The following is a 72,089-nucleotide window of genomic DNA, read 5'->3' as shown; positions in this document are numbered from 1 at the left end:
AAGCAGGACAAAGTCTTAATGGGGTCAAGGTCAAGCCAAAATTGAGTCCAAATGAAAGCGAGAGTCAAGATCAAGACCAAAAACCATCAAATCCTTATCAAATCCAAGCCTTTGCATCAACTAGTTGGTTTCATTTATACTTTGTGCCAATGATTCGGCTGTTTTCTAGAAGAAGGAATGACTTCTTGTCAAGCTTGTGTGTTTGAAAAGAAATGACACAAGCATTATTTTAACCAACCCTCGTTCACAGCAAGACTTATGCTCAAAACCGAGACAAGTCAATACAGAAAGACCAGATTCGAGTCCTACAGCACTAGTCTTGGTATGTGGTCACTCTATCATTTTAACATACATTTGTGGACATCATGAAGCTTGGATCCAGGAAAAATGATCTGGGATTAAATATGAAGAAGGACAGTGACAGCAAGTGGCATCTAAACAGGAAGCTGTTTTTCCATCAGTTAAAATCTCAAAGGAAGCATGCATGAGCCTTGGGCATTTCAGAACGAGTGTTGATACAGTTCACACAAACACTTGAGTACACAGAGGAGACAGCAGACCAGGGGACAAATCTGAATGCCACTTTTCCTAAATATGTCACATATTTCTGAGAAGCACTCATTGAAATGCAGGTGGCAGGGTTTTTTTGGTGCTAACAAGGTCTCACAAATGAAAATTGTGAGAATCTGTAGCCGTTTGATAAACGTTTTACAAATGGATACTGGTTTTTATGTCAAGGAAACCGGGTTACTAGCCATTTGTATGAAAACCTAGAAAATGACCAATGGCAGGCCATTGGACTGAGCCACATACTGGAGCTTTTACTTGTCTGGTGAGATGGCTAGTGGATTTGTCCACGCCTGAAAGCTTTGTATGAAATCCAAATCCAAATAGAACGTCTGCAAATTTTGTGTCAGATAGCTAGCAAGGGCAGCCAGTATGATGCCATGTGTAGTCATATTAACCCTTCAAGGTTACTCCTCAATACTAAATGTCCATCCATACAGCCATCCATTTTCTATGCTGCTTATCCTACAGGGTTGCGGGGAACCCGGAACCTATCCCAGGGAGTATTGGGCACAAGGCGGGGTGCTAATCCATTGCAGGACACAATCACACACCCATTCATACACTACGGACACTTTAGACATGCCAATCAGCCTACCATGCATGTCTTTGGACCTGGGGAGGAAACCGGAGTACCCGGAGGAAACCCCCGCAGCACGGGGAGAACATGCAAACTCCGCACACACAGGGCCACGGTGGGAATCAAACCCCCAACCCTGGAGGTGTGAGGCGAACGTGCCCCATACTAAATGTCGAGCAGGTGAATTTTGATATGAAGTGATCGTGACAATCGGAATTTTCCTCTGCAGGCCTGAGCTGAATTATGGGAGAATTAAGTTGCTAGGGTGACGACCTGAGGAAGGCAAACCAGCCTAGGAAAGCAACACTGAGTTATTGTCAAAAGAAAGCGCATAAATTAACCTGCGACTGAGGCTTGGAGTGGAACCGAGAAAGAAGGTGCTGAAGAAAGAAAGACAGAGAGAAATGGAGAACGGAAAAGTCCGGTGTTCAGGTCGTCTTTGTATTTAATGGAAATTTCACAAGAAATTCATTAGCAAGATGAACCCCTCATTGGAGGACTTTCACTTATTCATTCAGAGCTGAAACAGTATTTCTTAAGGTTCTTAAAATTTTATTATTATTATTTCAAGAGTTTCCTCATAAATCTTTGGCCTTTTTCCAAGCAGAACTGTTCTTGTTCACTTTCACAACCTAATCATAAGATCCTGTTGGACTACTGGAGGTCCTATTGCTTTTATATCTCCGTGTGTGGATCTCCCCCTTTCCGGGGGTATTTTGCTCTGCTGAGCTCTCGAGAGGGCCATCATCAGTGTCTGACATTTGAAATCTAAACCTCCGTCCCTCTTGCACTTTGCTCGTGACTCTGGCCCAGCCTGTACATGAACACACAGCTAACCAGAAGCACATTGTGTGGACGGACAGCGGCTCCAGGCAGCTGGCAGTGCCAATCTTGTTACATGGCAGCAGCTTGGCTGCCATTTCTGCTGTACAGAGCTAATGTTTATTTCCACGGCAGTTACATTTCTGTGCGCCGGTGGAAAGTTTTTGGGGCTTTCGCTGCTCGGCTGGTTCGTTTCAAAATGTGTGAAAAGACTTCATCCAGCAACGCGTGCTAGTTTTCCAGCGCGAGTACGGCGATTTTAGCCCGTTAGTCTATTTCTGTTCTACTTTCCAGCGGTGGCCGAGGTGTCGTTGAAATCTTCCAGCCTGAACACAAGATTAACACTTTTCTCTCACTCATCGACTGTGACTTCCATTTCTGGCTGCTCTTGTTGATTAGCTGAAAGATTGTTCATTCTTGGCCTCCTGTGAATGCAAATAATGACAGGGAGATTATTGGAGCGCTGTTTGTGTTAACAAACGGAGTTTCTGGGATCAGGACCATAGCTGTGTGCTGTGCTGCCAAGTTTGGAGAAGCAAACACTTCCATGTGTAGCAGACATTTGAAAGCTCTAAACCAGACTCGCAATTACCCCGCTCAGACTAAAAGCAGTTTGTCTCACACAGAGGTCCTAAAAAGTCCCCATTATCTCTACTCGAAATAAATCCTTTGGTAAAAGTTGAAGTACAGCTTGGAATTCTTCACTCAAGTCAAAGTACAAAAGTTAAAAACTCTGCAACTGACTTCAGAAAGATTCAAGAGAAGAAGAAAAAAAGACACAATTTCAAATCAGAACGATTTTAGATCCTGAGGTTAAATGAATGCAAAATTCACCAAGCAACCAAGGAATGTGGGAAAACTTTAGCTAAAACGTAAGATCAATTCACAGCGGACGCGTAGCGTCAAGCGTGAATGTAGTGTAACGTCACGTGCTGCATCAAGACCTCATTAATTGCCATTTTAACAAGTTTCAGTTTACGCCAGTTGCGTCAAACTGGAATTTATGCACCATATGCTCTGCTTTTGTTTTACACTTCACTTGCGCACATGAGTGAAGTGGAACCTCCACAGAAACACAGTGAAATTTCAAAACCAAACTTTCTATGGAAAACAAAACGATTGCAAATACGCCAGTTATTCAGTCCTCCACTGTCGCAGGTCACGTTATTAGTTGAACGGTTTTGTAATTACAGCTGACAGAATGGTCCTGATAAAATAGGCTCTGTCTGGTGAGAGAACATGTACACTCAGGGACAAGTACAAATAGATAAAAAAAAACAGACTCAAGTACAGTAAGAGCATCAGTCTACGTTGTTACTTCCTACTACTTCATCATTTCAACAATCATATTTTTCCAACTTAGTGTTTTGCCAGCTAACGCTATGTAGCTTCTGCCGGGAAGAAAAAAAAACAAACTGGAAACTTGGACATGGCACACAGACCCACACATTCTCATTTTCCCCACCCAACATCTCCATTGCTTCATCTCCACTCTTGCGCAGTTTCCGCTGCTCGGTAGCCTGTAATGAAACCCACACATGATGAACTCATAATAACAGGAAAACCTCACTCCTGTATCTCTCTAAAAACAAGTTCAAATCATGCTCGATGTGCCAGCGTGAAGAAAAAAAAAAGTTGTGACGTTAATCAGATGCCGGTTTGATGCCAATGTACTGAAAAATATGGAAAAAAGAAGCTTCTGGAGAATTAGCAGAGAAGTGAATGACACCAGAATTATGCAGAAACAAAGTACCGTCATCCTGTCAAACAAAAACCAGGAGAGAGAAAAAAAAATAATAATCACGTGCTCAAAAGAAATGGCACCCCATAGTGTCCAGGCAGCTATAAAGTGCTGAATGCAACTTTCTAATGTGTGTGTGTGTGTGTGTGTGTGTGTGTGTGTGTGTGTGTGTGTGTGTTATATAAGCTGATAAACTGCTTACAAATGTCAAGGTGAATGTGTACCTCATATATATGCAAAAGTTACTAAGCTAGCATTAAACTGCAGTATATAAAGTTCAAAGACTAGCACAGAGCAACAATCGACAAAGTACAAAACTAGCATAACACTACTGAACAAAATTCAAAGATTAGCTTAGAGCTAAGAATTGACAGATTACCAAACCTAGCATAATGCTCTATTAGACAAAGTTCAAAGTCTAGCATAGAGGTAAGAATTGACTGAGTACAAAAACTAGCATAATGCTATATTAGACAAAGTTCAAAGACTAGCATAGAGGTAAGAATAGACTGAGTACAAAAACTAGCATAATGCTATATTAGACAAAGTTCAAAGACTAGCATAGAGGTAAGAATAGACTGAGTACAAAGACTAGCATAATGCTGTATAAGACAAAGTTCAAAGATTAACATAGAGGTCAGAATCAAAATTAGCATAACATTGGAATATACAAAAGGAGTGCCTGATATTAACTGGGAATAATATGATGGGCTCAAACGTGCTGCTATTATCATCAGAATTCTAATGACGACAACGTGTTTCCTGAGCTGCCAATCTCGAATCTGGTTCTCTTCTGGGAGACGTGTAGTAGAGAGAGACCTTTTCTGCCGCCCCATGACCCTGCAGTGAATCACACAGCGAGCCACAGACAACTGGACTCTGTGGTCCTCTTGGTATAAAACATGGACATGTTCTCTAAGAGACGTACTGTATAACAGTGACGTGATAAGTGGATAACTGTTTTTTCCAGCACGGATGAAATGAGACGAGATATTGTTTGGAGAAGTGTTACCATTGAAACGCAGACCTCATGAGTTTTGTTTTGTTTTGTTTTTTTCTGTGGCTGTTTGGAGTTAACGTGTTAACGGATTATTATCAGACTCTGATTCGATGTAAACGTCAGGGTGGAACCAAAGTGAATAAAGTTCTTTGCTTACTGTATCACTTTCTCTCTTTTACTCGCACTATTTTTTCCCCCATTGGGACACCAGGAATGGGATCATATGTGAAACTCCATGTGTGTGTGTGTGTGTGTGTACGGCTGGGATTCTTTGCGGTATCCCTGCGTGCCTCAGCTGTGATCTCACTGTAGGTCCAAGCAGCTCCAGTGAAGACTGTCAAGACTTATGTGTTTCCCACCCCCCCCCCCCTTCCAGGGCTTAAGTGTCCCCTTATGGCACTTTGGAACCAAGATCATTATTGGCAAAACAGAAACGTTTAATGTGCAGTAATTAAGGTTGTAAGAAATTGAACAGTAGGACCAAAAGAAAAAGAAAGAAAAAAAAGAGAAAAATCCATATTTTTGTGTAAAGGAGCGAAATGCGCCATTGTGCCCGTAATGGTTCCTACAGACGGCTCTATAAACGGCATGGGCTCAGCCGATTGTAAAAACTGGCCTGCTCTGCCTGCACCCTGGACTGTCAGGGAGGAATGAAAGATGAGTGCGAAAGAAGGAAAGGGAGAGGAAAAGGCAGAGAGAGCAGAGAGATGGATGACGGTGTTGAGATTTTCTGCTAGGTTCATTATGAGTAGCGGCGTATCCTGAGTGCTGCCAAAATTCTAGACTGTTTGTGTATCCACTTTGGAGACAGATGTGTATAGATCAAACTTCCATAAATTTTTTTTTTTTAAATCCTGTTTCAGAGATGTGTTCAGTTTGTGACCTAAGAAGAACACTTAAGGAACACAATACAATGGTGCTTGTTGTCATTGGAAAATAATCAACGATGATGTGATGTGCGTCCATGAATATGATAAGTTCTCACTTATCATAAACAATCTTTCCCTCACCAGCCTCTTTTTATCTCTCTTGAAACCCATGCTCAATGCACTTTTACAAACTGGCATCAGCTCACTTGCATTACAAGTAATGTCGTACAGTAATAGAAAGATAAATCACCTTCTAATAACACTGAAGAGAAAACCAAAATCTGACAGCTGAGAAAATACTGAATTCCTCCTTTGGACGCTGCGTCTTCGCCTCAAGAGCAAGGTGTTTTTGTTGGCGTTCGCATTTTATGATAGCGGTTAGCGGGGTTTGCGGCTAGCTGTGTTGCCATGGGGTTCGGGTTAATACTTCACCGGTTTACCTTGCGTAAACCTTACAGACCACTTCTACAGGACGGGAAACACCAATTGCACCAATCGAAAGCCATAGTGGTTTAACAATTCAGTGAAAATTCAGTGCAGGTTTATTTCTAACCGCTACGCCTAAGACGACTGTCAGCGCAAGTTTACGATATGATGAATTAAAGATATATACAGTACGAGCTAAAAATGTCATCACTTCCACTGTATATTCCTCAATTTGAAACCTCAACGTCTCCGCGAAATCTGCCGTCTTTCAGACATCCTGTATCAAACTTTCTCAAAATTTAAGATGAAAAAAAAAATTATTATTTGTTCCTGAACTGTCCTCCTACAGAACACATCTGGTCCTCTGACATTATTTATACACCCAATTGTTTTTGAGTTATTGAGGTTTGGGAGTAAATATATTCAGCTCACTTAAACAAGCTAATAACTTGGGAGAGTGGTCTTATAGGAAACTAATCAATGGTAAAGCAAAGTTGCTTATTTTCCTAGAACAGCATGTTTCAAAGGGGTTTCATTCCGCTTATACTACATTTTTTGCCATTGATTACAATTTTTTAAATTAAGGTACATCAGACTTTTTCTATTTATAATTAAATGCCATGAAACAATTGAATTCATGTTCTCACTTACGTTACAGCGGATATACAGTCAGCCTTTCTTTTTCTCTCTTTTGACTATAATAAGACAAAAAAAAATGCAGCTTGGTGAATTACTGAAGCAGGGATTGGCTCATACACTTCTCTCCAACAACAACTATACTGTTTTTATGTTTAATTTACTGGCAACTTCCTCACAGAAAGAAACGAGCGATCTTTTAAATAAAGGAGACGTTCAGTATGAATGCATGTGTGCTGATCATCTCCCAAAAGCTTATAGATTCTCGCTCTTTTCCCCAGAGGAGATGGTTCCCTGCAGACCTGCAGACCTAAGATGAGTAATGTGAAGGATAACCCAGCGTTGACAAGAAACCTCATCAAGCACAGCTTCAGGATTAGTGTCAAAAAGCAGATGTCAAACTGGAAGCCTGAAAGAAGTACAAATCTGTCTTTTCCTTTGTCTTTTTTCTAAGAATCTGAATAGCACTAGCATTCTTTGCCCTCAGGGGTCTTTTCTTGGAAAGGTGAGGTATTTATTTTTGATTATTCTTTCTGTTTTTGAGCGAACTCTCCTCCTTTACAGTGGCTTGTTTAAATACCCCCACACACCCCCCACACACCCCCCCACCAAACTTTTTTCACATTATGTATCGTTACAACCTGGTTCTGGTTCTGAAATGGACTGAAATGGACGAGGGGGTGAATACTTATGATTTTATGTCATGAATCTGTACAAACAAACTCCTAAACTAAACATCTCACAGAGTGCCATTAATCCATTATTAAACAAGTACAACATCTAGAACTCTGCCTAGAGGAGGCGGTCCACCAAAAGGATTAGTCAGAGAAGCAAACCAAGAGGCCAAGGGTAACTCTAAACATGATGCTACCGCACCATGCTTCACAGTGGAGATGGTTTTCTCAGGGGTGATCACCAGTGTTGGTTTTCTGCCACAACCTAGTGCTTTATGCCAAGGTCAAAAAGTTTGATTTTGGTCTCATCAGATCAGAGAACCATTTTCCACATGATTGCTGAGCCTGTAATATTCTTAATATATATATATATATATATATATATATATATATATATATATATATATATATATATGTATATATTTGCAAACTCCAAACAGGATTTCTTATGGCTCACCACTCTTTTATAGCGCGTCCAACTACGGTTGTCCTGTGAACAGCTTCTCCCGTCTGAGCTCCTTCAGATTCAACCTTCCCATGGTTACTTGTCTGACTAATCCACCAGGTTGTAAAAGTACAGAAATGTACAAAGGTTCGAGGGGTGAATACTTATGCAAGCCAGTGCATGTCTTTGATGGTCATTGAGAGAGCTACTTTGGCATGTATGCTGTGCTTCTGCTGCTGCTGCTTTTTAAGGATCATCATTGAAGGTTCCATCATGTAGAATAAACCTACGGATTAAATCAGATACAATACAGGAGTGTTTGGTTTGGACTTCACTCAAGCTATTGGGTTATGGCTCCGGCAGTTGAGGATCAGTAATAGAACCTGAAAAGGTCGCTGGCTCTAATCCCAGGACCGCGAGTTAGAACGTGAAAGCTGTTGTCATGCTGAATCTCATGTAAAAATAAAAAAAGTCAAACTAACTACATTTACTCTGTTATATATACATGATCATTTAAAAAAAAATCATTTGCATTTGTAAAAGAAATTTCATTTGCTTAAAAATGAAACTTCACATCAATACATTTGGCTATATTTTTCCTGCTACAAGTTTTCTATGGCTAAATCTTAAATATGATCAAAATAGTAAAAGATCATGTTACCCTCTATATCTAATGAATAAATATGCATTTGGGTTTGGGCCTAACTGTTTTTTATTGTTGTTGTTTTTTTGAGGGGATTTAAGTTATTTATTTATTTATTTATTTTAATATGCATGAAATTAAATATGGTGGAATTCAGTAGGTAAATAAAAAAAAAAATACCTGAAAGTTTCTGCTAAAATTATAATAATGACAATACTGCTTCTTTCTTCTTTCTGTTTCATACCACAGTGATGTTGAGCTCTCAAATCTATTTGGTGTTACGCTTTCTTTTTTTTGTTCCTCGAGCTTTTTGGCGACTCTACTTGCTTCTGCTTTCAAACAACTTGGGTTCTTATGAATTCGCAATAGTGACACCATACTGACCCTGTTGGCACATCAACGTCACTACAACCCTGCCGCCAATTACTCTGCCATGTTTCTGCAAACGTAAATCGAATAACAACGATGGCTTCAGATACAGGAAACTCGTTAATCATTGCCGTTCTTTTTTAAAATTGTATATTTTACGTACGATCCAAATATCTGCTCTGTCCAAGCCAAAGCAGGATCACGGAATGATCATGTTAGGAGAAATCTTATGTTGGTTGTCTGCCATTTGGCATGCAGAGCCTCCAACTCCAGTCTTGCCATATGTTCTCCAGACATTGTTCATTTATCTTGCACAATGCTAAACGTCTTATGTATGAAGTATGAAGTATGAAGTCCAAAACCAAAACCTGTGTACCCAAACAGAAGGCCTAAAAAGGGGTCTGGCCAATGTCTTTCATACTATTCCTGCTTTTGTAAACCAGGTGAAAAGCCACTTTAAGAGGCAGAGAAACACGGTAAAAATGGTGTTATCCCAAAAAACTGGACAACTGCATGAAACAGTAGGTGTACAGGTGTTCCTAAAAAAGTGGTTGGTTTGTGTATACCCATGAAGTAGTGGCACAAGGAGTGTGCTAGAGTGGATGTAACTGTTGGATAATGCTGTTATTCACACTTCCACAGTTCAGAGCTATCAGCTAGCGCTGCCCGATGCCACACAGTAGCATCAGTGCTCAGGTACCGTTGTAGTTCTGTAGTTTTAGGATGTTTATTGGTATCCCATGTCACGGACTGGTTTCACTTTAGCTCTGGCTGCATACAGCACTTGAAATGCTGTCAAGCCAAAGCTTGCCCTAGTTAAACTAAATGTTGAAAATAAAACTTTATTAGAATTATTATTGATCATTTATAGAGGAACATTTTTATCAAATTTTTTTATAGTTTACATCAAACAGCATTCTTTTTGCATTGAGCAAACGAAAAAAAAAATTGGATTACAGTTCAGGAACTTTATGCTTTCGCACTGACGGGTGGAAAGGTTTTAATTTGCCGTAACAACATGCGCAGACCCTCGTTAGAGATGCACACGTCGTAGATTTGCATGGCAACGGGGATGGTTTAGACTGTTTTGTCCTTGGCTTTCTTATTTTTCATGGAACATCAAAATATTACTCACAGTGATGGCTCATCATTGCAAGTCATGGCTGCGTTTGTTTGAACGTCAAGTCCCACTACTGGAAAACTGTCAGCTGTCCAGCTTTTCAAGAAGGAAGGTACTTTTTGATCTCCTTAAAACTTTTTAAAAATCGCATATTTTGTTAGAATATACAGAATAATGGTGATTACATATGTGTGTGTGTGTGTGTGTGGGGGGGGGGGGGGGGGGTTATTACGTTTTGAAAGATTTGTGGGAAAGTCTGGTGGTTTGTGGGGTTGGAAATGGAAATAACTTATTAGCAGACCATTGAGAATTGACAAGGTTTGAAGAACTGCTTGTTCTTCACTGTTGAAGAGACAGCGGATTCCCTCAGCTGAAATCAGTGTGAGTAAACACACATTTTGTTTAATCACTTGCAAGTCATGATTTGATTTGCACATGTGAACATTTTTTTTTTCATTTTTAAACAGGAAGTCAGATTGGCAGCGTGTTGAAGTACGACAGCCGATAGCGTTCGAGACACACAACACTGCCGCCGTATCTAAACAAACTTAACAGTAGCTTACTGATCTAGCTAAGTATGGAGAATAGTAAAGAGCGTTTTTCAGCTGTGGAGGATTTCTCACCGCTGCCTTCACCCACGCCTGTCCACTTTAACCACTACGATATCCTAGACAAACAAAATGCAGTGTGTTTTTTGGAGTTATGCCATATACGTTTGAGCTGAGGTTGTGCGTCAGCAGAGTTGATAGTGACGGAGATCCTCAGGGTTGACACCGGAAGACATCTGATGCATCAGAGTGGGAGATAAAACTGTATTAATTACTCTTACTTATGAAGAAGCCCAGATGGTGTATAAAATAGGAACTGGGTTCTCCATCAGCCTGAAGTAGTGTCATTCAGGCTATCAACAGCCACAAGCTGATAAAACACACACACACACACACACACACACACACACACACACACACACAAATCTCAATTTGCAAGCATGTTGAGAAATTAAGGAGAACAATCTAAAAGAAAATTCAGACTATCCAAAAGAGCAGGCCAACAAGTTTTAACCTTGTCATCGGCCTTGATGGTTTACAGCTTCCTCAGGAGCTACTACTTTTAAGGGAGGGAATGTTCTGGCAGAAGATTACAAGTAGCCCTGTCTAAAGTAATGAGGAGGAGTAAATATTTAGACATTACATCATATTTAAAGTGAGATGTCCACATGTCAAATATGTAGTATTCAGTAGTCCAGTGTAGTATTAGCTTTCTCTAATACTTGTGCTATACAAGTGCCTACAGAAAGGCAGGGTAATCTTTTTCTGTTTTATTCTGGAGTAGCATTTTGCCACCACTGGAATGAGGCACCTGAGTTTGGGGGAGGGGGGATGCTTATTAAATAGCACTGAAATGTAGAATTCTAGTCTCCCTTGGTATGTATATTTATACAAGAGTAAATTCAAGGAAATAGTTCAAAGAAAACGGTAATTACAAATGAATGGCTGTGTTCCTTAATTAGCAAGACGACTAGCAGACGGCTAACTAGGAACGACAATCAAATTCAGGTGACGCTTAGCAGAGACGGTATAAATAGTACGTAAATCCCGCCCCTGTAATAAAAAGAGCCAATCAGCTTGTTGGTTAAGACGTTACTAGAAAATGGCTGGCCAATCAGATTCTTATACTAACGCACACGTATATGCTCCATTCGTTACGGATAAATGCGCATGCGCAGAAGCCGGAGAGACTTGAAAAATACGTTTTTTTGTATTATTTATGTGAAAGTTATTCACATTATTTATATATTATATATTATATACACGTTATTTATGTCATTTTAGTCGGATTTTAACAGCCGTTTCGAATCCGCGTTTGAAGTGTCATCTTGTTAGTCCGTTTCTGGTTTATGAGTGGCTTCCCTTTCAAGTTCATAAGAAACCGCAGTTGCACGTACAGTAGAAGTACAAATCAGCTTTAACAAAATGGCGGAAGAGTTGACAGAATTTACTAGAAGGGCTTGGTGCTTAGGTAGAAGATATTAAAGGGAGTGGTTATTAAATGAAACCCCTAATGAGTGATGTCATCGTGGAAAATAAGTAAAACCTGCTGTTGTTATTCATTTTAGTTTTTATTTATAAAAGTGATTTAAAAAAAAAAAAAAAAAACACTAATAAATAGGCACCACCATTGTAGGGTAACTTCTAAATGTAAAGCCTATGTAGACCTGTCTTTATTTGGTGATTTGGTACAATTTTCCATGTTGTGTTTTTTTTTCCATGTAGTTTTTAAAATTGTGACCCACTATTTAGTAATTTTGTGCGAATTGGTATTTTTCCATAACAGCGTGTCCCTAAGTGTTTTATCCCTTTTATACCACAGCAATTTGCAAAGCATTTTTATTAACTAAAGAATTCTATGGGTTTTTTAAAAAATCAGATTATGGTTACATTTAATATTGTAGAACAAGTTAGTTTTGTTATGTTAAAGCAGCTATAAACAGTCGTTCCCTCACTTTTTCTCTCTCTTGTTCCCCTCACGTTTGAGGTTACTGAGGAATGATATGGTCCTGAAGACTTTCACACGTTGGAAAAGTTTATACCCTAACCCTAACCCTAAGTTATAGTTTTACCTTTGATGGTTACAAAGCACTGATACTAGAGACTCCTTCTATACATGTTAAATAAGCAGTTTTTAACACACGTTTTTAAGGAATTTATTATAGTAAACGGCTTCACACATAACTGCTGATTTAGGTCCTGCGTCCTTAAACTCACATTGTTTATCTTTTATTAGAAAAATATTCTTCAACTTTTAAGTTAATAGTAATGTGGAATTTATGAAGGGTGGAAAGCGAAGAACACGAGAAGCCAGAGATCCCTGTCACTGAGTCCATGTTTCAGAAGCCTCACCGCTGCCAGGTCATTGTGCCAGCGTATGGGTTTTTAAAATCCTGGTGTAGTTTCTTATCTTTCTCATCAAGCTTTGTCCATCAGCACAACAGTAATTGCACAGCAGCCGTCCATAAATGAGTTAACAACTTTCTACTAGGAAGTGGAAAAACTCTGAACTCTATTCTGCTCCAGTCATCCAAATGGTGGATGGTGCAACTGGCGGAGCGAGCTTGAGCTTGAGGCTAAGGGCTGGCCCATATGGGTTACATCTGCGAGCTCTTTTCAAATCACAAAACCCGTTGACCCAAATGGAATCTAGCCTTTAGAATTTCATATTTGGAAATATTTACTGGAGCAGCACGTTTTTTTTCTTGTTTGTTTGTTTATTATGCTGTGTTTTAAGGATAAAAATTCAAAAAAGGTAAAGTATTAAAGTATAAAATAAGATTATGAAATTAACATAGAATGCCTGGAGATCTACCACCTTGCTGTGTTTAGCTGCAAAAGACCTGGCGCTAATATCCAAAAGCTACTGAAGGTCTTGATTAACTGTGAAAGGTAATAAATCCTCAAGTCTAAAAAGTGAGCCAGTTGTGAATAAATGATCAAATAAATGGAAATTCCAATGAACTGTATTGCTAAAGCAGAGTGTAGTGAAGCTCTGACCTATAATAGCCAGCGTTCATCTTTCAGCCTACACACGCAGTGGAAAAAAAAAAAGAAAAAGAAAAAAGAGAGATCTAGGCCGGAGCTCTTGCTCCCAGGCCCAGTCCATAATTCTTTACTCGACTCCAGGTGGATATAAAGCTCCATTAACACACTCCCTTTTCTACTCTGTTGGCCCAAGCACCAGATCCACCTAGCTGTGTGGAATGGATACCATCTGTCTACAGGCACTTACAGTGGTGCTTGAAAGTTTGTGAGAATTCTATATATCTGCATAAATATGACCAAAAACATCATCAGATTTTTTTTTGGAAGTCCTAAAAGTAGATAAAGAGAACCCAATTAAGCAAATGAGACAAAAATATTATACTTGGCCATTTATTTATTAAGGAAAATGATCTGATATTAACATATCTGTTAGTGGCAAAAGTATGTGAGTCTCTAAGATTATCCGTTGATTAGCACCTAACCCTAGGTGAAAATAGAGTCAGGCGTTTTCAATCAGTGGGATAACAATCAGGTGTGAGTGAGCGCCCCGTTTTATTTAAAGAACAGGGAAATATCAGAGTCTGGTCTTCACAACACAAGTTTGTGGAAGGGTACCATGCCACGGACAAAAGGTGATTTCTGAGGACCTCAGAAAAATAGTTGTTCATTAGGCTGGAAAAGGTTACAAAATCTTGGACTCCAACAATCCACAGTCAGACAAACTACTACAACTAAAGGAACTAAAAGGCCTCTCTCACATTGGCTAATGTTAATGTTCATGAGTCGACCATCAGGAGAACACTGAACAACAATGGCCATGAAGAAGCGCTGCAAAGCTCAGCATACAGCAGAATCTCCTTAAAGTGCAAACCTTTCATATTCAGACAGGAATGGAAGGAATACATTATGTTGCATCTCATTTCAATTAACCTAAACAGCCAGATTCAATCTTTTAGGATGGAGATTTTCATAAGCATTCAATGAAAGAATTAGATTTTCAAAGAAAATCAAATATCCTTATTTAATAGGTAACACACGGTAGCCATATTTTATGCTACCAATATAGCATCGTAAATTTAAATACAAATGAATCCCATGTGTTCAAAAGTCTGTCCCATAAGGAAAAAATTAACGAGATCTGTTTAATAATCTCTATCATCTCTCCTGGACAGCAATGAGATCAAATGGAAATAAAAAAGGGAGACGTCTGCTTAAGTCTCCTGTCTCTCAGAATGTTCTCATTAGACAAAACACGCCAGTAATCTCTCAGACGTGTCCTCTTGAGTTTCAGGAGAGATCTCAATAAAGTCTCATACTGTTCTCAGAACAGCCCAGAAAATTATGTTAAGTTCATTTAAATATCCTACCAAGTTTACAGGCATTGCTTTTTATATGCTAGCATTTGTACATTAAGTAGACTTTTGATATGCTAGTTTAAGCACTTCGAGAGACAGTCATCCGTATACTTTTTTATATTCTAGCGTTTGTAAGAATACTTGAAAAGAAGTTGTGTGTTTTATATGCTAGTTGTAAGTACATTTTTTTCAGAGAAGTACACTAGGGTATTTGTTTTGATATTCTTGTCTAAGTACTTCTTTATGTGCTATCACTCGAAGAGAAGTACAATAGTGTTCTTTAACAAGTGCTAGTACAAAGTGTAGTGTTAGCTCGTTAATCAGAATGCAGAGTAAGATTTTGTTGAACAATTTAACGAGGCAGCCTTTGGGGAAAACTTGGCACGAGTGAAAAGAGTCGACTTTTAGCAAAGTTTTTTTACGTCAACCTGCATTATACAAGGTATATAGTAATAATATGGATTTTATTACCTTCACATTTGCTCTTTGCGGAAGGTCACTCAGTCCCGTACCTAATCCAAATATAAATTCAGCCATGGGCATGTGATTCCCTGCTGTTTTGACTGATTGAGTGATGTTCTTCAGTGAACCAGAAGAACATAACAGAGATGTTTTGCTCAGATAAAGTATAGGTGGGAGTAATGGTGATGGATGAGGCTTTACTGCAAGTTAATTACTGCAAGCACATGTTTGGAATATTCAGGGGTTAGCATGCACTTGGGGCTGGGGCATAAGAAGCAGCACTAGAGGCCAAAACACCAAGACATGTTGAGCACATAACATAGACCAGGTGCTGACCCTCGCAGACCTTATCCAAAAAAAGCTAATATTGCTATTAGTGAATGAAAGGGAACAGTATGCATTATGAGATGATGTTAACATAACGTTATTAGCGTCTGTTTACAGTTGACCATGATGAAATCATTTGGGCATAGTATTTCTTTTATCTTGACAGTTGTTAGGACATTCAACCTTACCTTATTTATTAGCATTGCTACTAATGAATGCAAGCTAATACACATATTAAACCATGCTAGATGATTTCCAAAAGCTTTTATCTTTTGTTAGGCACCACCAGTTGATTATAGGTATTAATGAAAAATTACACTATAAATCCTTTTTTTTTTCCAGTTGGCATCCCTCAGAAAAGATAACCGAGTGTTTTCAGTACTAGCATGGCTAAGAAAGAAAAGAAGCAAATAATGGTGTGTGGTGAGTTAAATCATAACTCAGACAGTCTAACAGCAGACAGAGAAGTAGAAGATGTGAACTGGTATAATTTAGGGCTATTTCAGTCAGTGGGTTAATATGTGCATGAAATGTATTACAGATGGTGCTGACAATGCTTCTTTTCTTCGCTCTCATCATACTAATGTACTTCCTCATTATGGGTCTAGCACAATTTTGAAAAAAAAAATTAAATAAATTTAGTGGATTTAAGGTAAGTGGTCTGAGTCCACCATCAGGGGATGACTTATAGGCTAATGGTAGAGCTACAAAGTACATGGCTACAGTACTGCTGAATTCTGGATTCTGATTGGTCAGTAGCAGTACCATCATCACGCCACATTGTTGTTGATTGTTTTCCTATAACAGAACAACGCCAAGTGCTTACTTAGTGGAGAAATATAAGTAGTATCAACTACTAAAACATCATCAGATTTTCACATAAGTCCTCAAAGTAGATAAAGAGAACCCAATTAAACAAATGAGATAAAAATATTACACTTGGTTACTTATTTATTGAGGGAAATGATCCATATTTGTGAGTGGCAAAAGTATGTGAACCTTTGCTTTCAGTATCTGGTGTGACCCCCTTGTACAGCAATAATTGTGACTAAACATTTCCCTTAACTGTTGATCAGTCCTGCACATCGGCTTGGAGGAATTTTAGCCCGTTCCTCAGTACAGAACAGCTTCAACTCTGGGATGTTGGTGGGTTTCCTCACATGAACTGCTTGCTTCAGGTCCTTCCACAACATTTCTATTGGATTAAAGTCAGGACTTTGACTTGGCCGTTCCAAAACATGAACTTTATTCTTCTTTAACCATTCTTTGGTAGGACGATTTGTGTGCTTAGGGTCGTTGTCTTGCTGCATGACCCACTTTCTCTTGAGACTCAGTTCACGGACAGATGCCCTGACATTTTCCTTTAGAAATCGCTGGTATAATTCAGAATTCATAGTTCCATCAATGATGGGAAGGTGTCATGGTCCAGATGCAGCAAAACAGACCCAAACCACGATACTACCACCACCATGTTTCACAGATGGGATAAGGTTCTTATGATGGAATGCAGTGTTTTCCTTTCTCCAAGCATAATGCTTCTCATTTAAACCAAAAAGTTCTATTTTGGTCTCACTCATCCATCCATCAAACATTTTTCCAACAGCCTTCTTCTTGTCCACATGTTCTTTAGCAAACTGCAGATGGGCAGCAATGTTCTTTTTGGAGAGTAGTGGTTTTCTCCTTGCAACCCTGCCATGCACACCATTGCTGTTCAGTGTTCTCCTGATGGTGGACTCATGAACATTAACATTAGCCAATGTGAGAGAGGACTTTAGTTGTTTAGAAGTTACGCTGGGTTCCTTTGTAACCTGGTGGACTATTGCACATCTTGCTCTTGGAGTGATCTTTGTTGGTCTCCACTCCTTGGGAGGGTAACTATGGTCTTGAATTTCCTCCATTTGTACACAATCTATCTGACTGTGGATTGGTGGAGTCCAAACACTTTAGAGATGGTTTTGTAAACTTTTCCAGCCGATGAGCATCAACAACTCTTTTTCTGAGGTCCTCAGAAATCTCCTTTGTTTGTGCCATGATACACTTCCACAAACATGTGTTGTGAAGATCAGACTCTGATAGATCCCTGCTCTTTAAATAAAACAGAGCACTCACTCCCACCTGATTGTCATCCCACTGATTGAAAACACCTGACTCTAATTTCACCTTCAAATGAAATATTGTATGCTTTTCCTCAATAAATAAATGACCAAGTATAATATTTTTGTCTCATTTGTTTAATTTGGATCTCTGTGTCTACTTTTAGGACTTGTGTGAGAATCTGATGATGTTTTAGGTCATACTGTAAGCAGATATATAGAAAATTCTAAAGGGTTCACAAACTTTCAAGCATCACTGTATAACAAGCAGTTACACACGTAACAGTGCTACCTATATTCAATTACAGCCCTAAAAGGAACAACCTGTTTTTTGGACAATTTTGTACCAGTGAAGAATAATGGACTCTTGTTTGACCGATTACATTAGTTTCTCTTAACTGCCTGAAGGAGCTTAGATTTATATCCAAGCTTGTTTGTACTCCAGAAAGGTACAGCCTGCAGCTCTATTCGGCAAAAAACAGTGAGTTACAGAGTGTGCGATAATAAATTTGCAGTCCAGCTGGCTGATACAAATTCCAAGCCAAGCCAGAGAGGAAGGAAGAGGGTGATCTAAGGGAACCAGAAATACCACCTTCCCATGAGCTCACGGAATATGGCATTTATGCAAGCCAGCCAGCATGTGAAGGACTGTCCACAGATTTAGTTTCCCTTCATGGGCGGCTGTGGCTCAGGTGGTATAGCGGGTTGTCCACTAATCGCAGGGTTAGCGGTTCGATTCCTGGCCCACATGCCGAAGTGTCCTTGGGCCAGACGCTGAACCCCAACTTGCTCCCGATGGCAGGCCAGCTCTGTGTGTGTGTTTGAATGGCTGAATGAGAAACAGTGTAAAACGCAATCTAGAACCGCTAGATTTATAATAAATAAATAAATAAATAAATAAATGTGCTACATAAGTTTACTTGGTTCCTCTGTTCACATCTCCACGTCTTCTCAGTGCCCCGAGCTGAAGGACAATGGTACTATTGTGAAATGACTTGAAGATGGAAAGATGTGAAGACCAGGGAGGAATGGTTATGCTTGCCTGCTTGCCTTTTGTTCTCACATCATCTTGGCCTGTCCTACTGCTTACAATGTTCTCATTGCCTTTGCACCATGTTGCTTGTTCTACACTTGTAAACACGCACTGTTGTTGCAACTTTACAAGCTTTGGTTAAACCTGCTTCTTTTGCAAAATAACCAAAACAAACCCCTAGTTAATAGGTACAAAGAAGACGACATTTCTCTGAATTTGCGAGTGTTTCTTGATTTATGAGTACACCATGTCCTATGAGTACTATACTCTACCCCTACCTCGGAGGAAGTGAGTGATTCTAAGGAAAACTTGAGGCTGACAGAAGAGCTGCTTTGGATGAATGAAAAAAGAAAGGGTACTGAATGACATCTCAGCCAAGGTTAATTAAACTCACTCACCGTGTTCCACAAGTCTTCTTCTGCGACAGACGATACATACGGGATCTTGCAGAACATATACTGGTTTGGGGCCTGGTTTTTCCCGCCATATAATAAAGACTGAAGAGATCCCATTCCAGCACTTTTATCCTGAAACTAAAACATCTTATCCTGAGCCCTTATTTATCATGTTAAGAAGGCATTAGCGATGGTGGTATTCAATATATGTCAAAGCGCTGGAAATATAATAGCATTCATTGTAGTAACCAGGCATCGTCAACTTCCGGTTATAAATTGAAGGTTACGATCTATTACACAAGCACAATGAGAGTGGTGCAACACCTGGGTGATAAGCAGGAATACATCCTCTAGTCCATCATGAGAAATCCATACATTCACACCTAATGGGGCACTTTAGAGTGACTGGCATGTTTTTAAGAGGTAGGATGATATGAGACATGAGAAATCGCTTTAACTGGCATGATCACCTCGTTTCAAGAAATTGCCACACGAAAACATATACCAGCTACATATGACCAGCACCCTCTCACGGATACACAAAGCATCTGGATGGCCTCCTTGCCCAACTTTTCTTCCAGAATATGGAGTATTAATAGGGAATTGTACCCTTGATACAATTGAAAAACTCCCCACGCTTCTGTGAAGGCTTTCCAATAGATGTTGAAACATTGCTGTTAAAACGCAATTCCATTTAAAAGCATTAGTGACTAAAACACCGATGTTGGGCAAGTAAGTCTGGCGCATAAACGGCACTCTAAGTCATCTAAAAGGTTTGATGAGGGTTGAGGTCAGAGCTCTGCACAGGCCAGTGAAGTTCTTCCACTCTGCCTTCAGAAACTTTCTGAAAAGAGCTTTGTACTTACAAACTAAAAATGCCTTCTGGCACAAAGTCTGAGGCAAGAATTATCCACCATGTTGGGTCATGTTTAGACATCAGGGAAGCTGTAACCAGGGTTGACCAGCAGAGACATTTGATGAACAGATTTGTTGGAAAGGTTGCGACAAACGATTTGAGATTTGATCGATCTAGCGCCAAAGGTGAACCTCATCATTGATGTCTTTCCCAAGCTTTTTGAGGACGTCAGTGAGACATTGTCAGACACAGAGATATGACACAGATTCGGTGTTCGCTGAATTCCTGAGCAACTCAGATAGCCTCTGGAGAACCCGAGGGAACTCCACAGAAACCCAAGCTCATGAAGCTCAAACCGAAGACCCTGGAACTGTGAGGTGGCAATGCTGCTCATCTGAATCACCTTTTCCCCCATCAATCTGCGATGGACTTCGCAGGAAATAAGTGCTCTTTCGTCTTTTTTTCCAGGATCATCTTTTTTCAGTTCCTTCTTTCTGTTTCAGCAGATGTTTTCTGTGAAGCATGGGGGACTTTTGAGCAGGTTTTATGACTTTGTTGCATTTCTGGAACAAGCTTTGGCCCTTATGACTCACGAGTCGGCCTGATGTTGGCTTCGAGTCGGTGTTTCCTCATTGGAACTTGCATGGGTGGTTCCCCATCTTCATCTCTTCCTGTCCCATATGATGTCAAGCGCCCAAGGAGCGTTCCCCCACTTCTCCACCCAGCCAATATGTTTTCATCCAAACGTTTCACAACTTCTGAAGTCAGCAAAAACGGAATATTGTGTGTTTCCATCTACCAACTACCAAACAAAAATAAGTCAAAAGGGGGCCAAGCAAAGATGCAGAACACCACCATTTATTTATTTTATTCCAAAAATCTTTCCAATGTGACCCAGTGACGCAATGACATTTTTGTCCCTGTTTGATATATGACGGTTTGCTAAATACATTGATGACATCTTCCTATCTGCATGACTAGAGATCAGTAAGGCAGGATGGCTGTGTACTTTCCCCATTTCTCCCTCACCTTCTCTCCTCTCACTCTTTTTACCCCAACCAGCTGCCTGTTCCCTTGCCCTTACTGAAACAAAAGAGGGGGGGGAAAGGTTCAACAGCCAGCGAGTGAGGGACAGAGAGGGGAAATGAAAGCCATACCCCTTTCTCTCTGTATAAAAGTGTGTGTGGGTGTGTCCAAGCATGTCTCCGTGTGTGTGCTGTGACATCATCGTTCCCCTCCCTCCTCCGGGTCACTATAGATTACGACGGACGTGTTCAAGGTCCATCAGTCTGTGAGCTGAGCACCTCCTGAGTCTTACACTTCAAACAGTAGAAGAAGGGTTTTTATTTTGGGTTTGTTTTTGTTTTTTTCTTTTAGTGAAGCGTGTTTTACCTGTGCTCAGAGCACCATGTCCGTGCCAGGACTCCTTCACTGCATCCTCCTGCTCTCCATCGCCGGGATTCTACTCCTCTCAGATTCTTCTGCAAGAAGAATCAGAGGCAAGTGCACTTGAGTCAATTTTCTAAACATTTTGTCGAATTTTCATTTTCATCACAAATGCACTCTGGGTAACACTTAACCGGCATTGCAGATGTTCAGCATTGACGTGTGTGTGTGTGTGTGTGTGTAATCTTTCCCGAATTCATGTATGTGCATTAAAAGTATGCATTAAGAAGCATCACACCTCTGGCCTTGCAGGTGCATTCAGAAGTGTGTGAGAGATTTTGCACAACTCACTGCTCCAGGTTGCAGCGACGACAATACAGTGCAGCTTTATTTATTTATTTATATTTGCAGTGGGATAAGATTGTAAATAAAAATGCATTTTCGCAGAGCCAGCACGTCCAGCGTCCAGATGTTTGTGGGTTGGCTCAAGTGCAAGGCAAAGCAGAAAAAAAGCGTGTAAAAATCTTCTGCGGCTTTAAAACTGCGAGTGTTAGAGCAGAGTATTCAAGGTTTTTTTTTTTTTTTTTAAAACGTTTTTAACAAATGTAATCATTTTGAGGCGAGGTTTAGAATAATACGGCAGAGAATGTACAGGCTGAGCCAAGATTGCTGTGTCTAATGCACATGAGCATGAAAACTGGTATGTGTGTTTGTGTGTGTGTGTGTGTGTGTGTGTGTACGTTTGCCAAGTGTCCACAAATCTGTTTCCTCACGTGTCTGAGTGTGCATTCCTGTGTGTGTGTGTCTAACTGATGTGTGTTTATATAAGAATATTGTCTGTGTTTGCATGTTTGTATGTAACCTTAGTTCATGAGTATGTCTAAAATTGCTTGTGTGTGTGTGTGCGTGTGTGCGTATTTATGTGCATGTATATCCCTACTTACATAAGCATGTCTAAAAACGTGTGAAACTGATGTGTGTTCATATAAGAATATTGTGTTTGTGTGTGTGTATGTGTGTGTTTGTGTATATCCTTACTTCATGAGAATGTCTAAAAATAAATGTGTGTGTGTGTGTGTGTGTATGTCTTTGATCTCAGCATTATCACCGCCTACAGTGGTCAGTGGTGTCCCGGTACCCTGTCTGCTGATTGCGAGTTTGGAATATGTCCCAGAAGGTCTATTAGAAGTGTGTGTGTGTGTGTGTCTTCAAATATTTCAAAAACAGAAAGTCAGTGAAAACATCTGAAAACTGTTCTTCACGGATGTGTGAAAGTGTCAGTGCATGTGAAGTGCGAGTGCTGATAGCTTAGAGGAGACGAGGGAAGAGCTCGAAGAAACGCAACAGGAACCTTACATGTGTCACACGGATGAGTGCTGCTCAAAAGAGGAGGAAAAAAAGGATTAGAAACCTGGAAAACTTGACAGTGTTGGAGAACGTGTGTGTGTGTGTGTGTGTGTGTGTGTGTGTGTGTGTGTGTGTGTATATGTGCGTGTTGAGAAGATAAGGCAAAGTGTTCAGAATCCCTGTGTTTTTCATTCCATTGAACAAGGAATTAAAAGATGGACAAGAAATGAGGAAAAGTACACTTGTGCTGCTCACATGCTGTGTTCTGGCCAAATGGAGTGTGGTAAAAAGAGAGAACGTCATAACACACACACACACACACACACACACACACACACACACACACACCCTGTCCTTGTTAAAATCATCTCTTGCATCATAGAGCAAGACGTTATACTGGACTTCTGGTAGATTCCTGGAATATATATGGGATGTTTATGGATATTTATCACCCGAAGCCAAACAAGTGTAACCAAATCTGGTTTTCTGTCAGCGATCTTGGATTTGTCATACTGTTCCTCCTAAATCTGGAACTGCATCTGGAGTCGAGACGTATATATGCAAGGCTCCAAAACGTGAGGGCTTGAGTAAATATTTTCACTGCAGCATGATGAAGCTACACTGCGTGAGAAACTGAGCAGAAAGGAAAACAGTTTACCTTTCAACATGTTTCTAATAATTAAAAAAGCAAAAAAATAACATAGTTAAAAAAAAAAATAAAGAAAGAAAAATGAACATGGTGAGAAAAAAAGAGAAAACACAAAGAAATGTTAAGCAAGAATAAAAAAAAGAGAGAAGAATTTGTATTGTTAGAAAAAAGAGAAAAGATTTACATGATAAGAAATAGGAAGACAAGAATAATGAGCGTGGTTTGAAATAAAAATAAATAAATAAAAAGGGGAAAGAAGGATGTAATTTGTTGAATTGTTCCAAAACCATGTACACGCGAGCACTCGTTAAACCCAGCACGAGCCAGAATCTGTGTAATGACTGAACGTTACTCTTGGCCTCTGTTTTCAAGCCATTATTGGTGTTAATTGTTGGAACGCGAACAACTCGTCGTCGGCACGTTTGTGTTTTTCCCCCAAAAGGAGGCAGCCAGGTGCAGCTTGGATGTTAACACAAGCACCGGCGAAATGTTGAATCTCAAATCTGTAAGCTTCATTTCCATTCCTGAGAGTACTAAACGTTCGTTTGAGCACTATACGATGCGTTAAGGGCTACGCCATATGGAAGGAACAAGACACTCGGTGTCCAGCTGAGTTACTGTACAGAACTTACCACACCTACGTTGATTATTTTAAACTAACGGCATGTTCCGAAGTGCTTATACAACAGCAGTTTGTGAAAAAAAAAAAAATGACTGCAAAATGTTGTACGTTAAGTTGCGGAGCATCCACAAAGACAAGTTTGCTCCTGTTCTCACTTACATCATAAGCGCTATAAATAGCGCAATTGCTTAATACTAAGTAGGTTACACACATCAGTATCGACAAGTACCAAAAAACGAGTACTCGGACTCGGTATTGATGCGTCCCTAAACCAAACCATTGCTTTAATCATATCGGTTAAAGAATTTCCCCACATCTACTCTCATTTTTGGTCCAGTGTGTGATGTTGATCTTGATTAACACTAACAAACACATTTAATGACTGGGAAAGTGTAGAGCAGCAGGATTGATGTGACCGATGATGCAGAGTTCCCAAGCTTGTAATGAACTGCTCGTTTTAAGATTTCGCTCCAAAACACTTCCCGAAAACCCGGTACTGGGCCACTTTCACATCAGCTTAAGGAAGATATTTTTTGGCCCATTTAGCCCAGTATAATCAGTCAGGCTTCTGATTAATGGGGGAAAGTGGTGGAGAAGGAAAATCTCCACTCAACCACCAAAGCTTATTGGATTTCTGAAGGGGAAGTGAGAGCGAGTCCAAACATTCTCCATGCTGCAAATTAGCCTTAGAGACACTAAGCTTGTAGCTGTCAAAGAATTCAGAGTCAAATCGTGAATCGACAGAAGGATCAAGGAAACGTGTTTTATTTGTAGCTGTACCAGGTTTGGGTGGCTCATAATTCCAAAGTAAGGTCGATAAGGAAAGTAGTTGGAATCCGAAAAGGTTCCTTGGCTTGTTCTTGTGGAGGGACCTATGTAGGGTTTCAGAAAGAGGTTCAGGTAAACCTTCTTTAGGAGGCAATGGACTCTTAATTATCCAAAATGTTGTGTAGAAAGTTGTATAAACCCGTTATTCATGACAAATAGTTCCTTTCACCATCTTTCCTAATCTAATACATCAAAAACAATACAAAAGGCAACAAACAAACAGTCCTGTGGTAAGGGAATCCACATTTGCTTACATTTTAATTTACATAATTAATCATATCTTTCATTTACACTGTGGTGTATCAACACAAGCCCGTAAATCTGCCATTTCTTTTCAGATCCATGTGCATAATAAACATCTCACTCATTGTGCTGTGTGAATGTTTTCTTTTTCTACCACAGTCAGAAGACAGAATATGAAGGTTCGGATTAACGCTACTGGTGACACCATTGTCCTGAAGTTCCTCCGACCCAACCCTGATATCAAGCTTGAGGGCTACATTCTGGGCTACGGTTCTAGCATGTTCTCCAAGCAGTTCATCCAGCTTCCAGAGAATGGACAACCCTATGAGACAGAGATTGGTATGTCTTAGACCTCACGATGACATCCATCAAAATAACCCAGTCAGGAATTGGTGTTTAAGTGTTCACTCTTCACAAGATGAGGGTCAGAAAAATACCACAAACCACAGAATGGGGATAGTAAGGTTTTCTTCAAATAGCATGCTGCAAAAGCACAAAACCACAACGCATTAGTCGAGCAGGACTTTAAAACAACTGTCTTTTGGGCTCCCAAAGTTGGAAAATGCTCCGATTGAAGCCACAAACATTTACTTTAGGAATGGACCTAGTTATTTTTGGAGAACAGCAAGATAAATGAGGTTGCAATAGTTCAGTGCAACCCACATTTGCTTTGTAGATGTTTTGAGAAGGTCAGGTGGCCGAATGGTAAGCATTGGTTACTGTTTCCCTCTAGATATTTTTCTGTAGAGCAGTAGATATTCCACGACTGAACCCATTCATGACATCTGTTCATTTTGTTTCATTATCTGCATCTCCTTAATGCAGGGTTAGCTATGGGTCAAGGGGTCTGTCCCATGAGTTCACTCTTGGCCTGAGATTTGTGATTAATGATTTGTGGTGGTTTTCTTTACAAAAAGCAGACCAAAAGTTAGGCAACATCTTAATAGTTCTGAGGAGAAATGATTTTGCAAATTTGAAGGCCTTTCCAGGGGGGTTGATATATTAAAGCATTTTAAAGCACTCTTTATGCAGTTCCACAAATCTCTTTAGGACCCTTTTTTCAACAGCATGCTTAACTTTCTCATTGTTTATTTGGTTCTCTGTTCGATGTTTCCTCAGCAACGTCTATTCTGCCCAGGTTCCATCATTTGACAAATCCCAAACGTTAATGCATACAGAGCTTACAAGACTTCAGTGCTTTTGATATACGAGTGTGGACAAGCACAAGATCCTGCAGGCAGTTCAGGCTACCAGGCATTATTCCAGAACATTACCTCAGTGTGGTTATCTTTCACCGTTGTTTGGTCACTGCCTTGCCGTGTTTTTCCACTCAATCCGTAGACACTGGGTTCAGCAAGGGCATGACAGAACTTGTGGTGGACAAAGGCCTTTAGGCCAAACTTTTAAATCACTTTTAAGGTTCCCAAGCAAAAAAGACCATGGGTCCCTGATAGGGAATGGCTAAATGCCTGGAAGAGCTCCTTAAGGATTCTTTGGATGGTTAAAGTTTTTAGCTTTCTAAAGGGGTTCCTCTTGAAATGTTTCCTGAAAAGACGTTCCACATTGAACCTTTAAGGGGTGAAGGCCCATGGGTACCTGAGAGGGACTAGCTAAAACCTGGAAAAAGAGTTTGCTAAGGATTCTTTGCATCATTAATGTTTTTAGGTTTCTAAAGGGGTTTTACTTGTAGCATTTTCTAAAGGAAAAGCCCATGGTTGCAGGATTCCACATTGAACTTTCAAGTAGTGAAAGGCTCATGGATACCTAAGAGGAACTGACTAAACCCTGAAATATTCTCTTCACGAACAGAGTTCCTCTAGGATTCTTTGGATGGTTAATGGTTTTAGGTTTCTAAAGGGGTTCTACTTGGAACCATTTCCAAACCTTTTGGAAATGAGTTCCACAAGGATTTCTTTTTGATAGGCTTCTAAAGGGGTTCTGCTATGTTCCTTCCAGGAGTGAATAAAACAAAAAAATCCCTTAGGACGTTGAATAAAAGTACAGAACAGTAGGTACCCTGTGACCATTTGACCCTCGGACTGTGCTCAATTACTGATCTAAAAACACACAGTGGGATAGTTATTCAATTCAGACAGCAGCCTAGAATATCTAAATAGATCCATAAGGTTGAAGTGAAGATCAGATGCATGTGTAGCGCAGATGGTCGAAACAGCTTTGCCTTTGACACAGAAGGTTCTATAGACCCCAACTGCAAAGTGGCAAAATTTATATCATGCTAACTGCTATTACAGTCAGACTTTGATGTGGCTTCGATCCAAAAACAACCACATAGCTCAAAAGTCAGAATAATTCCCTATAAGGGGGATCGGCCATTTTGTTAGACTTAGAGGTATTTAAACTTAATTGCTGAGCAGTATATGCCAGAAATGTAACAGCTTCCCCTCATTTTGTAGTTGCTTGGACATGAATCAACCTGTGACATAAATCAGCCTGGTTCTTGCCAAACAGCAGCTCTTGTACCTGAGCTGCCAAAGTTTCTGTTGTTCCACAGTCTAATGTATATCTGTACTCCCTGAACAGACTTCACCGAAGGTTAGGTTTCTTTCCCTGAGAGCCAGACTTATGGAAATGCATGGACGCGCTTAGCAGCTCGAATGACTTAAAAGGCCGTTTCACTTCATGCACATATCAAATGTCAAATCTCTTAAAACTTCCGACCAAAATGAAAGAGGCACTGTACCTGAAGAGATAAGCCACTTATTCATGTGGAGAGGCCCTCTGGTGAAGGAACGGTTCATTGGACTTGAGGGATAAGATATGCCACATGCACTTGTGACATTTATCTTCTTGGCTTAAGATATTACAATAATAACTTCAGTCGGTGTAGCACCAAACAGAACTTTATACTACCATTATTTGGTTCCCCAAGGTAACAAGGGATGGCTTGGAAAATCGGATGTTACAGGATTATATTTCTTGTCTCTCACTCTTAGATGCTGAACCAAAGTACCTAGTTGCCGTGCAGCCAATCAAACCCAATGATGTGAAGAAACAATGCACAGGTAAAATACCACAGTAGTGACCTGCAAGTCCATTCTCAGCATGATGAAAATCTAGATTATGAATTGTGATCTTTGTATGATGTTGTTCCTATAGGTAAAGTCAACCTGGACAAGCCTCTTAACCTGGTGATTGGGACCGTCTCCTCCACCTCAGTTCTGCTGTCTTGGGGGCCATATACTAAGGCGCCTTATGAGGGCAACATCATGAATGACTGCCTGGAAGATGGGTGTGTTACATGTGCATATGCTCTCATACACAAGCTACTAATATGGGCTCACGATTGCATTTTGCCAAAGCAAAATTTGTCATCAGTTAGAGATAGAGTTAGTAGAGTTAGTAGAGAGCAGTCACTGGGCTGGTGCCCTCAAGTGTACATCCCGGGTTTAAACTCATTTAAATAAAGCTGTCCCATAAATTCATTTTAAAGCTGCACCATAATGACGTTCTCAGGTGAAAGGTACACAAGGCATAGAACATAAATCAAGACATAACCCTTTAGGGTACAACCCTGGTGGAAAACAAAGACGTAGTTTAGTAACAGTACACGTTCTAAAATTGGGTGTCCTTTCAGAGGAAACCTTAGTGTGTTTCCTTACCAAAAAGATACTGATTATCCAATTAATGAATTATCCAATGAACCCTTGAAACACCATTAAAAATTCCCGGTTGTACCAAGTACATACAGTAGCTAAATTTCAAATGCCTGACAGGTTCTAAGTATTAAGAAGAAAATAATGACCAATAAGTTAAAAAAAAAAAGTGTTCTTCAATGGTTCATTGGATAATTAAGGGTTCTTAGCTTAAGGTTCTACTTGGGTTTCCTACTATACATGGAATCCTTAAAGGTTCCACCAGAGGGACAACTGACAAAGCCTTAATTCAATGAAATTTGCTCTTCCTTGTTGAAATGCCTTCAAGTTGTGTGTTGCTGTGAACACAATTAAGGGTAATTATGTGCTCATCCTCAAAACCTGAAGTGCACAGTTGACATCCTTTATTCTTCCCAGCTCAAGTGTTTTAATCATTTGTAGCTTTGAAATGCAAAGGAGACCCAATTGGACCAGTGTGCTGAGAAAGAAAAGGCATATAAATTTGTTATACATTCTTTTTGCCTGACAGAACTTTGCGATTTATGATGCATGACTTCTCAATTGAGAGGCGCACGATTTAGTGGAAAATGATCATGCAGCATATGGATTCCTGCCACTGCAGGTGTGTCTTCAAGACATCTCTCCTTCTCTGTTTCTCACATACACTGCTATAGTATATTTCTTTGGCACAATGGAAATGGAGAACTGTTGGACTAAATATCGGAAAGCATGATCCGCACCAATGTGGCAGAGGAGTGCATTTTTTGCACGAGCCGGGCTCTTATTAAAACCTAATGTCGTGCATGTCCTGGCTGCCATTTTGCACATTACCAAACACGGGCACGGCGAAAATAGAGCCTCATGAGGCAGAGGAAACCCAATCTGCCAGACTCAGCACTTCTACCCAGGCTGTAACTGCACCCGAGTGAGAGGGTTAGCTAGACCTGAATTTAAATCTTAATGAAAAACAGTCAGATGTAGTAATATTTCACACATTTTCATGGTCTTTATTCCTGTGGCCATCAAGGACAATGTTAGCATTACACATCCTGGAGAATACAGAAGTTTTGGCAGGGGAGACCTGACCCTAAACCAGTACTTGATCAATTTAGCTTCTCAGGTTCGTGTAATTGGTGTTTATTGGCAGCAGAGGATCGAGATCATAGAATTTTGGTGCGGCAGGATGACAATAACAAGGACAAACAAAATGAAGGTGTGACCATGGCAACCCCGTCATTAAGAGTCCCATCTGTTCTTCCTCCTCCATTCATCATGTGTAAAAATCTTCTCGTAGGTACTACACAATCCGTTACAGAGAAAGGAACAGGAAGTGGATCTATCAGACATGTCCCACCAGTGACACGGTCATCGACAATCTGAAACCCAATACCCACTACGAATTTGGCGTCCGACCCAACAAAGATGACCGCAATGGCGTGTGGAGCAAACCCGTCATCCACAGCACCAACATGGGGGGTAGGCATGCTAACCAATCTATCCTGCAACAAGTTGTCCCAATCCTGTCCACAAATGTTATCTTAGCTAACCACAACTGCCGAAATGCCCTGTAATTTACCTCTAGCCTTCAGCATGTCTGATTTATACTTTTGAGTTTGAGGAAAACGTTGTTGTTGTTTTTTTTTATTATTATGACGTGACATAATCCCATCTGAGCAACCCACAAGAACTGTTTTGACTCCACAAACCACAGCTGATCCGTTAAATGTCGGAAGAAAATCCGCAGAGAATACCGAATGACCACGCGGCACGTGCTGCAAATCTGAAACTTCCGAGGCACTTGGCTCTAATCTCTTTTTGCTCTTGTCTTCCAGACAAAATCATGCACAATCCCTACAAGCCGAGTCAGACCAAGCCTGAGGTATGTTCTCCGCTGCTCATTCACCTTGAGAGAGGGTTATATCTGTTAAAATGTCTGTGTTCGTGTCTATTTTTTATGGGTGCAAATGAAAGGGATAGATACAGGAATAGGCGATGAGAACCTTAGGACAGGGTTTGGTGATATGACGGGGAAAAAAACACATCAAGATTCCTAGAGTTTGACATTTTTACCTCTGCGCTTTACCTCAAAGCACTGACACTGGAGACTCCTTAAAGAAAAACTCACCTTGTCAACAGTTACGTAATTTTTTTTTTATTTAAACGCAACACGTTAATATAAACCTGTCAGAACTGCTATCGTAGAAAATGAATCAACACCTTCTGACCAATCAGAATCTAGTATTCAACAGTGTTGTGATCTATTAATATATTAAGACACTATTTTAAAGCGCAAAACAATGCACGGAAACCACAACTGTTTTTCTAAAATTCTTTTAGAAGCCTCCGATGCCGGGACCACGTACAGTGTTTCCACCGCGGCTGGGTAAGTTCCTCGACTTTTATTCTCCTAAATGCAGAAGAACGAGTGTGGGTCTGTCCATCATTTTAGAGTGGCAAGCATTAACAGTGTATTAATTTAAATGTGCATCTATCTATCTATCTATCCACCCAACCATCCACCCATCCGACTGTCCATTTCTTTCTTTCTTTCTTTCTTTCTTTGTTTCTTTCTATCTATCTATCTATCTAATTTATTTATTCTGCTCTATTAGCTGTGCACAACAGGACCCAGCCAAGACTCCCACCTCTTCACACAAATCCTACTTTTCCTGGAGCTCCAAAGACATCTTTTGGTAATTTTCCTTTCTTTCTTGAACTTTTCTCTCCCACTCACTGTCTTCTGAGTTTGGTTGCAGTTATGTATTACCCTTCTATTTATTTATTTATTTATTTATTTATTTATTTATTTATTTATTTATTTTACTTCAAGCACCTTCATTTGTGTTTCTAATTCCCCAGTTATGAAACAATGCATTATTTCCCACAGTGCCTCCTCCTCCTCCTCCTCCTCTGGTCCAGCAGGAAACTGCACTTACCCCTGGGTCCAGTGAGCCCAAACAGTCTCAGCTAACACTGGGTAAAATAGCGAGCCTTTTATTTTTGTAGTCACTCAGCTTTGTGCTCACTCTTGCTGCTGGGATGGGGGAAGGGAAGCAAGTGTAGGGTGGGCGGAGACTGAGATTGCCCCCCCCCCCCCCACTGTTTGGCTGCATGTTGGCATGATATGAACCAGTGAAGAGCTAGAAAGTCGTGATTCCTGATTGGAGAGAAGGAGTCCTCGTTGGTGTAAGTTTTTTTTCCAGATTGCCATGTAGAGGAACGTGTACTGGTTTTGCATGATGTCTTGATTTTGCAAAATGTTTGAGCACTTCTTCACCCTGTGATCACCATCCAGGATAATGTGTCACCCACCTCACTCATCCATCCACCCTTCCATCCATCCATCCATCTGTAGAGTATTCACAAAATACTAAGGAAAATGTACAGAGCTTCAGAGAATTTCAGATTACATCCTAATTATACCTTGATTCATCTTCCACATTCCACAGAGATCTAATTCATTATGCTGCATTTCATCTGCTGGCAATTGTTCAGTCTGCATGAGACCCATGCATGCCAAAAAACCCCGCAGTGATTTCTTCCAGTCTCAGGACAGAAAGGCAGTGATCAGGAGTCCTTTCATGTCTCCCTCTGTCTCCCAGACTCAGGATAAAACAACAAGCTTTTTTCTCTCTCTTCTCACTCAAACCAGCTAGCTGATGAGACCACGAACAAATAAAAACAAAAAAACGAGTAAAAAAAAAAAATTTTTTAAACCCAAAAAAAAACTGTTGAATAACACGGGTCCAAATGATACAGGATGAAAGGCAGAGGGAAGTCATTTGTCTCTTGTCAGACATTTGAACACCAGTGCCATCTGGAATTGATGGAGTTGATTTGAATGCTGGGGAATCAGTTGTAATGTATAGTGACAGCATAGCAGGGTGAGGGTGCAAAAAAACAAATGAATCCATATGGACTACTTGAGGTCGTGGTCTCAATAGTCAATGCTGCTTTGCTCCTTTTCTCTTGAAACAGACACAGGCAGCCTTGCTAGAAATACCTCTTCTCAAGCCGGAGGGATTTCTCTTGGCTTGCCACACCTCCTGTCCACTCGACCCCCTCGCCAGACAACCACTGTCACCCCTCAGACCCCCTCCGAAGGCGACCGGCGACTTGGCCTCTCCCAGACCAAGGCACCAAGTGCCACTCCCAAGACTTTTAGTTCATCTGGTAATTCTGGTAATTAACCTTTATGTTGGTTTGTTTCTAATGCTAATGGTTTAATTGCAGGATTGATGTCTCTTATTGACTATACAACGACTACAGTGTTCGTGATGTGGCTCTTTTTTCCTGAATTGGACAGACCTATGTAGTTGGAGGCATTTTCCCATCCCAGCACTGAGAATTCCAATTAAAAAAGACAAATTTGCTCTAGGCTTTACAGAACACTCCATTGGTGACCATTGATCTATCATTGTTTTTTTTTAAAATCTACATCCTGTAATCCCTTTAATTCATCCTCCAAATACAGATAAAACCATCCGAGAGACGGCCAGTAACAATAACGGGTACAGGGCTGACCTCACTGCAGTAATCTTCTTGCTGATTTCTCTTTTTGTCAGATAAATGGCTGCCACCCAAGTGACTGTCTGAGAGGTCCACAGTAGCTCACGCCAGGACTAATATGTGACCTCACAGTTATACTAATCTATTCTCAAGGAGTCTCACTTCACTTCACTTCACTATGTCTTGCTTCCACAGGAACGGCACCAAATACACCTTACTGTGGCCACGTCTACACCACAAAATTTGCACTGAAGCATTAATCACATGATGTACCTATGTTTTAATCTTTACCAAAAGCAACAAAAAAAAGCAATAACAGTTTCTTAGCTATATAGATGTATTTTATACTGCATCACCAGTTTACTAGGTACAATTATACCAAAGCACTGTTAAGTTCTTCATTAATGTTCTATAGTGCAGCTGCAAATCACAGGTTTATATTAAAGCACTCGTTTTTTATTCGTTGATGTAGTGAGGTTTTCTAACATTTAAGGAAGAAGTCTCCAGTGTCAGCGCTTTGTAACTACATTTTCTGACATCTTCATGACATTCAGGAGTTTATGCTTCGTGGCTTCACTGTAACATGACACACAAACAAACATTTCGGTTTCTGATGGTTCTGGTTTGTGTTAGCCTTTGACATTGAGTCTAGCTACATTGTCCAAAGGACAAGACCAATACAATTTTCCTTCTAATCATTTTAGGAAGCGAAATCCGGTTTGGTTGATTGTGTCTCGTGATATCTCGTCTCACATCTACACTCTATGTTTGTCGCTTGAAGACCTTTAAAGAACCCTACAAGAGAGTGTTTTCTTTTAGGAGGCTAAGAACCCTTAAGTATCCAACGAACCCTTGATGTGTGTCATGTTCTATAATCACCAGCTTAGTGAAATCGGAAATGCCTGACAAAGTTCTAAAGAAGGATTTCTACCTTCCTGAAAACAGGTTCTACTTGGAACTCGTTCTGATAGGAAAACACTTCGTTGCAGGGTTCTACTTAGAAGCTTTAATGGTTTATCCAAAAGGGACAAGCAGATACACTTGTTGACCTGGAATTTTGTCCATAGTTCTTTTCCTTTTATACTACCTACCTACACACACACACACACACACACAGTAACCAGAGGTGCTGTTGTATTTCTTTATCCAGGTAAAAGCTTTCTGAGAGACCCAAGCTTGTCTGTTCCACCCAAACCCTTCGATTCAGTCGTAACAGTGAGCAGCAGGAACCGGACGACTGTGGGCAGAACTCCTTTCTATCCCTTCTATAGCGGCATGCGGCACCCTTCTTTCCCCAGGGCCAACGACTCGTCAAGAAGATACGGGGGTAAAGGAACCACTCTAACCCCTTTGCACCATATTAATGCCTCGCTTCCTTCCTTTCAGCTTCTCTCTCGCGCTCTCTCTCTCTCACACACACTCCCTTTCTCTAGCGTTAGCATTCTTTGAGACCAGAGCTGTCCTGTCTAGTTGACTTGAGCTGCTGGATGGTGTCCAAAAGCAGCAAGCCCCACACACCTGTGCACATTTGGCAATGCATTGCTCCCAGGCCCCTATTAAAGCAATGATATTTAATCCTGGATGCATGACTTTGGCTTTTGAAAAGGAATACAATTGTGCCACTTCCCATCTTGTTCACCTCATCAACTAATTTCTAAGGATGCATCAATACCAATGTTTCAGACCCACTGAGGTACATCAGGGAACATTTTTATTTAGATCGGTGAATGTTTCCCTGGTTTATATGGTGGCACACGCGTGGGTTCTTGCACTTAGGTTATGCCAAAGACCAATAGCAGCTGATTTACAAGAACAACACACTTGAGCAAGAGTTCTTTTCACTCAGCTAGCATCATCTGCTAGACATTTTTTTCCCCTAGATCCAGAGCTTGCTGTTAGCGATGAACTTAGCGATAATAAGGTAACCTGTATTGTAGGAAGATGCTGCATTTCCGGCTCTCGGTATTTTCACAGTTCGCAGTCTGCTTTGCTTTCATCACATCCAGATCACTGTCATTTCATGTAATCTGTTCATTAACGTCGCATCGTACACTCGTATCATGTCACACAGGATCGGATTTTTGTATCAGAGCGGTACAAGTAAATGAACACGAGTATCGGTGTCAATGCATTCCTACTAATTACTGTACCAAAGCAGTCATCAATTGGATAGAGCGTAAGACGGGAAACACTAAACCAGCGCAGTAATGCGACTCTTAAAGGCTGGAAGTGATGAATGCTGCCTCCGAGCCAGTTTTTTTCCGCTCTGCAACATGTGGTGTGTGTGCAGACCAACCGTCACGCTTGCCTATTCTCTGACAGTTTTACACAGAGTGCAAGTGTGTGTGATTTACAGCGATGGGCACAGACCGACTGCCGGCCTGCCATCTGTACAGATTCCTTTTCTCCCCACCAGCCGCCTTTGTTTCTTATTGAAGTCCTTAAGTCCCCAGTTCAAACCTCAGTCCTCTTAGGTTGCTCATGCTAACAAGAGTTCTGCCAGAAGAACCAGTGTGTTTGTGCTTTTTCTGCATAACAATCCCTTCTTTTCCCTCCAACAGTGAACGGACAACATCATAAAGGAATGTCTTTCCCCAAACCAGTCATGTGGTCCAGAGCCAGAATGGGTAAAATGAGCCGACCCCGTGTTCCTGTGTTTTGTCAGCCACCATTAACCCGCATTTCTCCATGCTGGTGTCTTTACCCATTGTTTCGTTATCTCTGTCAATTCAAGTGTTTTAAGCCCATTTGCTCGCCGGCCTGTCATGTTTCTCATACGTCCTCGACTCAATGTTGGTGCTTTTGTTTTTTTCGCAAGCTTCAGCAGATGCATATGCTTCATGGTGCGGCTGTTGTTGTGATCTTTGTTGTGATGTTACCATGTAGTGCTCTGCCCCATGGATACTAGTCCTTCACGGAATTAGCAATAACGGCCCCTGGAGTTATAACTTCGTCAACTTGTTTGTCTGTGGTTACCAAACATGTTTGGGCATAGGCGCCCGCTCTGTGGATGCTTCACAGTATTTCAAGTTTAAAAAAAAAATAAAAATCCTAGGCCCATTTAGACACTAATATTACATGTTGCAGTGTCCATTTTCAGTCTCACCTAAGACTGAAAGCTTTAGAGCCATACTACAATACCCTTTTTCTGGTAATGTACAGCAGTGTGCAATTTTAATGTACTAATTTTAGTAGCTAGGTATTTCGTTTACGAAATCGTATGGCGTCACACATCTGTCACCAGTTCTAAGCATCCTGAATGAATTTCAGAAGTTGGCGCCTATGTATGGGTTTGTTTCATCAAATACGCTGGGAATCCTTTCCTCTGTAAAAAATAAATGTAAGGTCCTTCATGCTATTGTTCTGCATGGAGCTGCATGACTACCATGTAGTGTTTATGAGCTTCAATGTGTTGTGTATCGCCTTGCTATACTGTGTAATATCATAATCTACAGTATTCAAGCAAAGACTAAGTTATTTCCAGGCATATATTTATGTAGATAAATAGTGCTCAGAAAATGATGGAGTTATCTGCTTGCGAGAGGTTTCAGTAAACAGTGGAATACTTGTTCAAGCGCCACACAGTCTGCAATCTCAGTCTGCCATCCATGACGAACCACGAAAATGATACCCCTGACCTTTAGACTGAGCATAACACAGTGATGCTTTTATATTAGAACTACTTATTCATTCATTCATCTTCTCTAAGCCTTTATCCCTAAATACATCTTGGATGCCACACCGGTCCATCGCAGGGTCCAGCGCACACTCTATCACACCTAGGAGCAATTTTGTGTACACAATCGACCTACCAGCATGTTTTTGGGAGGTGGGAGGAAACCGGAGAAACTGAAGGAAACCCACGAAGACACATGGAGAACATGTGAAACTCCACAAAGAAACTAACCTGAGTTTCTGCATGCTGTACAACTGGGGAACCTGGAGTTGTGAGGTGGCATCAAACAAGAAATGAAAATACCCTATAACGCAAGCAGGAGCGCAATTTGTATATCTTTTTAGAATTGTGGCAATCACGTGACAATCACACATCAGCGTTTTCAAAAGGCTGCATTTTTTCCACATCCATATTACAACACAATTGCCATATTACCTTTTTGGTAGTAAATAAAATTCACCAATATTAGTGTGGACTAGACAATTGTACCAAATTTTTTTTTTTTACAGATTTCCATGGTTGGTCATGGTGATACCGGTCATTCTGCTGAGGAACAGTTCTACATTAAAGGCACAGACAGATTCATTTGCAATCCACTCTGGTCGCCCTCAATTTACCACCAGATGCATGATACCCACACACGCTTCGGTCCAAAACCATCAGGCCGGCTGCTCAGTGTGCCCTGGCTGAGTCTTTGGAAAATATTTCCTCATGGATGTATGGCGTCGGCTGGTCTTCAACTTTATTTTAGGAAAATGAAGTTTTAGCTTGATTCGTGCCCGGCTTTTTGTACCATTTTTTTTCTTCTCTTCTCGCCACAACATGCTAGGAGCTGGACTCTGTTAAGAACCAAGCGATTTTATTGCTGCTTCTGAAACAGATTGAACAAATTTTCCACGCTAGAGTCCATTACATCAAGCCAGTTTGCTTTAGGCTTTGCTTTGCTCGTACGCTACACTGGAAGAACAGAAGTCCTGAACAAAAAAGGACAAATTTCTACTAAACCAACAATGTTTCGTTTTTGCTCAGAATTAAACCCGTCAGTCTTTGTTTTTCCCATAAATCTAATTTTCGGCTTGTCTCTATTATTTGGCAAGATCTGCAAGATAAATTCTGCAAATTCAAACACCAACTGACATTTTCTGTTTAAATGAGACATTTTGACTCGACAGCAAAGTTGAACTTTGAGCAGTCATAACAGATTGAGAAAACAAAGCATCGTGAACTTTTAAACTCAAAGACTGCTCAAAGAGTTTCCAGACCAGATTGTTCTCTTTGAAGGCATGTTGCTGGTAGTCTTCTATTTCCAATTATTTCATTTTCAATTAACTTTTTAGACTTTCACATATTAGTTGATGCTGTAAAAAGAGTTCTATCGACTCCTTTGATTGTTAAATTACTGGGCCCAGCACATCCATCACTATTTGGCTGCCAATCTATATATTTTTCAGAAAAACACATTACATTTCAAAATCTGCAAAGGTTGCTGATTAAATTCCATGTGTAATCGTGGATATGGTGAGGGACACGTGAACGGTGATGTTTTCCGACAAGGGAAAGTCTTCGGCTACGTTTTTCTGTCTTAGTAATTTCAAGAAAACATGGCAGGATGACCGATTATAGCTGTTACAACGGAAGCGATAACAGGAAATAACTTGTTTTGCGGACGTTCCGTAACAAAATGAAAAAGTAACCACGTGTCGTTCTTGCTCTTTAATAAATCAGAAATTGTAATTGTTGGCAAACTCCTGTACAGGAGATTAAGAGGAATAAGAGGAATAAAACACTTCAAAAAATTACCAGCTGGTTCAAAAGCCTCACTGGAATTTTGAGGTTTGTTAAAGCAATTAACAATCACAGAAATAGTATAAGTGTTCCACTGTTTTGTTTTGTTTTCCATTTTGAAGATAATATAGAGATGTAGGAAATCCAATCCCTAATTTTGCAACACCACCATAGATCCTGTTCATGTATCCTGTAGATGTATCGATGTATGAAAGATTGGGCACATTGCCTGGATCTGGTTCAACTATTTTCCAAGTTTAAAAAAAAAAAAAACCTCAATCTTTACTTATAACTGCTTGATTTTGTTCTTCAGGTTCTCCGGCTCGACCTTCTTTCCACCCCAATAAAAAGCCCAACCTGGTTGGTGAATCCACTGGAAAAGGTGAGTTCTTTTTCAGTGATCATCATTCAGTTTTTTTAATACCTCCTTGCTGATTTTTAACATCTAATCACTGGAAATCAACACTGTCAAAACTTTACTGTAAAAAATATAAGGTAATTTGCTGCAGCAAATTAGGTCTCATTAAAAGTACTGTAAGTAAAGTATTGTAAGTCACTCATTTTCAGTTCTTCCCACCTAAAACTTTAGATATCCCACTATGCATTGCGTTTTCACGTATTTTACTATAACCCAATGCACTGCTCTAATCGCCCAATCGTTTACAGTACAATCCTGCTGAATAATAAAACGGTATTTTGCTCTACAATACGCACTGTACATTTTTACAGTGAATACGAAACACAATGAGCATTTTAATATTTACACACGTGCAACTTTGTCATTCATGTTTATTTTTTTTAAACTACACAGACATTCATGTTGGAAGCTTATCAAATGTTCGACTATTTTCTTTATAACAATTTATTTACATTTTGCTCACACTGTAGAATCAGCCCCAGAAATACTGGCACCCTCCATGGAAAATAAACGCAAGACTTAATTCTTAAGTAGTGCATTTTCTCTGCAAAAACACTGGCTTTAATTATTATTATTAAAATATTATTATTATTATTATTATTATTATTATTATTATTATTATTATCTAAAATGATCATGGTACTTTGTGGAATTTGTGATATCAATCTTCACAGAAAGTTTTGTTCCAAGGATGATTATTTTAATAGCAGCTATTTTGCTACATGCCAAATACTACTATATTAAAACGGAGAAATTATGAGAATGTTTTTGTTACAGGGAAAATATTAGTTTATCTAATATAATAATATTAATCTGTTCAGAGCAAGAGCCAGACCAGGGGCTTAAAAGTAACAGGAAATGTTTCAGCTGAAAATTTTAATAAATGTTTACAATGTTTATTTGATACAATGACTTCCGGACATTTCTTTATGGGACATCAATAATATATATATATATATATATATATATATATATATATATATATATATATATATATATATATATATATATATATATATATAGTATATTGGTTGACATTAAAATATACTTTAGAACCAGATACACAATATATTCGTTTTTTTATTACCAGACATACTGATCGACCCACAAAAGGACAAGTCAACATTCCTGCAGCCAAAAGTTCCCCTTATGACTGCCAAACCAGTCAAACCCAAAACAACCACTTCTCCAGTGACAGGTAAAAAAAAAATCGTAGTATAAGAAGAGCAAAACCTTTGAAGATTTTTAGCATTATGGCTATAATTTTGTGAATTGTTTGTGAAATGTTGCAACTTGTGTTATTTTATGTTTTGTTTCATCATGCGATTTCACAGTAACACAGTTTGAAACATGGGAGAACTCGTCTGCCTTCAGCTCTGTTCCGGCATCCAAAATCGACGCCATGGGCAAAGAGCGCTTCACTGGTAAAGAAATATCTCTAGCACTCCATAGTGAGGAATAAAATCTAACAGCAGACAGCTGTGCTTGGTCATGTAACATGCAAATGATCCCATTTAATATTATGTTTAATTTTGCTCCTGAAGTTCTCCACTGTCATTTTAAAACGAGTCTAGATTGGCATTGGAAGCGTGAACAAATCCAATTTTTATTGTCCCAGCTCCTCACGTGGTGTATAAAACGGATAAGAAACCAGATGAGCCGTGCTCCATCACCAAGTCTCTGAGTTATTTCCCAGAGGATGAAGGAGGGGAAACCACAGTGACCGGTCCTCCCCGTACGCCTCCGTCTAACCTTACCGTGGTCACTGTGGAAGGTTGTCCCTCCTTCATCATCCTTGACTGGGATAAAACCGACAACGAAACCACAGGTAAGTAGACATAAACCCATTTCCCCACCATTTATATAGGATGTGCATTGTGCTTTTCAGTCATCTACATCATTATAAAGGTATAACATCAAGTTAAATGGACTACATGGTAAGATTCTGACAATGTTCTCCTGCTTACCAGAGGGATTTATCAGTTCTTCGTCCCTTCAAGACCTGACGGAGGTTTGTTTTTCCAAGAACTGATGAATCTCCTTGAGTAAAGGGCATGAGGGCTTTAAAATTGATTAGCGTTTGGTACTAAATTATACCTTAGAACTCGATGGTTGTTCTGTGAATTCAATTGAAAGACCTTGGTGTAATACTTACACCTGTTTTAACATTTGATTCCAAGATATTTGTAAAACTGCATATTATTCCTCAGGATAAGGAAACATAACCAAACCACAGCATGTGCTCTATGATTCTAAAAGCTAGTACATGCTTTTACAATCTCTAGATCGGATGCACTATAACATGTTGCTAGCTGCCCGTCTCTTTAATTAAGTTTCAGCTAATTCAGTATTCCGAAAAGTCTGGTCACATAACTGCAGTTTTATTCTATTTAAGTTTCATATCGACTAAACATTTTGCTAATGATACATAAAGCTCTATATAGCATATCTTGCTGATCTTCTGAAGCGGTATAACCCATCTCGAGCATATACTGAAATATACTATAAATAAAGATTATTCTTTCAAGTTGCCTTGACTTGACCGCTAACAAAATTCTGAATGCTTTTAACCATGTTTGTTGACAGAGTACGAGGTCATCTCGACCACAAAGGGACCTGAAGGAGAAAAGGTCTCCATCCTGACCACCAACCAAACACACACAGCTGTGGAGAACCTCAAACCTGAGTCCAGGTATACTCATGGCATACACACACCCACCCACACACACACACACACACACACACACACAGTCATAATCCAGAGGGAAAATAATACACTCTGAGCTGAGGAATGACAGACGTATAGAGTTATGACCAATATCAGCAATAATGAGATCTGGCCTGATTTTTGCCCGAAAGAGTATTAAGCAAGTCTCCATATAACCTGGGACTTTGGTGTGTGTGGAGATCATCAGCACTTCACACATGGAGGATCTATTAAAGAGGCCTCACCATCTGCAGAGTACGTGGCTCAAGTATCACAGCTTAGTGGATGGAGAGTAAGACCAGCACATTTCAGTGAGATTAGATGCTTTATCCAGTTTAATAAGAGCAGATCAAGTGGAGTTACGGTTCTGGAGGAAGTAGGGCTCTTGAGATAAAGTGCTTGGAAGCTCAGCTAAGTTTACAAGATTATATTTGCTCATCTACCATTCTTCGTAACATTTCTGTTCATCTTACCACATAGTTATGAGTTCAAAGTGAAGCCAAAGAATGAACTGGGCGAGGGGCCACCCAGCGAACCAGTGACCTTTAACACAGAGTCGGGTATGTGTATTAAACTACAGGACAACACACCACTTACACCATAAAGGCAAATCAAGCTATGACCGGGCATTCTTTTCCAATACTAACACTCATGTCACTTATGAGTCTTTTCTCCTTTTAATTAAACGATCTAGATGACGTAATGCACTTTTAAAACAGACTTATGCGATTCCAGGTGTTATGTGCATCTTTATGGGATTTGTCAGAAAATCAAATATCCTAAATATTTAAAACCGTAAAAAAAAAAAAAAAAAAAAAAAAAACAACAACAACAACAACAAAAAACAAAACCCTGCTTTAGTTATAACCTCAGACCCCACTGGACCCCCCCGTTATCATGCTGAGATACTCAATCCTGACTCAAAACCTTCCAAGCTTATTAACAACAAAACATAACTTCATTGCAAATGACTTATGGCAACCTTGGAGAACTCTAGCTCTTGGTTCTGCAAGAGGAGGAAAGGAATTAGGGAGGGGATGGAGTGGAAGAGAGGAGAGAAGAAATATCAGTGCCAGCTAGAGACCAAAAGAGAGGAATAAACAGAATGATCAATTGTCCCTATGTGTAAGGAGATGTTGAAAGAGACTTCATGAAGACAGGAGTGATGTATTTCTACCTTCAGCCCTTACTGCACCTGAATCAGTGTCTCCTAAAGCTTTGGAAAACCCAGTTGACTTGTCCATGCCAGTGGATCTGTCCTCAACAGGGAGATTCAAAGAATATCTTGGGGAAAAAATTACCCTGCTTTATAGTAGATGGAATTTATTGTAGTTTAATACTTGAGGCACACTGCCCACCTTTGCTTAGCCAACATAGAGCTGGAACACTAGTCTTGCTAACTTTCCTATAGCCTACACATCATTTTGATGGCTTTGGTCACATGGTTGCTTTCAAATGAACCAGTGAACGCAAATATCTCATCTGCTTTTTGTTTTTTTTTGTTCTGTAGCGGATCCCAGAGTGAGCGAGTACGTTTCAGGTAAGTCTCTGGAGCACAATTCGATGTGAAGAGAGATTGAGAGAGAACAGCGAATGTTAAAGCATTTGGAAACTCGCTTCAAACAAAAACACATTCTTCCTTTAAAATGTGTCTCAAGTCCAGGCAAAACATTTGAGAGCATGTGAGAACTGCCTTTTGCCCTCATCTAAACTGAAAAAGTCAGACTCTAGATCAGAAAAAAATCCACGCTCCAACATGCCAGAGAACCTACATGAGAACAGAGAGACCTTACTGCAGAACATAAAGACCCCACTGTAGAAATGTAAGCACATAGATTCCACTGACAAATGCTATTTAAAAACACTGAAGAACAGACTGCTGTTCTACTTGGAAGCCTTTCTGATAAGGAACACTCTGTTGTAGGGTTTGTTCCCTTATTTCCAGAAGGCAAACACTGTTATAGGCTTTAACTTTACATAGAACTTTTGATTCTAGACTAAAACACCTCAGTCTAGAACCCACAATTCTCCAGTCGAAAGGCTGCCTTTCTACTAGGAACCCTTTTGATAGGGTAACACTCTGTTCTAAGGTTCTACATAGAACCTTTATGGGTTTCCCCTAGACCCATAACTAAAGAACCCTTAGAAAAAAGTTCTGTTTATTGAAGAAACAAGGCTTCTTGGCTTCCAAAAAAGACTTGACTTGGAACGGATAGGGGAACACATTGTTTTAGGATTCAATGTATGATACTGTAGAACCATAAAAAAAGAGGTAAGCAAAGAATACTTAAGGGTTCTAAATTGTCCAGTATACTGTGCAACACTTTGGAACTACTGACAAATGTTTGTTTTTTTTCTTCTTCAGTGCAATGAATATAATATAATGCCAGTACAAATGAACTGAATGCATTTAAATGTAATCAATTGGTTCTTTCTGTGGTTACCACAGGCAAAGACGCTATCTGGACTCAGTTCCCATTCAAGACGGACTCATACTCTGAGTGCAATGGCAAGCAGTATGTTAAGAGAACATGGTATCGCAAGTTTGTCGGCATTCAGCTCTGCAACTCACTTCGATATAAGATCTACCTGAGCGACTCTCTTAACGGTCAGTGCTCCATAAATAGTTTACAAGATATTTATATTAGGAGAGTCCAACACTAGATTAGGTGTGCATAACTCTGCTCCTGGGGGTCTACTATGTGTCAGGGTTTAGTTCCGAATCTAATTTGATCCAGCTGGCCCGTCTGATTTAGTTGGACTTTTAGATTATTGTTGGATGTAAATTCTACTGGGTGATAGATTCTCCAGGAACATGGTTGGGACTGAACTCTGCTGAAGGGCAGATCTCCAAGATTAGGGCTATAGTAGAATCTTGGAAGAACAAGGCTAAAACTGAACTCTGGAGGGACGTATACCTTCAGACTGGGCGCAAACCCTGTTTCTGGGGAAGTAACGTACTAGGAACATTGTTGTAACTTAACTTTGAAAGAAGTTAGGTTACCAGTACCAGTTCTGCAGAAGTGTCCTTGTCTACGTTGCACTTTGCAGATTGGCAGAAAAGGTTTTATATTTCCAGGTACAATGTACAATGGTGGGAACAAAAAAATGTAACTAAACTGTATGAGAGCTAGGAAAATTTTAGCTAACAGCTCACAATCTGTACTCAGGTAAATTCTACAACATTGGGGACCAGACAGGCCATGGAGAGGACCACTGTCAGTTTGTAGACTCCTTCCTGGATGGAAGGACCGGGACACAGCTGCCTGCAGACCAGCTTGAATCTCGACCAGGTACCAACATCTTGCAACAGCATCTCAGCGAATCTGACAACTTAATACATACAGCCTTCAGACATCTCAATCAGAAATCTTAATGCACAAGTGAAATCAAAAACAAAACAAAACAAAACAAAACAAAACAAAACAAAACAAAAAAACACTTAGCCCTTCAACTTTTGGGTCGGCCCTGATTTGTTTAAAGTTGTCCAAGTGTGGGGAAACCACCCTGTGCCAAACCAAGGGAAATTTGAAAAAATGTAGCTGGAATCATGGCACTAAAAATGCAAAAGTCTGCACTGGAAAATTATGCTTTTATATGTGTTTCTAAACCAGCTGAAATTCAAATGAAGAAGAACATTGATTGCGAAGACAATTGATCTGTCAAATCAGGGAAACTTGTTTTACAAAATTGATCATAATGGGTTTTTTAATAGTAATCAAACACAGAACCATCCCCACCCAAATATTGATAAGCTGCAACTTCAATTGCTAACATTCACGTCTTATTCTATCTACAACAGAGAACATGGTCAGATAAATTGTTATGCAATACCGCCACTAATGCCAGTCTGTCTAAACTCGACGGACAGCCACTAACGTTGCACTGTGTAAACATAGGAGGAAATCAGGGGTGGGTGCAAAATTCCAGTAAAAAAGTTCATGAAAGTCACTCAGTCTGCTCAGTTTTATGCGCTAAACCTTCAAAAGGATGTCCACATAGCATGACGATGCCACTGTTCAGTTAGTTCTGATGCCACTGTTCAGTTTGTGATGCCACCAATACTCATTTACTGCTGCTGCCACTATACAGTTAGTCCTTCTGTTGCCACAGTTCAGTTATAGCTGCCACTGTTCAGTTAGTTCTGCTGCCACTGGTCAATTTGTGATGCTGCCACTTTTCTGTTAGTTCTGCTATCAGAGACGTAGCAGCCCTGTCACTGTTCACAGTTAGTGCTGCTGCCACTCTTCAGTTAGTGTTGCTGCCTCTGTTCATTTAGTCCTGCTGCCACTATTGTGTTACTGATGTAAGTGCTGCTGCCACAGTTAGTACCATGGTGTTTTTCTCTCTCGGTAACAACCTAGTTGAAACATGCCGGTCACTCACCGCTTGCACCCTACTGCATGTGAATATGGTTACCAAGCAACCACACCACACTGATGAGAACAATGATTTTTAACCGACCCTGCTAACTAGGCCTCTGATGTGCACATTGGATCATTGGCTCACATCAAACAGCGTCCAGTTCAATTTACTTTTGGAAGGAACATCTCTCTAGTGAACTCATAACATAACATTTGTTTTGTCTTTCTCAGGTTACTTCAGAGCTGTGAGGCAAGAACCAGTTCACTTCGGCCAGATCGGAGGAAATTCACACATCACTTATGTAGCATGGTACGAGTGTGGTACACCAATCCCGGGAAAGTGGTAGAGCCCCAAAATATGTCTGAAGTGAGAGAAGTAACTTTCATTGGCTGAGATGGTCACATGCTGGTTATTGTTCACCAATGACTTGGTGGTGTGTGATACCTCAACGTCCGGCACCAAAGTCCAAAACATGTATAAAGGTGTACAGTATTGAAGAGTCAGGGACTTATTAGCAGGTTTGTGTTGTATATGAACGAACCATGCCTTGCTGTCTTATTTATCATTATTAAACAACAAGCAAGGGGGAAAAAACCCATCAAAAAATAGAATAAAGAAACATACTAAAAATGACATCAACTTCGTGTAAGTCATGGATGTTTTGAAATATGACTTTGGTTTAAATTTTGGGAAGCTGGCTCCCTAAAAGTATTTTGGTATTTTGTGTAATATTATTTTTATTATAATTATTGTGTAAAGTCTGCGGTGCCTTGTTTCTGAGTGAGAGAAGACACAATGTTCTCCATTCTGATCAAACCAGTGAGATTCATCCATCCATCTATCCATCCATTTGTTCATCCATCCATCCATCCATCCATTCCTCACCTCATTCATTCATTCATCCATCCCTTCATTCACTCACACATATTACATTCATTTATCACCTTTTCTTCCTGAGCCCTGCTATACTGGGGGTGTGGGGGTGTGGGTGGGTGGGTGGGTGGGTGGGGGTGGGGGGAGGGCTCCAGACTGTAAAGACCTTACACTTGCAATTTGCACAACATAAATCTATTTATATGTATATGGAGAGAGTATTTTTTCATTAAACATATTAAACAAAAAGGAGTTTTTGAACTACGCAGTAAAGTCTCTATCAGTGCAAAGGCCATCAAATGGGTTTTAGGCCAATGAAAACAACAGGAACTCATGGCTCACCGTGACAAGTATGTTTTGTACAGTAAATTCTTCTACCCAGGCCCAACGGTCACTTAAAGTGTATATATCTATATAAAAAAAAATTACGCTGTAAAAGATGAAATTGCATTGTTGATTTGAATGCAATGTTCCAGTGTATTTTATTTTTATTTTTCAGTAATAAAAACCAGAACATATTGTTTCTCCATTTTTTTAAATAAAAAAAACCCCAATTCTTTGATGATTGTTTCTTTTTCTTTTTTTGGCTCTTTGTACCGCACACATTTTGAAAGCTTGCTTGAAGAATAACAGTAAAAGCCCAGGCCTCTCGAGGAATTTCAGCCTTCGCTTCACTTCACTTCTCTCCTACAACGTTGGAGCCTGCCAATTAGAAACGTCAACCGAAATGCACACATTACTGCACTTTTCCAGCCCCAGAGAAAGAGAGAGAGAGAGAGGGAGAGAGAAGAAGTATTGCCAAACCTAAGACAATGATGTTCTCAGAGAAAACCACATAGCCAGGAAAAAATACATTTTTAAAAACATTATATGAAAACTTCAGAACACCTCAGTGTGACTATTAATAACATGGAACTGGGGGGTGGGCATTGAAACTGGGATCCCACGGCACCCTACAAAAAAGTTTTAACTCTCATGTGGGTGGTCTGATATGAAAGAAGGGCCACTTTCATCAACCTCAGAAATGCATTCATTCACTCAATTGTTCAATCACCTTCAGCAATGCTTCAGTGATCTTAGCCAAGGTCAATATGCTTTAAATTTTATATTTTAGGTAATAGATCAAACTACGATCATTAGAAAAGATCACAGGTGGGTAAAAGCGAATAGGGCCATGTATCATACACAGTTTATAAGTCCGACTGGAATAGTACAGGAGATCTACGCATATACCACACGGGTACCTGATGGCACAGAGAAGTTTCTCACATGAATTTAATATGAATATCTATTTAATGTGAATATCTTCAACTAAATGGGCGCACGGTGGCTTAGTGGTTATCACGTTCGCCTCACACCTCCAGGGTCGGGGGTTTGATTCCCACCGTGGCCCTGTGTGTGCGGAGTTTGCATGTTCTCCCCGTGCTGCGGGGATTTCCTCCGAGTACTCCGGTTTCCTCCCCCAGTCCAAAGACATGCATGGTAGGCTGATTGGCATGTCCAAAGTGTCCGTAGTGTATGATTGGGTGTGTGAATGTGTATGTGATTGTGCCCTGCGATGGATTGGCACCCTGTCCAGGGTGTACCCCGCCTCGTGCCCCATGCTCCCTGGGATAGGCTCCAGGTTCCCCGTGAGCCTGAAAAGGATTAAGCGGTATAGAAGATGGATGGATGGATCTTCAACTAATTGTTGGTCTGTCTGTCATTAACACACACACACACACACTTGCTTGTTTTGGCATCCAGTGACCATGAGCCCTTGAATAATCTATTATAAAATCAGAAGTGTTGAAAGCTGCCTGTGTTACCGAATGGAAAACCAGCTGGGGTGTGTGTCTGACTTGGTCTGTGTTGTGTGGTTTGTTTCTCTTAGTAATGAGTTTTTGCATGTGCTGTACAGCCCAGAAAAGTTGTAGACGTAATTTACCCGACCATTTGTCCAATATTCATAGTTCTGTCTTCTGTCTGTTGCCCTCACGAATACAGATTCAGATCTAAATGCCGTTTTAGACGGTGTGATTTCAGCAGTCTTAAGAACATTAATTGTCACACTGTACAAGATCCCAATCAAATCTCGGTCAAATTAAAGATCATGTTATGTGTTCTAGGACCACCGATCTCAAGTCACATCCAGAGAATTATTTACTATGTCATTTAGTAGAAACTCGAACCCCCCCCCCCCCCCCGTGCATTTTCTAACGTAGCACGTACTAAAAGGTCAATTATTACAGTTTGCAACCGTGTAATCGATGCAATAGAGGATGTTCATACAAATCATCTTCAGTTTATTCCCAAAAGAAAAGTCTGCCTGGATTTGGATTTCAAAGCTTTCATTACATCTTGCGCAACACGAAAGGGCCAGGCTGATGAAGTGGCAGGTGGCTGGGCTTGAGTTAGAGAAAGCACCTTGGCAGAACTGTCCCAGTTTTTCAACTGTCACGACAATTTTCTGTAATTGTCACAAACGACCACCCTATCGTCACCTCCAAAACTCACGACCCTAATAAATGGTTAATAAGACAGTCAAATGAGAGGACAGCAACACTCATGCTAGTCTATTTGATTAAACCGGATGTGACATGTGCTGTGTCACAGTGCCGAAGTCTGCAGATCAGTGTAACTTTTTCAACTAGCTGAAAGCAGGAAGCTGAAAGCACCAGAGTGAACACAAATCACTAAGGATCGTGATGTTACAAAATATGGACAAAATCCTCACTTTTTTCAGAAACTCACAACTGCATTGAGAAAGCTTCAGTCTGTCATTCCTACATGCTTTTCTAGCACTATACGAGTTGTTTTTTGTTGCCATGGAGACACCACTGTCAATTATTGTGTGATCTGATACACCCATGTAGTTCTCATAGCTTTTCATCATAGTTAATGCTTAATTAATCACAGATATTTAGCATCAAAAAGAGTTTTTTTAACACATGAATCTGTGTTGCCAGCGGCTTTCAAATCCAGATGTTTGAACCTCTTAGATGCTTTATGGCCGACGAAACCATTTCCCTCCTAATAGATTGTGGCACTTGTGATGTCCAAATAATAAACTAGCTAGCATTATACCTGTGAAATCATGCTAATTGTTTCTCAGTAACTTTGACACGTTTTATTTGTTAATATTTCCATTTTTTTTTGGATGATGTGTCCTAGCGATGAGATATCTCCAGAGTTCCCTTGCTTGGGCTATCCCATTCTCCTAAGGATTTATGATGGGGGATTCCTCTGGAATGTTCCGTCTTCTCTATTCAACCTAAAGCAGCCAAAGAAACATGACAACAAGACTGAAAAGACCTTAACAAACCTTAGATTTCCAAAACAGAGCCTCTCTGGGATGTAATCAAAAACACTGTTTCTCTATTCAGCAACTCACACACACACATTTCTATTTTGGACAGAACATTTTTCCAGAAAACGTTCCAAAGCACGTGGTCCAATAAGTCATTAATCATCAAGAAAGGAGACATAAAAAAAAAATTGCAGAATCAATAAGGAAGAGAATGAGAGAGAAGACCATCATGAAGTTTTTGCATTAGCATTTTGTTGATTCTCTTCCCCAAGAGGGAAAACTGTTTCAAGACGAAGGAAAAAATTGAGTTTTCGCTATCTGTTTTGCGAGACATGCTTCCCTGTTAATAAATATTCCAAAGTAAATCTAATGCTAATCGCATTAGCCTTGCTCTGTGGCTGAAAATGTAAACTACCCCAAATTCACTCACAGTGACAAATATTAAGTAATGAGAAACGAATTGGTCCAGGGACCTTAAGGTGGTCAGGAACTGAACACAAGCCAAAAGCGGGATTAAATAATCAACACTTGGCAAGCATCAAGACCCTTGAATACCATTGAGCTTCTAGCACACACCACTATAAAAGGAACACTGCCCTTCAAACCAGCAAATGTTAAAAGAGATTTAAAAAAAAAAAAAAAAAAAAAAAAAAAAAACCAAGTACTGGCCAAATAGTTCCTTCACAAATTTTTCATCCGGTGTTTAAACCAAACCACTTTCCAGGAGCAGGACACGGGGGGGGGTCAAACAAATAAAGACTTTTACAGAGATGGGAGTAAAAGTTCACTAAGCATATGTCCTGAACAGATTTTTTTGCAAATTCTGATAAACCTTCACCTGAATTAGAGTTCTCAAAAGATCCTATAAGGTTCTTTGGCAACTACCTTTATGTGCTCATGTTAGATTTTTTGTTCTGGCTCTGTTACGTGTTTTTGCACAGTGCTCTTAATGAGAAAAACCGTCAGTGGAAACGACTGATATGGTGAATATGTGTGCAAAGGGAATGTACTGTATACATGAATGGAATAAGTGTGCAGTCGCTGATATTTGGGCTATTAGAGGATTCGCAAAGTGTCTCCAATGTACAAATATGACATTCAAGTCAAGATGCCCAATCTTATACATCTATGTATATATATATCAAGAATGTCCATCTGGTTTGTTTTTGACAGAACTGAACAGGACATCTTCAATCTGGGTTTAATAACATGAGGTTTAGCATTCTTGTCATTTAAGATAAACATGTAAATGAAAGAAAACAAAGAGCGAGTTCAGACAGAGTGAGTTCCTGTTGAAAGTCCATACTCTTGGGAAGCAATTTAAGAGACACTTCCTGGCTCCGAGCTGCTCTGCTTTTGTTTAGCCGCTGCTACAAAAGACAAAAATACAAAACTCGCCATGTATTTGAACAACGGCAGTCTGGAATTACTCAGAGGAGGTTTCGTGTAACACTACTCAAATAACCATCATATGTGTCTGGAAGCTTGATAAAACAAAAGAATGAAAAGTCACCCTAAAAACAGAGTGTCTTGATAGCACAGTAAAATAAAGAACGGTCTGGTAGCACAGAAAAGAGCGAGAGACAGGAACACAACTTATAGCTAAATGAAGTTCACTGATGATTGATTTGTGTGACAACAAAAAGGATCATCCAGGCCAAAGTGGTCAAAGACTGTCATAGTTCTCAGATTTCTACCATCGACATATCCTCCGACCTGCTTCATTACATTTACAGTAAAGGACAGTAGTAAATCCAACTCTCTTTTCAAAAGATAACACTTAATCAAGACTGGAGTAGGGTAGTAGTGGCCAAAAGCCAGGGCAAGTGAATCCTCTGGCTTAGTCCTACCTGATGGGATCTTAAGACCGGGCATCAAAATGCCTGGCTTGCTGGGGTAATCTCAAATCATTGCAAGAGCTTGGGTATTTATATTTGAAATTATAGCCTGCCGTATGAACAAGCAAGGAAGGTTGTTGCTGTAGTATTTTGAGGAGCCACTGTTAAGGTTTCAGAGAGACTAGATGGCAAGTAGAACGCTGGCTTCTACTATGAGAGGCACTAGGAATATCTTGTCATGCTATTTGGCTCAGCCAATACCCCATCAATGTTCCAATCCTTCTTAATGAGGTCTTCCATGACTGGCCCTGGAGGACCAGAGACACTGACTGGAGTGGGCTTGCCATCCCTTTACAACAGTCACAGATCACTGAAAAGTAGATCCAGAGAGCCCAGGAGCCCATTCACTGCAGGATTATATATATATATATATATATATATATATATATATATATATATATATATATATATATATATATACACACACACACACACACACACACACACATATATATATATATATATATATATATATATATATATATATATATATATATATATATATATATATATATATATAAACAAGGCTGATGCAGACTTGAGTCACTGAGTAAACAGAGCCAGACCAAATACAAGCCTTCTACCCAACTAACTGCTCACTCAAATTCTCTGGTACGTAGATCAATAAATCACTGCAGCTGGTGACCCTGTACCATCTGTATCAAACTCCTCAGCAATGGTCCAGACAGCTGCTAGGCACCATGGTATCACCCAAGAGTTGTTAACATCAATGTTATAATGGCCCACTATTCAAACTGATGTATATAAGTATGTACAGTCATGTCTTGTTCCTGTTCAAGCCATGACCCCCTCACCAGCTACCTACCATTATGTTATAAATGCTGCCCAGAGCTGCCCAAAGGCCCTGGTCTCTCTTGTCAGTCACTGATTCCAGAATCTGAAGATAACACCACAATGTGAGTGGTGACCTACTGGTTCTTTACAGTATTTTTTCTTGAACCCTTCCCAGGTCTTCCTACTATATACCAAACTGAGGATAAACTATGTTCAAGCATGTCTTCATGATGGTATTGTGTCTGACCAAGGTATGCAGTTCACCTCACCGCTATGGAGGGTCTTTATGGAAGTCACACCTCTTATGGGCAGGGGTGCCTTCCCCAATGGATCAAAATACCGTATGCCCAAAACCCTTTAGTCCTCTCATCCACCATTCTATAGCCCTTCATGTAGCTCCTCAGTAACCAGCCTTACTTGTTTCCACGGATTACCTTTAAAGATGAAGTTCTGGGGATAGACAAGTGGAACATATGCAGTGAGGAGATATTTGCCTAAGCCCATGTACATGTGGAGTCATCAGAGGACCAACAGGTCATCACTACTACAAGGAGGCACCATAATACCAACCGGGTGAAAGAGTGTGGCTACCAACTCATGACATCTACCAGTACCTCGAGTTGAAAAAATTTCAAAACTCACTAACCAATAGGGGCTTGTTCCTGTGAAACCCAGCAACTCAAGAGGTACGTATTAGAATCACAATGAGAAAAACTGCAGCCATTGCTTCTATACTTATTTGCACATAAAAGTGCTGGCATCTTATTAAGAACAATACAAGAAAAGAACAAAAAAATGTGTACAGCTTACATAACAGTGAAGGGCCTAGCAGCTTGATAGACTTGATTAATTGTGATAAAGGGCTAATGCATGCATCTCCAAAATTAGGTATAATAATCACATCATTTACTAAAATACCCCTGAGTTATTTTGAGTAATCAGATATGGAGATATTACATAGACGAATTAGGTCTGGAAGCCGGATTTGGTCAGAAAAAATATTCCCGATAAAAATACTTTTATTTGCTTGCCTTTGTGCAGTTCTAGCTACAGATTTATATAAAAGACCAAACTACGAGCACGCACAGCTGTATCCACAGAAGCACTGGCCAATGGAGCGATGGGGAACCAATGATGCAGGGGATCTCCCAAACCTTGAACTTTAAACAAGAAAACTAGTAAAAACCTGATACATGCTTCAAAAAGAAGCAGGTCCCAGATGCTAAAAGGACTTTGGCAGCATGTGTAGACCCAACACTCTCTCACATACTCCACAATGTAGTATCTAATGTCAGGAAACTCGGAATCATATCTACAGATGGCATGGAGATATAGATTTGCGTAAGCAGGTCCGTGGGGTCCCTTTATGAGTCCAGCAGCAACAATGTGTCGAATAAAGTAGGAGCTGATACAATAATAGTTCTGGCCAATTCAATGTGGGACTCACAAGTAGAAACTGAGCTGAGCTGTACTCTACTGGGCACTAATCATAGGAAAAAATGATAAAAACTCTTGACTATGCATACATAGAAACAGTTCCCAAACACTGCAAACAGGTCTCCAACATTTCTCTGGTCATTTGAGATGACAGTGATTGGTTCCCTCAAAAGAGGGAGTCAAATGATTGAAAGTGTCTTAGCTCATAGCAGACCTAAAGGGAATGCGGTGCTTGGACCCGAAAAACCAGTCGCTGCTGCTCTGCAGAGCAAAAAAACTAAAACCACAAAATAACAATAATAAAACTCTACTAAAGTCAACTTTAATTATGGTAAAATTCATAATGTGTTTATAGATAAATTATAAATAAATATTTTTTTAAAACTGCAATATTACGGTTACAGGGGGTGGTTAGAATGGGAGGCACGAAAAGAAATGTAAGTCAAGGGAATTTTTAAAAAACAATTAAAATAATAATTTTTTTTTTTTTAAAAAAGCTACTTCAGGGCCTTGGTGAAGAGTCTTTAGTCTTCCTTGTTACTCAGTGACAACAAAATTGGGTGAGTATACTTAACGTGATAAATAAAAAATGTAATTATTCCGAAAATGGCTTTGGGTCAAAGGGATAAGAAAAGATGTTTTTTTGCTCATGTTAGTTTTGAGTAGTACTGAAAACAGAGAGAGAGAGGGAAGGTTGAATACTGCAAAAGTACACACCAAATGGAGGAACTCCAGCTTGATCATTGATGTTCAGATGGTTTCCTGGCAAATGACTGAGAAATGACTGGGTTAGCGATCAAGAAGATCGCATGCATAACGTGCAGCGGGTGACAAGACACAAATGCAAGAACTCAGTGCTGCTTTTGTTTTTTATTTTGCTTTGGAGCAATCCAGGAATCATTTTCATTGTCTTTAGCAGGGGTCAAGCAACAGGCAAACTAGAGTGAAAAATACCCCATGATCATAATCCAAGACAGAAGAAGAAGAATATACAAAACAAAACTGACAAGATATAAATGCACAAGAAGACTTTGGAATTATAAGCTGAAACACCAAGATATAAGTGGACAAACATGGGCTAACACGGAACAGGTGAACACAGTCGGGTAACAAACCAATGACAGAATGGGGGACGCGGTGACGGGTTCCAAAACAGGAACGAAAACACGTTGCGAATGCATGAACATGCATCGGGATTGAATTCATGGCAATATAAACAGTAATAAATGTGCAAGTACGGTAATAAAGTTAACGTTAGGGTTAATAGGAACGGTTCCTACTCTCTAGACATTTCACCATGTATCAAGTTCAATTGCTTCAACCACTTAATATGAGGCATTGTGCGAGGATTTCTCGTGAGTTAAAGCCGACACAGGATGTATATTTGTTTGCTTGTTTCTTCCTTCCTTACCGTCCTATCGGCTTTTCGCGGACGTAAAGAAGAAACGCCATGAAGATGTTGCAACCTGGCTAACATGCCAGTATGACTGTTCGTCCAAGCCAAGGATAAATCCACAGGGGGTGCAGCCTGCCTCCAGCTTCACTCCAGGAGAGATGGATCTGGACCTTTCAATTAAATATTCCACATCTGGAGAACAGGTTGCACACACACACATATGTCATCATGAAAGAAATTAATTCACACTTAATGGCAGCACACTGGTTTTGAGTGATTAAGAAACAAAAACGTGAGAATGTGTAATACGCGGTACATTTATTAGCCATTCATATCCAAAGCTAATGTTACAGAACATATTCAGGTAGACTCGCTGTGTGGTGTGGTGTGAGGGTATGATATGGTCTCATGAGTCATGTTTCTGCTATTTTCAACAGCTGTACTGTCCCCCCCCCCTCCACTGAAAAACCCATATGACTGGTTCAAGTCCAGATTCCAGCCTGCATATAGCTGCTAGCAATTATATACAACATGTTTGATGGCATGTAAACGATGATTAAAGCAAATAATTGTCAGCGATGCGCATTCTCTGATTAGAGTTTATTAAATTATTTTGTAATAATATTTTCTATAAAGCGTGTCAGTATCAGGACAGATATTAAAACCAACTTTCTCAAACAATATCTCTTACAGATGATGTAGTGCGCTTTGTGGTATTTGCATATTTTCCACTAGACTTAATGTTTCTCCATGGCGTTCGGTTTACGACCCGAAATGTCACGAACCGAGAGCGCAATCGAGATTAACGACAGAAACGCAGCCTGGTAAAGCGGCTGCGGCGCAGAGCGCGCCTTCCTCCTCGGGCTTTCATACCGCTCAACGAAACCCCAAACCCTTGGGACACTCCAGAGGGTCACGTGACAAGTTCAGTGTGCTGGGAAAGGACTCGCGCACAATAGAGGACTGCATAAATGCAGAATAACACCCGTTCATCGTGATAACACCTAGGGAGAGAAGAGAGGACTGGGGCTTGTGGGTAATAAGGCTGTACTGATAGGCGTTCTATTTCCGAGGCCAAACAGGAAACCGAAAATTTCAGCTAAGCACCAAAACACATGCTCCATCGACGGGGAAAACGCTTTCGCAGGCTTTAAGAGCTGCCTCCCTGAAGTCGATTCTTTTCCTATAACGGCGTGTCACGAACTATTTGATTCCTCTTTTGCCGCAGCAATTCGCCAACAATTATTAAAGAATTAAGACACTTCATACTTTTTATCCATTTCTTGCTGAAGAAGCTAGTTCCTGTTTTCGCTTACGGTACGTTATAGCAGCTATAAACGGCTTGTCATGTTCCTTAGAACTGCAAAGTGTAAACTCCTCCATCCTGGAGACGTTTGAAAACGTAATGTTTACAGCTTTACCTCTGACTGTACTTGTTTTTTCCTGGTTGTAGGATGACCGCGTGTGCAGTAGTTGTGTCCTTTTTTGCACTCGTCGACCAAAATATAAAGTGAGCGCTGAGTTGAAGACTCCAAGAACAAATATAATACTAAACTGGCTCGGCGTTAATGGATTCTGTAATAGGTACACGATTCAAAACCGCAAAAAAAAGAGGCAGATGTGATTAAGTCCGTTCGTATTAACCCGAGCAGCTGTGATCTGATTTATAACCAATTTACGTCTAGGCATTCTTTCACCCAGCTGTTTGTGTAATGGAGTTTGTGCAGAACCTGAGCCCTGATGGCTAAGGAGAGAGATGAAAATAGTGATGGTTCAAGATGGAAGCAATTATAATCAGTCAGGAATTTAACCGCGTTGTCTGGGCAGCCCGACTGGCAGGCTGCGATGGGCCAAGGCCTCGACTCAGCTTTACCAGCACAGACCACATGGAGCATCAAGTTCATGGAGGAGAACGCCGATTCCTGAGGAACACCCTGAGATCCCACTGGGAAACATGTTTTACTCCGCCAAATCTGCTCCTGGTCTGGAATACTGTCCATCATTTGACGGATTCTGATTGGTCAGGCAGTGTTGATTATATTTCTAAACAGTTATATTATTAATAACAACTCATAGCAATTAATTAACATATTAAATGGTTAGTTAAAGGAACTTGAATGTAAAGCATTACCAGTGTGTTTTTTGTTGTTGTTGTTGACAAGGACAATATTTATAATGTTTTTAGTAGACTTGCGTAGAGAAAATTAGTATTGGTTGCATTTCAAATCAAGCAGCCTGTAAGGAAATCAGGATAAATAAAAAAAAAAGAAAAAAAATCCATCCAGGACATGACTGAGCCTTTTGTGTAAATCTAAACAGAACACTTTCCAGTCCCTTTTTTTCCCCCTCCTGCCAGTGAGCCTTACTTACTTCGGTCTTGGGCCCAATGGCCGCGGCATCGTACCACAAAAGAAAGAACTGTCGAGACGTCATGGTTAGAATGTTAAAAAGAAGAGATGTCGAGATGGAGCCCGAGAACTTTTCGTACATTCCCGAATGGTGGTTTAAGTGGAGGTGACTAGGGGATGAGCTAATGGTGGTGGTTCGGGGCTTTCAATTAAATTGGCACGGTGGTTTTCCCCCCAAAGAGCCATCGCACACACACACACACACACATGATGAGTATCCCAGCAGGAGTTCTGGCGTGCTTAAAGATGACAAATATGTTTTGTGCGTGGAGATGAACGGCGTGTTGACAGCCCACGATCCTGGAAGCGTGCTGCGCTCTTGTTAGAAAAACAGCAGACCTTCCAGATCCTCTCATGGGCTCTCGTAAAAAAAAAAATTAAAAAAAGAAAATTTTTTTAAAAAGGTTTTCAGGTAACAGGTGCAAAAATTGCTGAAAAAGTCAGAGAAGATGAAAACCTATAAATCAAACGGTCTACCAAAGCCTCATTCTACTGGTGAATATTGGCACTATAAGATAATACATCTGTGCTAGCAATACACATGGCATGCGCTGAAGAGAATTCTTCTTGGGCAAGCTGAACCGTTTTTCATATTTTGGGACTAAATATGGCCAGAGGTCCTGAAAAATGTCTTCTTTTTTTACTGCAGGAACGGGCCTTTGAGATATGTTCACGCCAACGTCAATGGAGAGGTAGATGGACTAGAGGGCTTTGTGGAAATCTCTTCTGTTTATGAGCACATTAATCCCTTGGCCTCGGAGTCCATTGAAAACTCACATTAATGGACTCGCGACACTAGAATCGTAATTCCATCTCACCTTATGCTCATGACAGGTGCAATTTTCCTGGACTTAATCAAACTCCTATCCAAACCATTTTCTCAGGTCCAAGTTTTGAAAGGAAAAAAAATAACCCAAAAAACTGGAAGTCATTTTTCCTGAGCCAATCTTGGAATCGTGTCTGGAGAGGAGCGCTGAAAGAGGCCAAGAAACTAAACGCCATCGCGTGTAAGAATATTTTCGGCTTCAACTCCTTCATTGAAACGCAACGAACGGCCATTAAGACGTCAGAACCAGACTAACAGAAACGTGCGGTTTAGCAGCTCTGCTTATAAATATCACCAAACAACTGAATAAAATGTGTTGAGCTGAGGTGAAAAGAAATAATAATAATAATAATAATAATAATAATAATAATAATTAAAAAGCAGCCTGTGTAATTGATTCTCCAGCTCAAGAAACTGGATTTCTGATCTCTGCTAAATTGTATCGCGGCTGCCGTGAAGAGCGGTCGTGGTTTTCCCTCGAAACTTGAAAGATCAAGAGGGAATAAAACAGGTACGCGCGCACTAAAGTAAGTTACCGTGTGCTAGGTTACTACGGCGAAAGGCAAGACAACTAAAAGCACCACGACAAATCAAAAACACGTCAGCATGAACTCCTTATCGCGTGCCCGTTGCTGATTGGCTCCAGCGTGTATCAGTATGATGTCATTGTAGCTATACTGTCGACTATACAAGGCATTAATACGAGTTTGTGAATACCAAAAAGCCGCCTAAAGGGGGGAAGAAAAGAAAAAAAAACTAAACAGAATTACACTGAGTATGTAATAATTAATAAATAATCAAAGAATGACTTTTGATGTATTATTGTTGCATTTTCTGTTCAGTTGCTGTGTTTTTTTTCCCCCCGGTTTCTTGATGCGTTTTTGCACTTTACGAGTCACCATAAGTCACAGGTTTCGGCTTGTGAGAAGCACCAGGCGTCAACGCCAAATAAAACTCTTGCGACGCTCATAAAACGTTAGCTACAAGAGCACATGGAGTAAATCTGTCCCGAAAACACAAATCGTACAAGACGCATCGTACTCTTTCTAATTGCAGTAACACCTGGTTGCGCTGAACTGCTGTTCGGAGTTGGAATCCAGTTGAGGGAAGGAAGAAAGAAAAAAAAAAACCCAAAAAACCCTCAAAACTTCATGACGGATTTACCATAAGCACAAGAGTGTTATTAATCTTCATTATTTTCACCGTTCGGTGTAATATATCCCTGATAAAGTGGACACATGAATGGACTTGTATTGCAAGCGATAACTAACGATCAGAGTGAAAAAAACTGTAGTTAGCGTCTGTGAGTGGCAGACAACAGTGTTGAAGCATATCCAAAAAAAACCCCACGATGTTTGCTTTTTTAACAAGAAAAAGGACATGCTGAAGGTCTGATCTCTTCCTGGCTTCATGACATGCACTTATACTCTTCCCAGCTGCCAGCAATTACCCTGTAGAATATAGTGTGTGAAAGATGCTAACAGATTTCCAGAATCATCTCAAACGTTGCCCCTGGGCCCTTCGATATCTTTAGAATGACTAGAAATCCAGATGTTGCGTTTTCTCCGAAAAACACACCTCTTGTACATGTACACATAAGACAGTAAAACATTCTTCAAAGTGAGACCGAGGTAATGAGGACATGTTTTCTGTCGGTTAGCAAGTTCTGCTAAGTTATAGTTCAGAACGTAGCCGTAGCGTGAGTTCGGCATCATCCTATGACGCCTTCTTATTGGTGGCTTTTAGCCGAGCGTCGTTTGATTTGAATCCACTGCCAGAACTTTGGTCACGATGGCACTAAACCAGACACGCGACCGTATTATTTAAAATAATGAAAATATTCCAGTTTAAACCAGTCTCATGCAACACACTGGAGAGCTTCTTACGATAAGCAGAGCGTTTGGTAGAAGGGAATTTACGTTTACAGCATTTAGCAGTTGCAAATGCTAATTTGTGCTTAGCGAAGTGTCCCGAAGACTGACGTATTTTAATCCCAAACTCTCATTACAGACAGCAATGCTTTAATGGAGAGCTATATTTATGGAAATCTTGGTCCAGGAGAATATAGCAATGCTGTTTGTGATAGTAAATGGAATATCTATCAACATTTTGACAGCGTTGAGCATGGCATTATATCCCAAGGTCTCAGGGATCAAAATTTGTGTCACTACAAAAAAAAAAAAAAACCCAACGTGAACACGTGCTAAACATTGAGAATTAAGGATGTCCAGATTAGCCAGACAAAGTGACGACATGGCCCGTCTGCATCCGTCGAGTTCTTAATAAGGGATTCTTGCTTGACGCTCGCTTGAGGGCTTGATGATCTTGACTTGTGCCAAATCAGACATGTCTGCTTCCCAAACATGATGAAACGGTGTGCACGTCACGAGCATCGTTACCCGAGGTAACACGGCTCATAAAATAGAACCGTGAAAGCAAGCTTTTAAAATAACAAGGAGAAGGACAAGCAAATGGGGAGCGTTGTAAAAGTAGTCGAATTACAGAAAGCCGTTCCACATGTTGGTCTTTTCGCAGAGGAGCTCGGAATGGTTACGCTGCACCCGGTGGAGGATAAACTCCATCGTGACTGCTGACGGGAAAAACTTCAAAAGCAAACGAGTACAGTATCACGAGAGTAACATTAGCTCTGGACGTATTCACATAACGTGTTATATTAAGGGTGATGGAACACCCCAATTCTCGAATCTGATTGGTCGGAAGCGTGGATTCGTTTTCTATAGCAGCAGCTCTGACCAATCGCAGGTTTATATTAATGTGCTCGGTGCAGTGTCATGACACGCTCTTAATATCTTTAAGAGAGTAAAATGAGAGGCTGGTGAGAGAACGACAGCTTGTTTATAGCCACTAGAACGTAAGTGATCACGTGAACTTGTTTCTGAGACATTCCTCAACGCTAAATGGATAAAAACAGTGTCTAGAATCAGACTCAACACAAGACAAGATGAGACGAGACAAGACACGGTCAAACACAAAGAACCTATCTACAAACCACAGGACCGGACTCACAAGACTGGCTGGCAAGCTGTAAGGCTTTGCGGGGGAGTTTTTTTTTTTTTTTTGCTTTTTTATAGCAGATCAACAGGAAACAGGAAATACAATCGAAAAAGTGAGATAATATTCGAGGGAGGTCGGCCTCTAGCGATCTTGAGGGGGAATGTACAGGCTAGATGTCACAAAAGGATTGATTGTACCTTCTTTCAGCCAAAAAAGCATTTCGGAATGTGTCTTTGTGTTTGCGTGTGTGTGTGTGTGTGTGTGTGTGTGTGTGTGTGTGTTTAAACACACTCCAAATGGCAGACAAAATCTCAGTTCCCACGTGCAGAGAAATCTTATATTCGTGGGTGTTTTTTTTTTTTCTTCTTTTCCACCACATGGCCCCACTTCAGGTATGCCTCATCTGATCTCTTCATCAGTCATGTTTAAAAACAACATGATTTTAGGACTGGGAAATAGACTTGTTCCGACGTGCAAGAGTTGATTGAAAACAGCGGTTTCCGACCCGATCGTTTACTTCTTTATTCGCCGTTTTAAAGTGTCAAACGCTGACTTTATTTTGACATTGAAATTTGTACAAGCTTGTCGTAGAAATCCGCGTCCGATAAATAAATGACACGTTTTTGGAATTATAATCGTAAATTACACGTGGGCAAATTGAAAGCGCAGGGGGGCGAAGGGTAAGGCTAAATAAGCTGGAAAGTTACATAGCTCAGACGCAAGAAGCTGTTCGCGATATAACCGTATCCCGGAGATGCTACAAGCTGGGCTTTATGGTATGCAAGATGAAATAGCGTGGAAAATGGCTTTCTGGTCTGATGGGAAGCAAAAAGTGAACTGTTTGGCCTTGGAAATCCAACACTGCTCTCCAGAGTGAAACATGGTGGTGGTAACATCATGCTGAATGTCACACTCGGCCTCTTGGTTGCATCTCTGATTTTACACAGGAACTCGGGTAACTCAGACCGGGTACCTGGAATCTCTTTCCATTTCTTTAAATAATGGATTTAATGTTGTTTAAAAAGTTTGGAATTTGATTTTATAACCAAACCTGATAAACCTGATACGTTTCCAGAACTTGGTCCTGGACTTGGTCTACATGATGCTATTTCTTTAGGTACGTTCACTAAGAAACGCTTCAGGAACAGGTGTATTTATTTCGAGATTTCGTGATGCACTTTAATTGCACACGTTAGTTGACTTTATTCAACTGATTAGGTCAGTAGTATGGGGGTTTCACAGGACTTGTGTCAAATATTTTTCATGACATGTACCATAAAGTCCATTTCAGTTCCAGGTTGTAACACTACAAGATGTGGAGAGGTGATATGCGACACTTATGCAAGGCTTCGTATATATGACGAACGTCATGCAAGGACTTACATGGACAAGGACTCAAACAGCTAAAAATGCATCCAAGAAAGAACATGGACACGAGAAACAAATGCTTAAACCAGTAGCACAGTGATGAGAGTCCAAAATCACAACATAGGTTCACACACACGCACACACACGCACTCACACACACACGTGTCGAAAAAAGATACACCGGGTAAAGAGGAGGCAGCCAGACATCTCATCCGTCCGGTGATTTAAGGGAACGTCGTATTTCCTGACAAGCAGCTAAAGCTTTTCAGATGTACCAAGCGGGCAAAGAGAAAGAGAATTGTTTGACTTGCCAACTTTCAAGAATCTCTTTTCCTTTCACCATGGATGAATAGATCCCTTTATTTATGAAGGCCTTAAATACCAAGTGAGCATCACTCAGGCTGACTCGCCGTCCAAGACCAGTGTGCTCTCCGAAATCGAAACGCCTCTCGTCTACCGATTCGTTCGGCTTCGCTCCCTCAGGACATTAGCATGTGTTAACACTGAAGCACCTGTATCCAAACTGGATCGGGACTGAATCCTGCTACGCCTGAAGCAATGCTGGATTCCTCTAGAAACCCTGAGCCCGACCAGACCAGACCTGACCAGATCGATGCATCATCCGTTCCTCCAACGTTCTCAGCCCAAACCACTCCACCTCTTCTCAATTTCACAGATGTCTCCAAACGACAGTGCCAGAGATGATGGGTCTCAACCTTGCTAATGGTAGAAGTCGACTTATGATGAAATAAAAATGAACTAATTGTTGAGAAAATGCTACTTTGTTGGTTCATTTGGCTAATGCTCTTATGTAAAGCAACTTATAAGCCAGGCAGAATTCAACCCAAACGGATCACCAAGCAATTGACCATTGATAGTCTTTGAATTCTGAGATTTGAACTCCCAACCTTCTGATCCCTAAAGAACACCACTTGTAGGACAAAACAGATGTGCTATTTTAACCTCCAGCTGGGTTAAACTCCCGTCCTCGCATTTTTTTTTTTACAAGGCGAGTGAAATTCCAGACACCATGCCTGTGGATTTCGTGGTGCCTTGTCCACGTGCCGTGGGCAGGAAATAACCTCAAATACTGTAAATAGCTTGAAAGAACCCATTCAGACAGGAAGTGCTTCACCGTTTTTATTTTGGTGTGTCTGGGTACATGGCACACGGGCAGATGGATCTGGATTTGGTTGAAAGTAATGGAAATGGAAATGGCCCAAGCAGAGGTCAGGCTGTGTGGTGTGCTGATGGACACACACACACACACACACATTACCCCATGGCTCACTGTCTCATCCACCCACACTCGCCACAAATCTTCTTTTTTTACTCGCACCCTTCCCTCTCTCGTCACCCAAGACGGTTTAAACACACTGCTAAGCGCTTTACGGTTAAACCCACGCTGCACTGGCTGTGAATAAATAGCTTCGAACTTCAAACTTTAATCTCTAAACAGGTGCAGAGGATCTGTAGCAGTAATAATATGCGCATGTACGTAACAAGAGGCTCAAATGACAACGTGATGGTATGTGATGAAGCGTAGAATGTATGTGTGTGTGTGTGTGATAGATTTTCATCAAGTACTGTTGAATTCTGGACCATGATTGGTCAGAAGGTGTTGAGTCATTTTCTATAACAGTAGCTCTGATGTTTCTATGGTAACAGCTCATACACAGGGACTCGTACAGTATAGCTACATAATAATAAAGGAATAAAACACTTTGTGACGTGCTAGTGATGAGTGTAACACTATAACTGTGTTTGGAAACAGTATAACTGTTAATAATAATTTGTCACCAAACGTCATCTCTGAGATACCCCAAACAGGGTGGAGTCAAACTCAGAGGTCATCCAGGGAAGGCTGAGGCAGTGGAGGCTCAGCGGTGTGGGTTCTGAACTACCTCGTTTTCTCCTTGGACAATTCCCCTATCCCTTCATATTGCATCACAGGGCCGCATAAGACACACGGAGGAAAGCGCTATCTGCCCTCTTCCGCATACATGAGCTCGAAGATGTCCATGATTGGCTAGTCTTGCTCTGATTGACAGGAGCGCACACCGTTCCTCCCAGAGAGCATGGCCAATTTTGCTAGGGAGAACCTCAACAGGAACCCATGGCTCTGGACTACTGTGAATGGTTTTGAGTTTGGAACCTTGAGCAAGATCTTGCACCCTCAGCTCAGTAGTAACTCGTTTGGACTGCCCACATTTTTGCGGTAATTCCTTCTCACTCAAGCTCACATTTGAATAATTAATGTTTTTCCATTTCAATGTTTTTGGCCATTTTCTGGTTGCTGGTTGGGGCAGAGCTCCACGCTTGGATCATATAGAACGGTGTTGGGTTTCTGATACAGGACAGTGTTTTAGATACATGTGCAGAGTTTTGTTTTCAGCTTTATGGATGGAAAGAGAGCGACGGCGTGAGAAAAAAACGACGATCCTGAACGACTGCAGCATGTGGAGCAGCAGGACAGAGTCTCGATTCGCGTACGGAGAAGTCATAAAACCCGACTTGAGGGTTTTATCTCATCTCACGCTGGAACATGCAAATCCATGTTTCCCAGGGTCCCATAAAAGCCCCCTGCCTCAAGTACACCATTTTGTTCTGCTTCATATCGCGTCTCCTGCTGTCATCTCAGGCAGCTCACGGTTCCGTAACACAGGCAAACTGTTTCTCTCTAGGCACTAAAACGGACTAACATGTGTTGAGGCTCTGAAACAGGTCAAAATGCTCCTCTGTGCTCTAGACCCAGGCGGATATGGATCTCTCTATGCTTTCGCACACACTGTTCTCTTTGTAGGCACAGAACGGGGCTTCAGTAGTCTCGGAAATGTCTCAAAACGTGCGTCTGGTCTCTGAAACTGACCCGAATGCGTCTCTTTAGGCCAAAACACGTCTCTCTAGACTTTCCAAGAGTCGAATACGTCTCTGTCTCTATTCAGGTTCTTACATGGCCAATATTAATTCTTTCAAGGTTTTAATAAAGCGAGCACACTGAAAGCGTCTTTGGTTTGTCCCTCTGGAAAAAAAAAAAAAAAAAAACCTTTTCAGAAGAAAGGCTTAGGAAAGAAAGTAGAACACTTTAACCATTTATCTTTAGCTAGAACCATTAAGTATCCAAATAACCCTTGAGTACGCTAAGCGAAGGTTTTTATGCTGTAAAATGGACTGAACATGGATCATAATGTCCCTTTAAGCCAGTGGTCACCAACCCTGTTCCTGGAGATCTACCTTCCTACAGGTTTCATCTCCAACCAAAATCTAACACACCAGTTTTAGCTGATGAACAACTTCTTAAGGCTATGATTAGATGGTCAGGTGGGCACCATTATGGTTGGAATAGCCATGCTTCCAATTTACCCAGTGTTTACACAAAAAAGCGACTCATGAAGCTTGTGGGCGTGCACTGTCTAGTGGATTCGCACAGCAAGCTAACTGTTCTAGCTACCTACAGTCACCAGAGGTAACAACAATCTTTGCTACTTCCTTGCAACCTTTATGTTTCTTCATAATCCTACACATTTAATGAGAGGTCGTACATGACAGGCTAAAACCTGAAACCAAGTTGTGAAACGTCGGACCACACGTGCCTCAGGAACGGCCAGAGCAATCAGTCAAGTGTATCGTTTAGAACTGGCGCTTTACAGAGTCATACCTAATTGGCATAGAATTTAGCATAGAATTGCCGCTGAAATCACAGCTCTGTGACGCACGCATATGTAGACAACGGCGCTCACATGGCTGTCTAGGGTCTGAGGCAGAAAAATATGGAATAAAAGCATCTCACTCAGCTCGGAAACAAGCTCAAGTTTAAAATAGACTACAGAATCTCTCTTTACACATTGAAAATGAACCGAATAATGTCTCAGTAGACTCCTAAATAAAGTCAATCACCTCTCTGTAGGTTCTGAAAGGAACAGAAACATCTCTCTTGGTTTAGGAACAGGTAAGAACATGTCTTGTGCCTCAGGAATGGACTGAAACATCTCTTGGCTCAGATATCTCTCTCTAAAGCCTGATCGATCAGTTCCACAGCTCTGCAACGGCCTGACAGGTATTTGTCTCAATCTAAGGTCTGAAACAGGCTGAGACATGTCTACAGGCTCTAGGTTCTGACCAGGCCAAAATATTTGTCTCTGTAAAATCTGAAATTGGACAAACATGGCCAAAACGCATCCATCGGCCCATTTGTCCATCCTAGGAAGGGAGTCTGTTACAAGAGTCTACACAAAAAAAGAGAGAGAGAGAAAAGCTTTAAGAGTACTTTGGTTGTCCCTTTTGGGGAACGTTTAATGGTTCTACGTAGAAATGTAGAACAGATTTTTTTTTTCCAAAATAGAAAGGGCTTGCAGATAGAACCTGGATTTTAGGAGGCTAAGAACTCTTAAACATCCAATGAAACCTTAAAGAACCCTTGATGAACCCTTGTGATTACCATTTACTAAGCTAAAAATAAATAAATAAATAAAAAAAATCCAAGTTAATATAGTACTCTCTCAGAAAGAAAAGAGAGAGAAAAAAAAGAGTTCTTTAAGGGCTCAGTGGATCATTAAAGGCTCTTATCTTCCAAAACCCCTTTCTGATAGGAAAACACTACTGTAGAGTTGTACATACAGTCTGAGATCTGAGATCGGGAAAGCACGGTTACTATGGAAATGCACCGTCGTGTTTTGAAGGTCAAGCAGGAGTTTGTTTTCGGTGTAAAAGAAGTAAAGACTTCAGTGAGCGTGCACACACTCAATGATTCAGAGGTCTTTCCATATCTCAAGTGACTTGAGCTCATGCACACAGCTGACTGTTTAAATTCAAGATGGACGCGGCGTTCCATTCGAAGCTCGTCTGATTTACCGTTGACGATCGCGGTTTATAATACGAGTGCTGCTTTTAAATCCTCCAAGAATCACACCGAGCAAGCAATGTGTATTCAAGAGATAATTCAAGCACATTATTATGAACTTGCTTTTGTTAAATTTATACTAATTAGTTGACAATTGATTGTTTTAACCCGAGACAAATCCTAATATGAAGCTGAAATACAGTACAGTATACTGCATGTGAAACTTTTCTCCTGTCATACCTCAGAGGCCCACTAGTGGGCGCCAAATCGAAGAACTAGTTATGCTATGTCTACTGAGGTAAATAAATCCCTCTGAACTGTGATTGAGATATGGTGGTGGTGTTTTTGTTTCGAGTTAATATTTTGACTTTAGAATGATATTTCGATGTACTAAATCCTTAATTCAACATAATATCTTAAAATAATGAGTTTTTACATGAAAAATAATGAGACAGTAAATCGAAATAAAGACATCACAACTGTCTGGGCTTCTGTAGTTTGTTTCACCTCTAATGGATCCATCCATCCATCCATCTTCTATACCACTTATCCTTCCTTCAGGGTCACAGGGAAACCTGGAGCCTATCCCAGGGAGCATTGGGCACAAGCGGGGTACACCCTGGACACGGTGCCAATACCGCTAATGGATTTATTTTTATTTTTTTTTGGTTTTCAGTAAATGCTGCTCATTAACTGACCAATCATTCACTAAGAAAACACTGATGAGTGAATGCGAACATTGCCACTGATCAGCCGTTCTTCTGTGATCTCTATGTTTTCCCCTTCATCAACAGTAAACGCTGGACCAAACATGGCCGTCCTCACACTGGCTACTCCAGCTGCTTGATAGAGCTGATTAAAACAGTATTTAAATCCATCAGGCAGCGGTACGCTAACGCATGCTTCCACAAAACAGGGTCACCTGCTGGAAATAAAATGGGATTGGTTGATTTAATAGTTGCTCTTGATGGCAAACAGGACATGAAGAGCATTCTGTGTCTCTTAAACAATGGATGAGACAGTTTGGCTGTGTCTGAGATTTATGATGGAAATATAAAACAAAATGTGCCTGCATGTCATTTATAGTTAAAAAAAGAAAAAAAGAAAGAAAGAAAGAAAGAAAGAAAGAAAGAAAATGAAAAGCTCTGAAAGTTTAGGTACTTTGCTGGATTCCTCTGAGAGAGAGAGAGAGAGAGAGAGAGACTAATGACTCCTGTAGTAAAACTGAACATGTGTAAATTAAATTAAATGAGCTGGCATGTCAGTTCTTAAAGCCAGCATGCAGCTAGTCCAGCAGCTTTGTTCCAGACAAGACAGAACATGCCTAAAGAATCTGTTTCCCATACAGAGCAGTTGTTGATTAGTTTCCTGTATCAGCACGACACTACGTGTTTTATTTACAGTCATACCGCACTACTAACATCTATCTAGGCAGGTTTAGACCAATTACTTGCTGTCATTTACAGAATCGGTGACTATTATGAGTATGTGTGTGTGTGTGTGTGTGTGTGTGTTTGTGTGCGTATGTAGAGTAGGCTCAGAAACATGAGTAAAAGCCAAAAGCAAACAAATGCACAAAGGTCCTGAGCTACGTAATTAAACACTGAGGGCCAGGCAGTCACAGACATACAGCAATGGTCTAACATAATGACCATGTAATAAGTGCAACTGGAATTCAGTCTGTACTCTCACTGGTCACGTTTCATTTAGCAACATCAACATCACATTCACTAAAGGCATGTTTAGCTTTAATTTAAAAACTACAAGCCACATTCCACGGTTTCATTTAATAACAAATCATTTTTTTTTAAAGGCGGGTCATCTTTAATGCCACTGGATGTGGAAAGAACAACACTCTCAAGACGTTTTCGTTACTAAATGGACCCGAACATTAAAAAGAAACAGAATATTTCAGCTCTATTTGCTCGAGACTTTGTGTGTTTTTGTGTCAAGTCTCTGCAAAGAAGAGACCCACTTTCCTTCCCTTGTGTATGTCTCCCCCTTGTGACAGTACTCCATAAAACACAAACTACACACTAGTGTTCAAAGTACTGTAGATTGCACTTGTTCTTCAGTGGTACCAGATTAATATATAATGAAAGTAGTATGGATGATAACACATAAGACAAAAAGGTTAGGATTGAGACAAATATCAGCATGAAAGCATAACTGAACAGAGAACCTGATGATCCTGTGAGATTTTCATGTGCGGTTGTAGTTCAGAGGTTCTGCTGGTGGAATCACCTCGTTGAATGTAAATGTTCAATCTAAATCTAATATAGAAACCTTACCTCTAAATCCCCTCCCTCTCTGAGCGTGCATCGTCGGTAGGGTTGCCAGGTTTACGGCTCACTCTGCTAGTTTTTGGAAGAAGGTCAGGATGTGTTGCAAAACTTCCAGTTTTCCAATATTGGGCCTCATTTATCATGCTGAATGCAACAAACTTATTTGTAAGCGCATGTACACGAGGTATAAAAGAATTTTGTACATACTGTAGCTTCCTGCTAATAAAATACGTACAGCGAACGCCAAAATAAAACCCGAGACGTCGACGAGCATTAATAAACATTATATTGAGTGACACCGCGGTTAAAATGTTGTACCTGATCACTGTCTTTGTTTGAGATCGCTCAGAAGGTGTCGATTCATTTGCTCTCCGGTGTGAAGTTCTCGTCGATTATCTCGTTATCAGTTTGTCTCCTCTATGCATCAAGTGTGGTGCTCCACAAGGCTCTGTTCTAGGACCGTTGCTCATCTTTCTGCATATGGTATTTATGGCTACAATTATTTACAAACGTGTTATTAACTTCCACTGCAATGTTGATGACACGCAGTACATGGACGTATGTCATCTACTAGACTTCTACTTCATCTATTAGAATTGTTATTTTTGTCTTCGTGGGAAACGTCTTATGTTAGCATATCTTATGTAACTACTGAAGGGCAGTACTAAATGAAAATAATAATAATAATAATAATAATAATAATAATATCTTTAAAGAAATTTATAACAATTTACAAACCCCCCCCCCCATTCAAAAGTTTACCCCCTCCCCCCATGGTTCTTAATGTATCATGTCACCTTCTTGCACATCAGTGAACACTGATCTGAACATCATATAGTCGTTGGAAAGGGCTCAAACATGCAGAAGCTGGTGGAAGAGTAAAGAATGTGCAGGATTTTGCTACACGCTGCCATCACTGCATTTACAGCAGACAGGAGCAAATAACAAAACATACACAAAAAAAAATCTTAGTGAAATTTATTCACATTAACGCAGGTGTAATTGATGCCAGTTTTATGTCTTTACTAATGTAATCATTATGTTAAGTTCGGAACAAGTGTGATCAATGAAAAACATGTTACCATGACAACACTGCTGGGGGTCCAGCCTTATCCCACCCTCAACTACCCAACCTAGTAAAAAACAACAAACACTTTCTTTTAACTTTTTATTTTTTTAAATCCCAACTTTATTTTGCCCTTAAATTACAATAGAAGTTTCTGGTCCACCCCCCGGATGAACGTGACTAACACAGACCTCTCCGAGTCATGGCTTTAGCAAGGTTGTATCGTTTAGTATCCGAGTAGAAGAAACGGACGAAGAGATCACATGGTACAGTAGAAATGTTCATTTTTTTAATTTGGCGGAGTTGTGACGCTTAAAAAGGTAACACTTTTTGAAAACAAATCCGAATCTGATCAGGGGGAACAGGACAGCTTAGCTTCACAAGTTCAGACCGTTCTGCACAATCCGTCATTATCTCAAGTCAATGAGAACAATTACTCAGGTCATCCTTGAAGGAAACGAATATCGTTCGAAGTCGTACTTGTGCATTTAAAAA

The 72,089-nt window shown here is 40.4% G+C and overlaps 2 protein-coding genes across 7 annotated transcripts in view; one reads left to right on the top strand and one right to left on the bottom strand.

Moving 5' to 3' along the window:
• The first annotated feature begins 20,790 nt into the window (after positions 1-20,790).
• Positions 20,791-46,707, top strand: abi3bpb (ABI family, member 3 (NESH) binding protein b). 6 transcript variants are annotated; one of them, XM_053617112.1, is made up of 22 exons: positions 20,791-21,448; positions 25,184-25,363; positions 27,979-28,047; positions 28,142-28,274; positions 29,933-30,114; positions 30,471-30,517; positions 30,976-31,021; positions 31,251-31,331; positions 31,526-31,615; positions 32,617-32,811; positions 34,298-34,474; positions 35,709-35,774; positions 38,922-38,990; positions 40,117-40,224; positions 40,361-40,450; positions 40,645-40,854; positions 41,613-41,718; positions 42,214-42,293; positions 43,244-43,273; positions 44,183-44,341; positions 44,904-45,026; positions 46,329-46,707. In XM_053617112.1, exons 1-22 carry the CDS (start codon positions 21,358-21,360, stop codon positions 46,442-46,444), a joined length of 2,448 nt encoding a protein of 815 aa, XP_053473087.1. In that variant the 5' UTR covers positions 20,791-21,357; the 3' UTR covers positions 46,445-46,707. The 6 variants fall into 6 exon arrangements, with proteins under 6 accessions (XP_053473087.1, XP_053473086.1, XP_053473089.1 ...); XM_053617111.1 differs by having other exon boundaries at positions 32,617-32,820; XM_053617114.1 differs by lacking the exon at positions 31,526-31,615 and having other exon boundaries at positions 32,617-32,820.
• A 24,784-nt stretch (positions 46,708-71,491) lies between these two features.
• The window catches only part of jagn1b (jagunal homolog 1b), a 2,444-nt gene continuing 1,846 nt past the window's right edge, over positions 71,492-72,089 (bottom strand). Inside the window, exon 3 of the mRNA XM_053617075.1 lies at positions 71,492-72,089. This exon is cut by the window's right edge and continues 487 nt beyond it. The gene's annotated coding sequence lies outside the window, so the exon portion shown is untranslated.

This window comes from Ictalurus furcatus, chromosome 27 (genome assembly GCF_023375685.1).
Source record: "Ictalurus furcatus strain D&B chromosome 27, Billie_1.0, whole genome shotgun sequence".
Lineage (NCBI taxonomy): Eukaryota > Metazoa > Chordata > Actinopteri > Siluriformes > Ictaluridae > Ictalurus > Ictalurus furcatus.
This window is presented reverse-complemented; position numbering and strand designations above follow the sequence as displayed.

What these genes read in the sequence shown, in the direction of transcription:
- abi3bpb (XM_053617111.1), top strand. Translation starts at nt 21,358, where the DNA reads ATGTCCGTGCCAGGACTCCTTCACTGCATCCTCCTGCTCTCCATCGCC. An exon ending in AATGACTGCCTGGAAGATGG is followed by an intron (nt 28,275 to 29,932) that starts GTGTGTTACATG and finishes ATCTTCTCGTAG; the next exon opens with GTACTACACAATCCGTTACA. An exon ending in TAGTTCATCTGGTAATTCTG is followed by an intron (nt 32,821 to 34,297) that starts GTAATTAACCTT and finishes TTCTTTATCCAG; the next exon opens with GTAAAAGCTTTCTGAGAGAC.